Consider the following 71,714-nt stretch of genomic DNA (forward strand, 5'->3'; position numbering starts at 1 on the left):
ACTCCTCGGGCCCCGGTGCACTGCACCGGCTGCACCGGCAGTAGTTCCGCCCCTGCTCAGCATATGCTCCCCTGTCACCACGTCTGTATGCCCCTTTCTGGCAGGGTACAGAGCAGGGGAACACCCAGCATTGTATGGGCGTCCCCATGAAAACGCTGGGCATTCCCCTGGAAACGCAGACAAGCAAATGTCTGCCCGGGGCATGCCAGCTCCCTCTTTGGCGTATTCAGATGGAAATAAAAGTCAGTTTAGGCTCATGGCGAGCATCAAATGATTTGTCTCCCCTTCGGCCACATGCGAGGAGACATGTTTTTGAGGGGATGTGTCCCTCGAACTACCGCTGCTTAACAAGCGTATTAAATCAGGCCCAGAGTTAGAATTCTGCTTGTTTTTTTGGACTGTGCTGATTGTATGTTTCAGCCCTTATATTTATTCTACTTTCAGACCGCAAATGCCGTGTCACACACGGGATTAGGACACGGGTCCCATCCCCAGAGCAACACGGCAATGCGGTCTGAAAGTTCCGACACCGACACGGCATATTGCCGAGTCGGTGACGTCACAGGGGGTGGAGCTGGGTGGCGGCGCGTCATCGGGAGCTCTGGAGGAGGCAGTACTTGGAGCTGACAGTGCTGCCTCCTCTATACTGTGAACGGGACATGGGTCGCTCGACCCAGGCACCCGTTCACACTGCACTTGACACGGGTCATAGCCGTGTTCAACCCTGGTCATTACCAGGGTTGAACACCCGTGTTGCTCGACCCGTGGTGGCCTTTTCAGACCGCACCTTGACCCGTGTTGGGGCCGCAAGAACACGGCAATAACCCGGGTCTAGAGTGCGGTCTGAAAGCTGTAAGTCTGCCTGATGTGGGATGTAAACAACCTGATCCTTTTGTCCTGCGGCATACATGGATTTATGCTCTGAGCAAAGTTCATCTCTCCTGTATGAATTACAGTAGTAAGCCTTTTTCATGATGATATTTCTCTATACTGTAGTTAACCCAGGGTTGCCGACTTTTAAATGTTCCTCTCCGGGAGAAGCCAGGAGAGGAGACTTTCCCGCCCCCATTACGGGAAATAGTAGAAATGACTGATCTCTATGGAGGGGGCGGGGCTAAAATGACACGATTGTGCCATTTTAGCTCCGCCCCCACCTCTGATTTACATGCCGCGATTCGGGGGGCTCAGGGGGGTCCCCCAGATTCCGGGAGGGTTGCCCACCCTTCCGGGGGGCCGGGAGGGGGACCCGATTTTCGGGAGACTCCCGGGTATTCCGGGAGGGTCGGCAACCCTGAGTTAACCTGAACACTGTGAAAGATCTGCTTAGTATTTTGCTACATTTGTGTATATTGAAAAGAACTGTGTCATTTCAGTTTAGTGCTAGTATTAATCTGGACTTTTATGAAGATCTACTGAATAGCATGCTGCTATTGCACACCCAAGTGCGGCCTGCACCATCTGCACACCTCTGCTTCTGTGAAATATATTTATACATGACATTTACCTATACATGCAAAAAAAATATGCTACTTCTCATAAATTCTCTATTGTGGGAAACACATTATTTCAGAGAATTTTTCAGAAAAACATTTATTACTGCTGTTTGGAAGCCTGGCGAGCATTCACTTAGGTGAAGATTGCCAGTGCTATACTGAAGATCTGGCATGCTTCTTTTGTATCGTTTTAGTAATCTTTGATGTACCCTGTTGCCTTTGATCTACCCTGTATGAGCCTGTGATCTTTGAGCTTATGCTACTTTGAGCTGAAGTTGTGGAGGCTGCAGAGAACCAGTAAAAGATTATAGTTATGGCTGGGTTGCCGACCCTCCCGGAATTACCGGGAGTCTTTTGAAAATCGGGACCCCCTCCCGCCCCCCCGGAAGGGTGGGCAAACCTCCCGGAATCAGGGGGACCCCCACTGAGCCCCCGATCGCGGTATTTAAATGCCGCAATCCGTGGGTCTCAGAAGAGGAGGCGGAGCTAAAATTACACACTCGTGTCTTTTAGCCCCGCCCCCTCCATGGAGATCAGTGATTGAGTATATTTCCTGTAATGGGGGTGGGGCTTAATGATGTCACAGCCAAGCCCCCCCCCGAACGTGTAATGAAAGTCTCCTCTCCGGGCTTCTCCCGGAGAGGAGCATTAGAAAATCGGCAACCCTGAGTTATGGGAAAGGCAGGGCCGGTGCTATGGGGATCGGCGCCCTCCTGCAAACTATAAATTTGCGTTCACCCAAGCAGTACAAAGGTACAGTGCACACGGAAAGAAAAACGTGTGATCTCACAAGGAAGTGGAATGGCCACACAATAGTACTCCTACTCCAAATTACACCACACAGTAGCACAATATTATTCACCTTACACAGCTGTAACTAGCCATTTTGGTGCCATGAGCTAAAAAACAGGGAGAGCAAAAATGTAGAAACGTGGCTTCATTGGAAAGGGGCGTGGTCACATAAAAGTACCAATTACACCGTAATCCCCATAACACATTATGCTTCACACCTCAATGGCCATTACACATTATACCACACACAGTAATGCAAATGATACATTATGCCACACATCATGATGCCCCTTACACAATATGCAGCACACCATAATGCCCATTACACATTATGCCACACACCATAATTCCCCTTACAAAATATGCCATGCGCCATAATGCCCATATGACATTGACACACATTATGCTACACATAATGCCCCGAGTACTCCTGCATATGCCCACATTTGTAGCATTGCTTATTCATAATGCCTACACCAGTTGCCAAAAGTAGTTGCTCTGCTTATACGTAGTGCTCACACCAGTTGAATAACCTTTCATGAGAATGGTTTGATTAAAGTTATTACATATCCCTAATATATTGTGGTGCACGGTAAATGACGTGGGGCAGCGAAAGTGCAGATACAGACCAAGACAAACAGGTAAAATGCTGTGGTATTTCTAGATTTAATTACATGCAAAAATATAAATGTCAATGAATAAACATATATACGTATATTGCATGCCAAATACAATTATACTGTGAGATCTCTATACCTTGTATTATGATGCATACGTATGAGTAACAGAAATAGGGGGGTTGGGATCATTTGGTCTACAGCATGATGGTAGACAGTCATTAGGTCTACACCATTAGGTCGACATGGGAAAAGGTCGACATGGTTCTAGGTTGAAAGGTCATTAGTTCGACAGGTCATTCGTTTGACAATGTCTAGATCGACAGTGAAAAGGTTGACATGGGGTTTTGCACTGTTTTTTGACCTGAATGTCAACACAGTCGACATGGACACAGTTTAAAGTGCACCACATCCGCTCGCGATGCGTCGGGCACGGTGCCTCGCTACACTCGGCACACTATTTTATTCCCCCACCACGCCCTAGTGGATGGTAGGGCATGAAATACCGCCTGTCGGCACATGTCGGCTCAAAAAACGGTGAAAAACCCCATATCGACCTTTTGACTGTCGACTTAGACACTGTCAAACTAATGACCTGTCGAACTAACGACTTGTCGAACTAATGACCTGTCAACCTAGAACCACATCGACCTTTTCCTATGTCGACCTTTTCCCATGTTGACCTAATGGTGTCAACCTAATGACTGTCTACCATCATGCTGTAGACCAAATGACAGCATCCCGAATTAGGGTCACCCCTTATATACAGATTCTATTTCGCAATTGTAATTAGGGTTGTGGTCGAATTTTCATTTCTGAAACTTTGTAAGAGGATTTATTCCCCCTGCCAGAAAGCCACTTAATTCCACCGGCATTGCTGCTGCTGCTGTTACTCTTCCAGTAGAGGCCATTGAGGTTAGCTCGATAACATTCTTCATACCACCAGCCTCCTTTGTGATAATTGGCACAGCTACCTGTGTCTTTATCGTTATCTCGGTCTTTGGTGGTAAATTGTATATTTTTGTGTCTGGAAAATGAGTCACCTGAAACAGACAGGAAGAGGAAATTACATTTCGAATACTGTTGATTAAATAGAGTAAAATGTTTTTAATTAATCAACTGCCCGGCCATCCTGATAAATAACAACATATACCTTTTCTATTTGTAGTTATAGATTTATTTTTGTTTCCAGCTTTATTTTTCAACTAAGAAAAAGGATCCTTCATTTTGTCACTTGAAACTTTGGGCCTGGTGCAGACCAGGTAACTAGGCCGCATACTGTATGTCTGCAGCCTAGCGACCAGGTAAACGTGTCCCGCCGCCCAGCCGAACGCCCACCCCCCACACCGATTGAATCCTCTCATTAGCATGCAAGGGGATGTGTACGCTAACACATCCCATCGCTTGCGACCGAACAAAAGGAAAACATTCGACCTCTGAACAACAGGGATGCGGCTGAATTCAGCCAGTAACAAATGTGTTTGAATTGGCCCCTTTGTTGAGTACTGTAGAAGTTTAAGTTACTACTTGTCCCCGGTCAATAAGGTACAGCATCCTGATGGTGGGCATTCATAATACCGATGCGGCATCCTGACTACCACCAGGAGACTGGTGCCAGAATTCAGACATCAATGAGGATGGTGGCGCCAGAATCCCGACTGCTGGGATACCGATAAGTCTGCTGAGACGGGTTAGGCCGGGGGAAGGTGGGGTAAGGTTTCAGCACAAGGCGATACTTAGGGTAAGGCTGCTGGGATGGAAGGTTAGGGATAGGCACCTAGAGTGGGGGTTAGTGTTAGGCGGGGTATGGGGGTTAGGCACAAGTGGGAAGGGTTAGGGCCAGCTTGGAGGGGGGGGGGGGGGGGTGGATTAGGCATAGACTGTTAGAAGGAACGGTGGTCCATGTCTTCCGTTGAGATGGAAGATGTCACTGACGATACACCAATCCACGGGATTGGATGACATATCGTTTAGTGTGTGCCCAGCTTTATACTACAGTGCCAGGGCTGAAACTAGGATATTCATCTCTTGTGGTAAGCAGTAATTTTGCTCAGCTTCGCCGCCCCCCCCCCTCCCTCCCTTCATGCACTTATGGGTATAACATCCAGCCCCCAGGCATGCCCCCCCTCCCTCACACCAAAGATGTGGCCCTACCAATGCATTAGCTTTTAAATGGCCAGCCTCTAAATGTACACAGGCACCGGAGCGCCCCGGCGCTCCTCTGCCGCGTCGCTCCACTAGGGGGGAGGATGGGGTTCCAGTTTCTGCTCACCTCCATCCCATCCAGGGGGGGACACCTGCTCCTGACTTCTGACCTCCAGTGGCAGGCGCCCTAGGCAAATGCCTAAAGCTGCCTAGTGGTGGCGCCGGCCCTGAATGTACAGATATGTTCACAGGGTTGAGGTAAGGCTTCTCGGCACCCAGGGCAAAACTTCAATCTAGTGCAACCCCGCAACCCCACACTGCCACTCAAGTGAATGTGCTGAAGTGGGGTCTAAGAAGTTCTGCATCCGCCACCTACATTCAGTACAACAAGGACGCCTTACCTTTACTTACTTTTGTGATTGGCAGAATCAGTGGCGCCCACCAGATCCCAACACCCCAGGCAGCTGCCTAATGGTAGCGCTGACCAATGAAGTGCAGTCAGGTCAATGGCTGCAGAGATACTGGTTAGAGCCAGACCCAGGTATACACACATAAATAAGATTAGAATAATACAAAGATAATATATATATATATATATATATATATATTTATTATTCTAATAATTGTATAGTTTAAAGTAAACTCTGGAGTGTACTGGTGTATGAAAGATGAGGCTCTGACTACAACACATGTATCCCCGTTTTAAATTATGCAGAGAGGGAGGCGAGGCAGAGAATTCCAGAGGTAGTGAGCAGCACTTGAAAAATGTTGGATGTAGGAATAGCAGCCCAGCATATGCAATACGAATAAAATGCTATATTTAAAGAAGACCATATGCTACACCTCTCAGAGAGGTAGGACCTCTAGTATACATCTCCTAGGCGGTGGCCATTTTTTTGAGGGCCCTTTTCAGCAGATCTGCATAAAACAGGTGCAATGTCTGTGGAGAGCCATCGCAATCTCTGTACCTGCATATGATAACTGATACATCCGTGCAAAGTAGTCAGTGATCGCATTGCGTATTTGGCCAATATGATCACATCAAAACCAAATCTGAGGATGCGGATGGTGATAAATTAAAGTCATACTCAGTGGCGGTTTTTACCTATCGGCTGCAGGGCTGCAGCCCCCCCGGGTAAAATCCACCACTGTAGTGAAGCCAGGTGCAGTCTGTGAGACAGCACTGGCTTCACTGTGACTGGCAGTGACTTCCTATTGGAAGTCGGACCTGCCAGTCACCATGGCAGTCCCATTGGGAGGTAAGTAAGTAAGTTAGTATGTTGCCTGTCATTTGTATTGTGCAGGTGCCGGGACCATGATTCCTTCTATGGGCTGTTGCCGAAGCAGCCCAATCCCATAGAAGCTGGGCACATGCACAGTATAGAGGTGTGTACTGCACATGCGCATCAGAGCACAGGCACCTAGAATCTGCAGGGACCGGCAGCAGCGACAGGGGGAGGTGCCTGCATCGTGGTACCCCGGCAGCCCACCTCCCCAGAAAAGGTACGGGCCGCTACTGGTCGTACTAGACTACACCATGGAGTATTTACAGAGAAAATAGATGTAGGCTTACAGATAAAAGGTTTAGATAAAACAGAGAGAGATACATTAGGGATTTGCAAATCACCCCCCCCCCCCCATTGTTTTCTGGCCTTATTGGGAGGTTTGCGCATTAATACTGTACCTGCACTTCCTTCTACAAAGTGGACATCAGTCAGTGTGTAGTTCTGTTGCTCCCCTGCAATGCGGAAATTGCTGTACAAGGCGTAAACGCTGCTGTCTTCAAAATCGGTGAGATCGAAGCGCAGCTGGGACATTCCTAAAAAGGACAACGAGAAGGTGGAGGGGTCAGCAGTGGCAACTGAGATCAGGAAGCAGCTTCTGCTGGCCACACACTCACCTGGGGCTATCATGTCAGGGTACAATAGAATCTACCTCCAAAGTGACAGCAGTGTTCTATGGCAGTGGTTCTCAAACTTTTTCAGTCACCCTTTGGGCCACAATAATGAATTGTCAATTTTTAAAAAAAAGTAGTTAGGTCAAAACAATGCTATGTATGCAGTGCGTACCTGGTCACCAGGACCCATTTAAATTTTTTTTTATCAAGGTAGTGCACCAAGAGCCTGATTCACACCTGCTCGCCTGGGCTTCGAGTGTTCTGAGCCCAGCTAGCAGGTTAACGCCTGCCCCACCAAACCCAATCCCCCACCCATGTGCACGGCTTCCAAATGTGTTTAAAGACGTGCGCACTTGGGGAAAATCACTCACCATCGAAGGATTATCCCCCTGCTCAAAAGTTACTCAGCGCTTCTAAGGCGGTGGGAAGAAGGAGGCCGCTGCTGATGGCCGCGATCCTCCCTCCCAACGGCGGAGGGAGGATCGCGGTGACAGTACCAGTTCTAGACCTTGTGGTGTGTGGCGGGGGTTGCTGGTAAGGGGGATAACATCATGGCCTTGAGCAGATTTTTCCACTGGCCCTATCAGATCCATGCTAGTTCGCTCAAAAGGCAGGGAAACAATTAGGAGAGGCCTTCTTCTGGCACACTGGGCATTCTTAACTGAACCTTAACTGTATGCGGGATTTCTCCTACCCTAAATGGCCACCCCACAAATGCGTATGTGCAGCTTCCAATACCAACCGCTCAAGTTTTTTGGGAACAACTGGTCTACTCTTTTTCCCTGTAAAGTGGTAACACGATATAGCAAATATTTTTTTGTACCACAAAATAGGGCACCTCCTCTGGTGGTAAAGCAGCAACCACCCTAACAATAACCAATTTTACAGTGTCAAAGGCGTGTTCCAGATTTCTGTCATCGGGTTGGTCTCACCACCAAAAGTCCTGCAATGATATCTTCTCACCACCAGAGTTCCATTGGGCCTCAGTCTTGGTTTCCTGCAGTGGTTCAGCAGCTGCTGTAGCTCTCCCAGATGCCAAGCTTTGGTATTCTCTGGCTCCTGAGATGCCTTAGCGGCTGACTGTTTGTTAATGTCATGCCATGTAACCAGCTCTTACAGCAACGAGAAGTCATGGATAAGGTGGTCTGGAGGTCACCACAGCTACCAGCCTTAATGGCCAGCCTTGTGTGGTCAGGGATAAGTACACACGTGGGCACTCCTCAACATCTCCATGGATACACAATACCCTGACAGGAGGCAGGACCGTGTCGGCTCCCGGAAGAACCACGTTGGCATTGACAATGGTGATCTCAGTACCAGTGTCCCTGGCACAATATATACTGATATCGCTCAGGTGCATGGAAGGGAGGGTAATAATAAGTAAGAGGAAAACTTTATTTCCCCCAGCACACAGAATGATACCAGTAACCAGATTTAAATACTACATGATAATATAATTCAGAGGTATTGGTTACATATATTTGCAAATATATGAATAAGCCCCCTTAAGCTCATAACATGTATTATATAAGGTAAGGAAATTATATTACATGTAGAAGTAAAATGGAGGCAGATTTAAATGATTTGAAGTAACTGTGACCAAACCTGAAGATGTGAGACTGTGAATGTTATCATTTCCCAGCCAGAATTCACCACCTTGGTGTCCAAATCCCTTCTTGTAAGTGTTCCAGTCCCTATGAAAATCCACAGAACCATCAAACCGCCTCTGGAGCACCTAGGAAAGGAGGAATGAAGTCCATATATCATACTGTAACAATATGGCGGCCAACTGAAGTGTTAGCTGCTGGGCAGGCCTATAATATTCACAGGGGAGATTACATGCTATGTAATTGTGCATAGGTTGTATAGGGCCCATGCTGTATACTGTAGGTTGTAAAGGGCCCATGCTGAATAGGATGTATAGAGCACATGTTGTATAAGTTGTATAGGGCACATGTTGTATAGTTGTATATGTATAGGGCACATGTTGTATAGTTGTATATGTATAGGGCACATGTTGTATAGTTGTATATGTATAGGGCACATGTTGTATAGTTGTATATGTATAGGGCACATGATGTATAGGGCACATGCTGTATATGTTGTATAGGACACATGATGTATAGGTTATATAGGGCACATGCTTTATAGGTTGCATAGGGCACATGCTGTATAGGGCATATGTTGTATAGGTTGTATAGGGCACATGCTGAATAGAATGTATAGGGCATATGCTGTATAGGATGTATAGGGCATATACTGTAAAGGTTGTATAGGGCAAATGTTGAATAGGATATATAGGGCACATGCTGTATAGGGCACATCCTGTTTAGGTTGTATAGGGCACATGCTGTATAGGATGTATAGGGCATATGCTGTATAGGATGTATAGGGCATATACTGTAAAGGTTGTATAGGGCCCATGCTGAATAGAATGTATAGGGCAAATGCTGTATACTGTAGGTTGTATAGAGCACATACTATATAGGATGTATAGGGCACATACTGTATAGGATGTATAGGGCACATCCTGTATAGGATCTATAGGGCACATGCTGTATACGGCACATACTGTATAGGACAAATAGGGCACATACTGTATACGATGTATAGGCAACATGCTGTATATGGCACATACTGTATAGGATGTATAGGACCCATATGGTGTAGGATGTATAAGGCCCATACTATGTAGGATGTATAGGGCACATATTGTATAGGATGTATAAGGCACATACTGTGTATGGTGTATAGGGCACATACTGTATAGAATGTATAGGGCACATGTTGTATTGGATGTATAGGGCACATGATTTATAGGATGTATAGGGCACATACTGTATAGGATGTATAGGGAACATGCTGTTTATGACACATACTGTATAGGACATATAGGGCACATACTGTATAGGATGTATAGGGCACATGCTGTATATGGCACATACTGTATAGGATGTATAGGATCCATATGGTGTAGGATGTATAGGGCACATACTGTATAGGGCACATACTGTGATGTATAGGGCACATCCTGTATAGAATGTATAGGGCACATGCTGTATTGGATGTATAGGGCACATGCTGTATAGGATGTATAGGGTACATGCTGTATAGTATTTATAGGACACATGCTGTATAGGATGTACAGTATAGGGTACAAACTATGTAGGATGTATAGGGCACATACTTTAGGATATATAGGGCACATATCCTATATGCTGTATAGGGTACATTCTGTTTGCAAATTCACATCCGAGCGAATCAACCAGAATAACCCTGTCACTGTCTGGACGCCAAATACTCCAGATACCTCAATCTAAGAATTGCCACCAGAGACTTATGGATACTCCAGCATGGGCGAATGCTCCAAAATACATAAACTCACACTGCCACCAGCAAAAGGAAATTCAAAAATTAATAAAAATATGGATATCAGATATTCATTTTGTTATTTATCTGTGTATCCAGGCTTACCAAGTACAAAACTCACTTACGTAGCGTTTGGCATCACAGGCAAATAGATTCGTTAAGGACACAGAGAATATACTAGAATTAATTGCATTTTAATTTGAACAAAGTATTTCAAGGTCAAAACAAAACAATTACAGACAGGAAATACAGAACATAGAAATCTCATAAAAATAAAAGGGAATAATATGTCAGAACCTTACACCAAGTATACATAAACAAAGGGTCACTTCCAGTCTGCTCGCTGATTCCCAAGAAGTACACAGATTGTGACGAGAGCCATGTAGATATACCTCAGGGACGTGCAGTCAGGGGAGGCAGTGCCTCCCCTGTCATTAATGATTACTAAAATAATACAAAGAAAATACTCATGACACATATGTGTCATAAGCATATGCTTTATATTAGAAAAAAAAGTGGTAAAATGATTATTAGAATTGGTTACAGAGGCACCAAGAGCGGTGCCTCCGAGTGTCAATGTTAAAGTTCTGAACTATGGGGCGGGTAGGGGGCAGGGACAACTAGCTGTTGTCAATGCCCATTAGAAAAAGCATTACAGGCAGCACCTATAGCAGTGCCTCAGTGACAGTCAGGGACATGCTTTCTGTTTCTGGCTATATGAATGCACGCCCCTGTCACTGAGGCAGATGTGATTGGGCTGTCACTAAGGCACTGCAATAGGTGTCGTTGTCTCCCTCTCCCCCCCCCCCCCCTAAAGCCCCAGCGCTAATCAAGAGACTAGTGGGAGATTGACTGATCCCCCTCTCCCACAGCGCTAGCCCTAGCCCCGCGCTGAACGTAAGACCAGCGGGGGGAATAAATAGTTTGCTACTGCCCAGCACCGTCCCGAGCGCTGAATGTGACACCAGCGTCTCCCCCAGAGTCTCCAGTTGATTTCAGCTGCTCCCCCGGCGCTGGTCCCAGATCCAGCACTGTCGAGCAGCTAAATGGGACAGCAGCGGCTCCCCCTCTCCCCCGGCGCTGGTCCCAGCTCCAGCACTGACGAGCAGCTGAATGGGACAGCAGCGGCTCCCCCTCTCCCCCGGCGCTGACCTCCGCTCTAGAGCCTCCAGATGAGACCAGCGGGGGAAGTGACTTGGTGGCTGCCGCCTGGCCCCAGCCCTCGTGTGATGCCTGCACTGCTCAGAAGAACTGCAATCCCAAGGTCAGTGCTTCCGACCCCCATCCCCAGCCTAGTGCCCCCTATTTAACCAGCCATCCCCCTTCCCTAGACCAGTGCCCCCTTAACCAGCCATCTCTGTCCCCAGCCCAGTGCCCCCTATCTAACCAGCAATCCCCTTTCCTAGCCCAGTAACCCCCCTATCTAACCATCCACCCCCTTCCCTATCCCAGGGTCCCCTATCTAACAAGTCATCCCCAGCCCAGTACCCCCCTAAGCAGCCATTCCCCTTCCCTAGCCCAGTACCCCACTATCTAATAAGCCATCCCTGTCCCCAGCCCAGTACACCCCCCCCTAAGCAGCCATTCCCCTTCCCTAGCCCAGTACCCCACTATCTAATCAGCTATCCCTGTCCCCAGCCCAGTACCCCCCTAAGCAGCCATTCCCCTTCCCTAGCGCAGTGCCTGCCCTATATAACCATCCATCCAACAGCACAGTGCCCCCCCCATCAGCTGGGGTGGTAGAACAATGGGCATACTCCGTGGTGGCTTGGTGGAGCCAGTACCGACAGGGTCTGTGGGAAGCGCTGGGTCTGGGTAGGAGCTGCTCTGCTGGTCTCTGCTGCTCATGCAGGCGGCTGCTCCCGCACCTGCCTGTCAGCGCAGAAGCAACGCGGACCCAGCGCTGCCCACAGAGCTTGTCCGTGCAAGCTCCAACATGCTAGTGCCTCACCATCCCCTAACCTCACCGCACGTCACTGATATACCTCAATGTAGCTGCCCTCATTCCTCCCACCTTCCAGAGTTTTAATGCTGGACACTAATGAATTTCCCTAATACCGCTTTCAGACCGCACTCCGAACACGGCATATTGCCGTGTTCGCGGGGCCTAAACACGGGTCACGGTGCGGTCTGAAAAGGGCAACACGGGTCGAGCAACACGGCTATTCAACCCTGGTAATGACCAGGGTTGAACACGGCTATGACCCGTGTCAACTGCGGTGTGAACGGGTGCCTGGGTCGAGCGACCCGTGTCCCGTTCACAGTATGGAGGAGGCAGCACTGTCAGCTCCAAGTACTGCCTCCTCCCGAGCCCCCGATGACGCGCCGCCGCCCAGCCCCGCCCCCTGTGACGTCACCGACTCGGCAATATGCCGTGTCGGTGTGCGGAACTTTCAGACCGCATTGCCGTGTTGCTCTGGGGATGGGACCCGAGTCCTAATCCCGTGTGCGACACGGCATTTGCGGTCTGAAAGTAGTATTAGTAATACCCCTTTCACACCAGAAATGCAGAGACCAACAAGGGTATTTAATTCATGGGACAAGCAGGGACATTCCTGGGTTGGGACCCATTCACACACGCTTTTGAAGCAGGGACAACCCGGGTCGGCACCTTTCACACTGAACCCGGGATGACCCTGCATTTCTATGTGAATATCATTGAAAATAGCTGTTTTTTGGAACACAAAGATGAGGTAATTAGGGCATACTTGCCTACTTTTGAAAACTATTTTCAGGGAGATTATAGTTGGTAGTAGAATTTTGCAGAGTTCCCCATTGAGGGGGCATGTCATGCCCCACCCAAAGGGCGTGTTTAGTTCCATATATGGAGAGATTGTGAAGAGAGATTGTGAACGCGGCACCTAGCAGCGTGGGTGTGCACTGCTACATCTGAGAGGAATCTTGTAAAATTACTTATGTACAAATGCAGATGATCCCCAAAGCAGTTAGTGAGAGCTACTACACTTGGTAAAGTGCTGGGAAATGGTGCTGATGATTCAATGTAAATTTTTCTATCTCTCATTCCTTTTTTCCTCCCAAAATGTAACAGTGTAATGTGGGCAAGGTGACATGAGGGAGATTGCTAGACTAATGAGAGAGAGAGAGGGAGAGTGCTGCTATTTCAGGGAGTCTCCTGCAGAATGCAGGAGGGTAGGCAAGTATGAATTAGGGAGAGGGATAAAGGGAGAGAGGGAGGGCGGGTCTTTATGCTGTATGCTGTGTGATTGCCAATGGAGACATTCTTGGCTTTCAGGCTGTCAGGGGATAAAAAGCACTTCTGGGGTCTGTGGTGCTACAGAACATGCACAGTGTCTCCCTGCACGCTGTATGCTGCCCCTGGGCGTGTCTGTGAGCGTCACCACAACAGGAAGTTGCCCTGCTAGCAAATCAGCATTAGCAGAGGCAAAACGGGAAGCAGGGACATGTCCCTGTACCTTTCACACCAGCCGGTAGTCCGGGAAGGATCCGAGAGAAACCCTGCTACCTAGCAGGGTTAAATTACCGGCAAATTAACTCGGGAATTTGTCACTGGAACCTTTCACACCAGCGCTAGTCCCGGGTTGTTCCCGGACCCAAACCGGGAATTTATACCCCTTTTCCACTAGAAGAACTAACCTGATAATCTCTGCGGGGATCGCGCTTCTACCCGGGTTTTGCTGCTAGTGGAAATGCTCCCTTTCAAATAACCCGGTTTGGATTCCCCGGCAATCCTACCCAGGTCATGATCAGGGTAGCACCCGGTTCGCACCAGGCTTCAAGGGTAGTGGAAACGCTCCCTAACCGGGTTATTTGACTGAGCATGTAAAAATCTTCACTGATTGGTGCTGCTGGGGCGCTGATGAGTGATGTCATCACTCAGAGCCCCGCAGACTGCGCACATAGCACGGAGGACAGCGTTGTGTGCACATGTGCTGCATGTCTGTCCTGCTGACTTTCCCCTGCTGTATCAGAGGCTGCTCCAGCAGCCACCTTCCTCTCTGCCGCCAGCACCACAGGCTGCCCCAGCGGACACTGCTAATCATCCCGCAGCACAACTTCATTATGGCTGCCAGCAATTGGTCTGATGCTGAAGTGAAGGAGCTGCTGCTCATTAGGGCAGAGGAGGAAATCAAGCGCCAGGTGACTGGTACCGTAAAAGACGCAATCTTGTTCAGAAATATTGCCCAGATGCTGGAGTCTAGGGGGATACACCGCTCTCACCAGCAAGTGCTTAACAAATTGAAAGCACTAAAGAGGCAGTTCACCAAGGTCTCTGACCAGAACAGGAAAAAAAGCGGTGCCGCACGTGTCGAGTGGGTCCATTACGATCTATGCTGCAGGGCATTTGGCAACACAGCTCTGATTAATCCTGTGGCACTGTCATCCTCGTTGGCCAGCCAGATGGAGAGTAGCCAGAAGCCACCAATGGAGAGTAGCCAGGAGCCACCAGACACACAGTCCACCATGGCAATGTCACCATGCTGCCCAAATTCTCCGCTCCTGATTTCGGAAGATGGCGATGAAGAGTGCAGTCAACTTGATAGGTCTGCTTTGTCTGACACCGCACAGTCCATGGCGGAGGAGGGGTTCGAAACAGCAACGGAGCAAGTGACTGAACATCAAACACCAAAACTGCGTTCAAATAGTAAGTAAAAAAAACATTTATCCCAGTAATCAACGGTATATGTTGCAGAGTGCCGCAAGTGTGCAGGTGGGATAGGGCCGCAAGCACAGGGCTGCAAACACCTCTGCTATTTAATGTTTATAGTGTATTTTTGTTTGTCCCATTTGCAGTTTACAAGGTGCCGGCAAAGAAGAAAAAAGCAAACCGTTCCGATCAAGCGGCGAGAGCTTTCTCTTCAGTAGTAATAGAACAACTGCGTGAAATGGACTCCGACATGCAGGCCAATGAGGATGCTCGTATGGAGAAGTTTTTAGAAAATGAAAGACAGATGCAGCACTCTTTCTTGGATCAATTAAAGGACATGCAGGACAGACAATTGTCCTTCTTGGAACGGATACTTAATCGTGGGTATATGCCACCTCCTCATTATCCAATGTATCCGCCACATGCTTCACAGGCCCCAGCATACCCAGCACACCATGAGTATGTGTATGGCCAATACAGTAGAGGGCCAACTCCCTCCGCCCCTAGCACTTCGTGTGAGCAACCACACCGAGAGCCTCTACCATATAGAGGCCCCAGTAGCCACGCCCCCAGCACAGCAATTAGCTACCACCCCACCACTGGTGCTAGCCACGCACCCAACACTTCCACTAGCTATGCCTCCAGCACTGCTACCAGTGCCCCACTAAACCCAGAGTATAGTGAGGCAAATACCACTAGCCGTGACAACACGCTGCTGCCAAACCTAGACTCCCCTGAATTTACGGTATATCGTAATTTGTCCTAAGAAATTATTGTTTTTTTTCCTTCAAAGTTCTTTATTGCATTATTGCAATAACAATGTTGAATACATTTGCATTCAGTCGCCTTGTGGGCACAGTTTGGTTAAAGCCTACATCTTGCACTTTTAAAAATTCTTATGGGCACTTGTTTTTTAACATGTTTACGTGCACTTTTTTCATTGTTATGTATGCCAAAGGCTCAGGTGTACGGCAAACATTTTACCTGTCTCTGTTTTGTTACCCTTTTTTGGCATGTCTTTTCTTGTCAATAGGTTTTTTGGTAAGGAATAAGGCGCTACATCAGATTCCTTACCAAAATACCGATTTGCATTGCTTCTATTGGGGCGAAGAAGGAATAGCCCTCGGGTTTAGACCAGTGGTTCCCAACCCTGGTCCTCAAGTACCCCCAGCAGTGCACGTTTTCCAGGTCTCCCTGCAGGTGCACTCATTATTCAGGCACATTTGAAAAGATCCACAGGTGGAGCTAATTATAGCACCTGTGATTCTGTGTGGAGACCTGCAAAACATGCACTGTTGGGGGTACTTGAGGACCAGGGTTGGGAACCACTGGGTTAAGGCAAGGCAGCATAACACCAGAAAGAAGCACCCAGGACTCTGTTGTTACCCTTTTTTGGCATGTCTTTTCTTGTATTGTGTGAAGAAACTTTTAAAAGTTCCAAATATTTAATATTTTACAGTAAAATATTACAAATGTTATTTAAAAAGAAATGAGTGTGGTAATATTTGCCAGTAAAAAAAAAAAGTTATTTTAACAGAAATGAGTGTGGTCTCTTCTTCTAATATGGTAATATTTTTAATGGTGGCCCTTTTGGTGTAATGGTGGCCCTATTTTGTGACCTCCCATGGTAAAGCCCTTTAAAAAGGCTTTTTCTTATGTTTATCTATAGGGAAAAAAAGGCCTTACCCGGGTTAAGTGTAAAAGGGGATGATCCGGCAATTTACCGGGTAGCACTGTAGTGGAAATGTGTCTCCAACCCATGTCCAACCCGGGTTCGAACCGGGTACAAATTACCGGTTCCGACCCAGGTTGCTAGTGGAAAAGGGGTATTAGGCTGGTGTGAAAGGGGTATCATTGATCCTTGTACATAATAGGAGGGTTCCACTCTCCTTTTAAGTGTCTGTACAGGCTCATTACATATTGGAATGCAATGGACAGGATACAAGGGGCCAGATGCACTAAGCTTCAAAAGTGATACACTAGAGAGTGATAAACAGCCAGCCAATCAGCTCCTGCCTGACATTTTTTAAACACAGGGGGAGATTCTCTAAGAATCTCCGCCCCCTTCGCCGCCCATCGCATTTATAATTATCGCATATGTTCTAACATATGCGATAATTATAGCAAAGGACAGCTCTTGCGTTAAGAGCTGTCCTTTGCGGTGAGAGTCGCCGGGTCCCAGCAGGTCCCGGCTGCTTCCCCCTCCCTCCCACACCCGGTGCTGCTGCTGCTGCGCCGGGCTCTCCTCCTTCCTGCACCCGGAAGAGGATCAGTGCAGGGAGGAGGTCACAGGTCCAGGCAGCACAGCTCTGTGCTGCCCGGACACAGGGGAGGGGGCGATGCGGGGCGGCGGGGGTCCGCGCGGGGCGGCAGTGGGATGCGGTAGAAGCCCATTGGCTTCTATGGGGCATCGCCAGATTTTTCTGGCGATGCCCCCCGCCGCGTTAACCCGGTGGTGGATGCTTACAGCATCCCAAAATGTGGTAAAAACCCAGATAACAGGGTTTTTACCGCATTTTTAGCTTAGAGAATCTCCACCACAGTCTGTGACATGGCAGGTAGGAGCTGATTGGCTGGTTGTGTATCACTTTCCATTTTATCACCTTTGAAGCTTAGAGCACTTGGCCCAAGGTCTGAAAACGAGATCTGTATCCTGAAACTCCTAACTGGATTTATGATGGTCCAGGGCCTAGTGCTTATCTGTGCATGTTGAACTCCTATTAATATTTACAACCCTGGTCTGGCAGCTTATCAGAAAGACAGAATTTGCCATCTCCCCCTGGCTTGGCTACATGCAGGTCAAGCACAGGACACAGCCTGTCAGCCATTTTGTGCCAGTCCTAGGTCACATTTAAGCTGAAAGAATGATTATAAGGTATACATTTTTAATACACACACAATGGGAGACATCATTTTGGGATCCAACCCTGTGATGGATCGTAACAAGCCTCCATTGTGTATAAGATGTATAAGGCACATGCTGTATAGGTTGTACAGGGCGCATACTGTATAGGCTGTGTGGCAGAGCCAGCATTCCCCCACATGAAAGTAATGTGGAGAATCCAGACCAGATTTTGGTAGCAGTAGCAGAATCCCAGGTGTAATCAGCAGCACCTGGAATTTCCTGATATAAGGGTTCCCAGGGCAGAGTCACCTTGCTCTCGGTGGTGGAACATCTACCCAAGTGATAGGCCTGGGGTTGTTATAGGGACCATTGGAGCCTTTTAAGAGTCTGCATGTGGATTGAACCTGCTATTCTGTAACCTGCTGTTGAGAATAAACTACAAAGTCATCTGTGTTCTCCTAGACAGCTGACCCTACTGGGATTTGTAGGTGACGATGGATGTAGCGAACATCCCAGATATCTGGTGCTGGAATCCCAACATGGAAGGAGATGCCAAAAGGGTGGTATTCAGACAGTATGCTGGGCAGGGGAGGGGAGGGGGGTTAGGTATAGGCACTAGTGGGAGGGCTTATGGTTGAGCTGCAGTTGGGGTAGAGGAGATTAAGGTTAAACTGTTGGGAGGGAGGGCTAGGGTTGGGCTATGTGGAATTAAGATTAGGATTAGGCACTAATGGGGAGGGTTAGGTGATTAGAGGAGGACAGGGGGAATGGACAACATACTTATGGGACCCATGTTGGGATTCCCTCTGACAGTATGCCAGTGTAGGTTTTCTGACCACTGGCATCCCGTATGCATTCCATTGAAGATCCACATCTTGTCTTTCCCTGATCTAAATGGTGGGGTGGGTGATGTCAGTGGGGCGGTGTGTAGCTGAATACTATTTAAAATCTTTTCTTTTAAAAGATCTAGTAGCTTTTACCAACTTGAAAAACTTCTTCCTATAAACATTAACCCTTCAGTTAGACACACAGTACTTACCAGCCACCCTCCTCCATCAGTTTCCATGTCGCACATCACTGTGAGAGGAGCGCCACCTGGTGGGTAAATTGTGTACCAGCCAGTAAGACTCAGTCCCTGGTCCAGTAGTTGCTTGCAGTTCTGGGCAGCTAAATAAAATCACTGATACTTAATACGCAAGGTAAATGGAATATGTGAGCCATACAGTAAAGCGCATTCCGTCACCTACACCCATTTGCTATATGTTAAATCTGATTGGTTGCTACGGGCAACATCTCTACTTCTATAAACTTATACCTTATTAAATAAACTAAACACTACAAGAAAGATAAACTGCTTTTGGTGTAGCATGTTGGGGTAGCTGGTGATTGCAGAAGTCAATGTGGGTAGGGGGAGCTGGGGCTGCCCAGTTGCTCAGGGAGCGCTGGTCCTGCCCCCAAAATGACAAAAACAGGGAGTCGCAGCACTAGACCATGCCTCCTCTGTCAGAGGTCCCACCCCCGTCACCTGCAGCCCCACCCTTTTTTGGTGCTTTGGAAACTAAGAAAGTTGGAATGTATGGAGAATGGCCTAGGTTGCCTTGTGGAAAATCCGCCTCTGCACATATCCCATTGAAATGGCTATTATCATACAACTATATTACAAGCACATACATATATTTAAACATATAAGTACCACCATGACCATTAGGGAAGCCTAGGCGGTTCCCTATTTCACTACTGGTTAGAAATTAAAATTGTAATTGCTTTTTTTCATAGTAACTCCTGAAAAGCACATAATACATTATTTTGCAGATGTCCTCAATAGTCCAGGCTATTTACCTTTAAATCCAGCAATTCCGTCCTTCCCAGGAATTCCGGCTTGGCCCGTTTGTCCTCGGTCTCCTGAAAATAAGAGATATAAACATTTAGGGCCAGATGTATCAAGCTTCAAAAAGTGAAAAAATGGAGATAAACAACCAGCCAATCAGCTCCTAACTGCCAGGTTAAAGGCTGGGTTTAAATATGGCAATAAGTAAATCTACTATCTGCCAGGAGATTGCTACATTCAGAGGTAGAACTCTGGGAGGCAATGGAGTCATCTGCCACCGGGCTCCTGCTCTCAAGGGGGCACTTCTCCACCACTGCCAGTTTAAATCCATTAAGTGAAAGCCATCAAATACGTTTCTCTGGCTGAGTTCTGAAATATATATATATATGTTCTCTCTCTCTCTCTCTCTGTATATAATATATATTTCATAACAGACTATATATATTTTGAATAACGTTGTGTGTGTGTGTGGATGTGTTGGGTGGGCACCAATATTCATCTTGCCTCTTTAGCAACTGGGATGAACTTAAGCCACTGGCTACATTCATTTAGAAATTTCAGAATCAGGCCCTTCCTTTGGCTGAATAAAGATTCCATTACCGCCAGTTCCCATATATAATGTGTATCTGTCACCATGGCCACTAATTGATAGGTACATTCTGATTTTATAACATTATATTGTATTAAGAAAGTTTGCCGTTGTTAGGGTTACCACCTTTGTGTTGAGAGATTCCCGGACAGTGGCCCACCCCTTTACACACCCACAGCCCACCCCCTTGACCCACCCCCAGCTCCGCCCCTTGGCCCACCTTATGTTTTTTTTAACAGCGTAATGCCAGTTACACCACACACTATAATGCCCATTATACGTTATGCCACACACTGCGATTCCCATTACATGTTACGCCATATACTGCAATGGCCATTACACGTTATGCCACACACCATTATGCTCATTACTCATTATGCCAGGATTTTTTTCTAAAGCAGGGACAAACATGGATAGTGCGCCGAAGGCGCATACCAAGAAATGTCAACGTAATGTCAATTACATGTCACACACCCATTACATAGTATACCACATGCCATAATGCCCAATGCACATTATGCCACACAGTGTGATGCCCATTACACATTATGCCACACATAATGCGCATTACTTGTTATGCCAGGCAGGGCCGTTTTTACAGAGGGACAAGCCGTGCAACTGCCCAGGGCCCTTTTTTCAATGCTGCCTCAGTGCCTCCTGCTGCTGGACGAGCCTGGCTGTCAGTCAGTGAGTCTCTATGGAGGTTATTCTGGTTGGTGCGTAAATTTCTGAATTATTTCGGAGCGGACCGCACGCCACGCTGTGCAGACATCGTACAAAGAAACGCCCACCGGTCCTCCGCATTGGGACGGACTCACACCTTAAGAAGAGGGCGTGTTTCCGGACGACATCCAAACCTTGCGTGTGCGGTGGACACACACATATTTTGCACGGTCTTACAGCGTCTGCACGGTCTTACAGCGTCAGAACGGACGGGAACCTGCCCGTACGCACCGATGCGGTATATTAACGCAAAACTCACGACTATTATCTGAACTCATAAATCAGTCACATGACACACTTATGCAATAAGGCATAATAAATAAATAAAAATTTATGTTTTAAGCTGCAATGGTTCCAATTGAAGCAATGACAAGAGTGTAATTAATGAGTAATGAGTAGAGGAGTGGATTGTATTGTGTTCAGCTGACATTGGTTCAGGTGCGGGCGTACTAATTGGGCGTTCTCAATGCCTAGTGCATGACCGAGTGGTGTCCGCAAAGCAATACTTGTTTATGGAGACCGCATATTTTCTGCCTTTTGGTTCGTTTGCAGTCGGTGTTCAGTCCGAATGCACGCCTACAAGAATTAGTGCACTCCCTCGTGTACGCCCATGTTTACGCCAGTTTAGCCCACTTTGAAACTACGCCCCTGTGTACTTCCGAATGACGCCCATATTACGCCCATATTTCCAGAGTGAATGCGGTGCACTTTTCTGTACGGTATTAGTGAGAACGAGTACGGAGACCGTGCGTGGCACATGCGCATAGCGTTGCCCACGCATGCGCAGACGGCAAAAAAACGCCATCCGAAAGAATTCGGAAAATTACACATCGACCAGAATAAGGCCCTATGTGCGCCGGTCGGTGCTCACAGTCACAGCCGCTTGACACTAGAGTCCAGTATATTGAGTGACAGGCGATTGTGACTGTGAGCGCCGATCGGCGGAGAGGACCCGGCGGTGAAGCGCAGCACTATGTGAGTCACTGTGACTGACAGGTAGTTTAGTGCCTCCCCCTCCTGCTATGAGGATTGGTCACCCAGGGGACGGAGGAGGGACCCAGGTTTATGCGCAGGCTGTCACTCACTGACCGACCCAGCTAGTGCGCATGCTGCGCAGCCTATCACTCACTCACTGCCTCCGGACTCGGGACAGAGTAGGTTAGAGCAGAAGACTGATGCTTATTCTAGTAGCCGGGAGCCCAGCCAGGACTATGGAGGTTATTCTGGTTGGTGCGTACATTTCCGAATTATTTTGGAGCGGACCACACGCCACGCTGTGCGGACATCGTACGAAGAAACGCCCACCGGTCCTCCGCATTCAGACGGACTCACACTTTAAGAAGAGGGCGTGTTTACGGACGACATCCAAACCTTGCATGTGCGGTGGACACACACATATTCTGCACGGTCTTACAGCGTCTGCACGGTCTTACAGCATCAGAACGGACGGGAACCTGCCTGTACGCACCGATGCAGTGTATTAACGCAAAACTCACGACTATTATCTGAACTCATAAATCGGTGACATGACACACTTATGCAATTAGGCATAATAAGCAAAAAAAAATAATGTTTTAAGCTGCAATGGTTCCATATTACGCCCATATTTCCCGAGTGAATGCGGTGCACTTTTCTGTACGGTATTAGTGAGAACGAGTACGGAGACCGTGCGTGGCACATGCGCATAGCGTTGCCCACGCATGCGCAGACGGCAAAAAAAACGCCATCCGAAAGATTTCGGAAAATTACGCATCGACCAGAATAAGGCCCTATGTAATGTGAGTGCTGTGTGTATGTGCTTTTTAATGGCTTGGGGGCTCTGACCATTACCTACCTAACCTACTCCTGTGTGCTGCACACTGCTGCCTCAGCCTGGTGCATCTATTTTGTTGGTGAGTTAGTACTCCTAGTAGTATGCTGCAGATAATTTATTTCAGTGATGTTGGGCCTGGGAGCAGCAGTATGTATAATGTAGTATCATTGGTGCCTGGGGGACTAGTTTAAAATGGGTCATTTGTCCAATTGTCTTTGTCTTATAATTGATGCTGGTTGGGTGTGGGATTCCATGAGGCTGGAAGGGGGGGTAGCCCAAGTTGGGGTTACTGACTGTAGGTCATGAGGGGGAGTAGTGTATGTCACTGGGGCTGAGGAGTGGGGTGGGTCATGCCGTGTCTCACGGGGGGGGGGAGTATATATGATCACTGGGGTAAAAGGGGTAGCCCCTTCTACCCCCCATGATCATATGTACAATCACCACCCCACCCCCCCTCCAGTGGCGTAACTAGCACCCCCCCACCCACGCACTTCGCCGCACCAACCCCCGCCCGCCCCGGCCGCACCAACCCCCGCCTCGGCACCCATGCAAACCCCCCATCACCCACAGTCTTACCTACGCTCAGTACGTGCTGGTCCCGGCTCCCTACTTCTAGTATGAGGACCACCACAAAATGTCCGACCCCATGCAGCAGACCGTTTCAGAGAACTGTCTGCTAAATGGGGGCGGACATTTTGTTGTGGTCCTCATAGCAGAAGAAGGGAGCCGGGACCAGCGCGTACTGAAGACACTGACAGGTAAAGACTGCGGAGGATGGCGGCGGGGTGTAACTATAGCACTGCAGCCCCCGGCGCCCGCACATGCACAGCGCCCCCCCGCGGTTGCGGCGGCTGTGGTGCTATAGTTACGCCCCTGCCCCCCCCAGTGATACCCCTTTCCCACTGCAGGTCTTAAACGGTATATTGTAGAGATGAGCGGGTCCGGATCCCCGAGATCCGTCAGATCCGAATATCGGGGATCCGGGTCAGATCCGAGTCGGCTCGGGAGTTCCCGCCTGAATTCCGGACCAATAACGAGGCCGAACGTCATCATCTCGCTGTCAGATTCTCGCGGGAGCGGGATCTTATAAAAGACGCACGTGCGCCCCGCCATCTTCACTCCAATCATGGAGAGGGTAGAGGGTGGTTGGGAAGCTCCGTGTGCTCTGTGCCCTGTGCCATGTGCTCCGTGCTGTGCTCCATGACCTGCCCTGTGCCCTCACTGCCCTGTGCTGTGCTCCGTGCTATGTGCTCCGTGCTGTGCTGTGCTCCGTGACCTGCCCTGTGCCCTCACTGCCCTGTGCTGTGCTCCGTGACCTGCCCTGTGCCCTCACTGCCCTGTGTTGTAGACTTGTATTGAGAGTCAGTGACTGTTTATAGGCCTGAGCCCTGTAGTGTGATTTAACTAACTAGGTGCTGCAGTGCTCACACGCAGGGGCTGCAGTGTCCGCTGTCCAGGGGCTGTCCTGTGGCCCGTGCCCTGTTGTGATTTATTTAGCCCTAAGCCCTGTGTTGTGATTTATTTAGCCCTGAACCCTGTGTTTTTTGTGATATAACTAACTTACTCGGTGCTGCAGTGCTCACACGCAGTGCTCACACTGTGTACAGGGGCTGCATTAATACAAGGGGCTGTGTCCAGTGTGACAGCCTATATCTTATCCATTGTCCAGTGTCACGAGTCACTCACGACATATATCCTGTGTCCTGTGTGACGACTGACGACATATCCTGTGTCCAGTGTGACGACATCTATCCAGTGTCCAGTGTGACGACAATATATCCTGTGTCCAGTGTCACAAGTCACAACATATATCCTGTGTCCAGTGTGACATGTAATGTGTGCCGACATATATCCTGTGTCCAGCGTGACATATATCCATTGTCCAGTGTGACGACATATATCCAGCGTCCAGTGTGATGACATATATCCAGTGTCCAGTGTGACGACATATATCCAGTGTCCAGTGTGACGACATATATCCTGTGTCCAGTGTGATGACATATATCCTGTGTCCACTGTGACGACATAGTGTTCCCCCTAGGAATTATGGGGGGCAGGGCGCTGGTTTGGTGGACCGGGCACGCCGACGTCATGGCGGGGGGCGTGCCCGGGCTGCCGCGTCACGGCGGGGGGCGTGCCCGGGCTGCCGCATCACGGCAGAGGGCGTGCCCGGGCCGCCGCGTCACGCTAGGGGGCGTGCCCGGGCCGCGTCACGCTAGGGGGCGTGCCTGGGCCGCCGCGTCACCCCAGGAGGCGTGCCCGGGCCGCTACGTCACCCCAGGAGGCGTGCCCGGGCCGCCGCAACACCCCAGGAGGTGTGCCCGGGCCGCCGCATCGATGAAGGGACTTGCCCGGCCATGACTACGTTACTGAGCTGCCGGGATGTAGCCATGGCCGGGCAAGCCCCCTTCAGCGATGCGACGGCCCGGGCACTCCGGCGGGCAGAATGCAGGCTGATTTAGCGGGGCGCTGCTAATGGGGCAGGGCGCATTTTGCCCTTTAAAAATCGGGCAGGGCGCAGCGCCCCGCTAAAACAGCCTAGCGGGAACACTAACGACATATGTCCAGTGTGATGACATATATCCTGTGTCCAGTGTGACGACATATATCCTGTGTCCACTGTGACAACATATATCCAGTGTCCAGTGTGACGACATATATCCTGTGTCCAGTGTGACGACATATATCCAGTGGCCAGTGTGACGACATAGTGTTCCCCCTAGGAATTATGGGGGGCAGGGCGCTGGTTTGGTGGACCGGGCACGCCGACGTCATGGCGGGGGGCGTGCCCGGGCTGCCGCGTCACGGCGGGGGGTGTGCCCGGGCTGCCGCGTCACGGCAGAGGGCGTGCCCGGGCCGCCGCGTCACGCTAGGGGGCATGCCCGGGCCGCTGCGTCACGCTAGGGGGCGTGCCCGGGCCGCCGCGTCACCCCAGGAGGCGTGCCCGGGCCGCTACGTCACCCCAGGAGGCGTGCCCGGGCCGCCGCAACACCCCAGGAGGCGTGCCCGGGCCGCCGCATCGATGAAGGGGCTTGCCCGGCCATGACTACGTCACTGACCTGCCGGGACGTAGCCATGGCCGGGCAAGCCCGCTTCAGCGATGCGACGGCCCGGGCACTCCGGCGGGCAGAATGCAGGCTGATTTAGCGGGGCGCTGCTAATGGGGCAGGGCGCATTTTGCCCTTTAAAAATCGGGCAGGGCGCAGCGCCCCGCTAAAACAGCCTAGCGGGAACACTAACGACGTATATCCAGTGTCCAGTGTGATGACATATATCCTGTGTCCAGTGTGACGACATATATCCTGTGTCCACTGTGACAACATATATCCAGTGTCCAGTGAGACGACATATATCCAGTGTCCAGTGTGACGACATATATCCTGTGTCCAGTGTGACGACATATATCCTGTGGCCAGTGTGACGACATATATCCAGTGGCCAGTGTGACGACAAGCTATCCTGTGTCCAGTGTCACAAGTCACAACATATATCCTGTGTCCAGTGTGACATGTAATGTGTGCCGGCATATATCCTGTGTCCAGCGTGACATATATCCATTGTCCAGTGTGACGACATATATCCAGTGTCCACTGTGACAACATATATCCTGTGTCCACTGTGACGACATATATCCTGTGTCCACTGTGACGACATATATCCAGTGTCCAGTGTGACGACATATATCCTGTGTCCACTGTGACGACATATATCCAGTGTCCAGTGTGACAACATATATCCTGTGTCCACTGTGACGACATATCTCCAGTGTCCAGTGTGACAACATATATCCTGTGTCCAGTGTAACGACATATATATTGTGTCCAGTGTGACGACATATATCCTGTGGCCAGTGTGACGACAATATATCCTGTGTCCAGTGTCACAAGTCACAACATATATCCTGTGTCCAGTGTGACATGTAATGTGTGCCGGCATATATCCTGTGTCCAGCGTGACATATATCCATTGTCCAGTGTGACGACATATATCCAGTGTCCAGTGTGACGACATATATCCAGTGTCCAGTGTGACGACATATATCCTGTGTCCACTGTGACAACATATATCCTGTGTCCACTGTGACGACATATATCCAGTGTCCAGTGAGACGACATATATCCTGTGTCCAGTGTGACGACATATATCCTGTAGCCAGTGTGACGACATATATCCAGTGGCCAGTGTGACGACAATATATCCTGTGTCCAGTGTCACAAGTCACAACATATATCCTGTGTCCAGTGTGACATGTAATGTGTGCCGGCATATATCCTGTGTCCAGCGTGACATATATCCATTGTCCAGTGTGACGACATATATCCAGTGTCCAGTGTGACGACATATATCCAGTGTCCAGTGTGGCGACATATATCCAGTGTCCAGTGTGACGACATATATCCAGTGTCCAGTGTGACGACATATATCCAGTGTCCAGTGTGACGACATATATCCTGTGTCCAGTGTGACGACATATATCCTGTGTCCAGTGTGACGACATATATCCTGTGTCCACTGTGACGACATATATCCAGTGTCCAGTGTGAGGACATTTATCCTGTGTCCAGTGTGACGACATATATCCTGTGTCCAGTGTGACGACATATATCCAGTGTAACGGGCTGTGTCCAGGGGCAGTGTCCAGTGACCAGGGGCAGTGTCCAGTGTCACAGGCTGTGTCCAGTTTAAAAAATAAGAAAAATAAATAAAAGTATTAAAAAAAAAACAAATTTTTGGAGGATGATGGAGGAGGAAATAGTGGGAGATCAGCAACCTGATAGAACTTCTGAAGCTGCTACCACCAGTCAGATTCATGATGGCAAGGCCGATGGTCAAAGGCCTAGAGGCCATGTAAAAGAAAAGCAGAAATCTCATTTTACAATGGTCCATAAAAAAAAAATTAAGTCATGTGCGGAGAAAAATAAAATTGGCAATATGCCGTTCACCACACGCAGTGGGAAGGAAAGGCTACGGCCTTGGCCTTTGTTTCTGACTGATGGTACAACGTCTCAGAAGAATGATGGTAGCCCTTCTGCTACTACAAAAAAAAGAATGAAAGTTTTTAAGACAAAGGCGAGTTCACAAATGTCACAAATCCCAGAGGAGAGTCTTAGTGTGTCCGCGGATGCCATATGTGAGCCGGACCTTTCAAATACTGTTTGTGAAGAGGAGGTTCATTCCACCATTTGCATGCCCTCTGCAAGTGTGTGCAAGAGCATCCCCAGTCAAGATTTTGACCTGGTTATTGAGGATGCTTCTGAGGAATTGGATGAGGATGTGGATTCTGTTGGTGAAGCTGGCACACAGATGGACGCGGATGATGACGATGTTGAGGATGATATTGTTTGTTTTAAGGCACCGACGGAGACAGTTGTTGTCCGGGGTGTGGAAAAGCCCATTGTCATGCCAGGGCAAAAGACCAAAAAATCCACCTCGTATGTATGGAATTATTTCTACCCAAATCCGGACAACAAGGGGGACATTTACCAAAATGGATTCGTAGAAAAAAGGTGTATTCGTAGGGAGAAATACACCTTTTTTTTTACAAATTTGTATTTTCGGGATTTACAATCCCAAAAATACAACAATTCGTAGTCCTAAAGATGGAACATTCGTATTTGTATTTACAAATACGAATGTCTACACCATCGATAGGATACGACAGAAATCACCATTCAAAAGAATGGTGGTTCCTGATGTACTAAGCAGCCGTACTGATAATACGGCTGCTAAGTGGTGTAAAACACCCATGCAAATACGACAGAAAAATAGAACACCATTTTCCTGTCGTATTTGCTTTAAGCCTGCACGGATCAGTCAGATCCGTGCAGGCTGCGGTGTAAAAATAAATAAAAATAAAAAAATAAATAAAAAAACGGCGTGGGGTCCCCCCCACAGCCGAAACCAGCACCAGGCTGACGGAGCCTGGAGCCGGTAATTAAAAATCAGGGAACCCGACAAATAGGGGTTCCCCGATTTTTAACAACCAGCCCCAGGCTCCTGCTCTGGGGCTGGTTCCCAAAATACGGGGGACAAAATGAGTAGGGGTCCCCCGTATTTTAAGAACCAGCCCCAGGCAAAACCAGCCAGCAGGGTAATGCCACAGCCGGGGGGAGACTTTTTATACAAGTCCCCCCGGCCAAAGCATTCATCCCTACCGACCAGTCAGCCTGGCCAGGGGTCCTGGGGGAGTGGGGACCCCCCCAATCAAGGGGTCCCCCCCCTCCAGGACTTACCTGACCAGGCTGAAGCCTGGTACTGTCCCCGATGCCCCTGGGCGGTGGGCATCGGGCTGATTATGGTGTAAAAAAAAAGGATGAAACTATTGTTTTTTACTGTGGCACTACAAGTGCCAGCAAGCCTCCCCAGCAAGCTGGGACTTGAAGAACCACAAGTCCCAGCCTGCTGGGCATTAAAGGGCCCGCTGGCACTTGTAGTTCCACAGTTAAAAAAATAGTACAATAAACACACTGACACAATGAAAATAAAAGTTTAATACATACATTACACACATACTGATACTTACCTTTCTTGATCCCGTAGGTTGCCCTCTGTCCTGGTGTCTGGTGTCCTGTGTCGTCCTCCAGGTCCATGTCGGCGGTCCGTGTCGTCCTCCAGGTCCATGGCGATGTCCGGGTCCGAAGAAATCCATGTTGGAGCTGTGGAAGGAAATCCTACTCACCTGGTCCTGTGCTGAAGAAGTCTTCTCTTGGTCCGCCGTAGTCCAGGTAATGTTCATGCTGTCGCCGGTCCCCGCACTCTGCATCGCACTGAGGAGAGATGTTTCCTCCTCGGCGTCTGCACTAAGAATGAATTCTGGCCAATCAGGAGCCGGCTCCTGTTTGGCCGCTAGCCACACTGTATAAAATCAACTCCATGCGTAGTTGCATAGTAGGGGTATGAAAAAATGGGGTGCATTTAACATGGGAGCCCAGATAATACATAAGTACCTTGTATTTCTTGTTATAAAAATGCCTGAAAAGCAGGTAAAGTGTGGTAAAGTGAACGGTGAGACCCGGCGCTGATGGCTTTCATGCCCCTACTCTACATCCTCTCCGCCTCCCCTTGTTCTTTCCCCTCCTCACCTCACTCCCTCCCCACAGGAGCCCCTGCACACAGGAGACACGGCACACCTCACCCCTCACTCTCTCTATCCCTCCCCCACATTTTCTCCCCCACCCTGTCTTTCCTCTTTTTTGCACTCCCCATCTTATTTTCTCTCCTTTTTTATCCCCTGTTCTCTCTCTCCCCTCCCCCCTCTCTCTCCCATGCTGTCTCTCCTCTCTCTTTCCACTACCCTTCTCTTTCTCTCCACTTGCCCTTACTCCTTCTCCATCTCCCCTTTCTCTTTATGGACGGGATTCTATATTAGTTACCGCCACGGTCCCGGGTCCTTTTCGGCGCCGCAGTCTCGTCTCTGTATGTTATATTGTCTGGCGGATTAGTTCTTCTCTCAGCACTTCCTCATTCCTCGGCTTATCGGTGCGCGCTGCTCTCCCCATAGACTTGTACAGAGAGGCGTGCGCACCCTGGGCGGGATGTATCAACATACATCCCCGCCCTTCGCACGGCAGCCGCCGCGATGCTACCGCATATGTACTAACATATGCGGCCAGCATTGGGCTGCGGTAACGGAGACCCCCGCGATACCTGTTATGTGGGCTGCGGGGGTCTCCGTCACCTCCCGGCGGCTGCCAGCGTCCCCCTGCGTCTCCTCCTCCCCCCTGAAGCCGGATGTCCTGCCGGCTGTCACACCAGGGGGAGGAGGAGGTTAAAGGAGGACGGGAGGGGGGGCGGCGCGCGGACGGCGTACGTCGGGCGGCGAAAGAAGCCCATAGGCTTCTATAGGGTATCGCCACCCTCTGGGTGGCGATACCCTGGCCTGCGAAAACGGGGCGAACCGGTGATAGTACATAGGAAAATGCGGTAAAACGGGGGTTTTACCGCATTTTCCCTTTAGTACATCCCGCCCCCTATGCAGTAAGACACGCTGCGCTATTGAAAGTAGCGTTATACCTCGCCTCTTCTGGCTAGTGGAGAGGTAGAGTAATATTCAGCAAATGTAATATATATGGCTAATTAAGGTTGTCCTTGCTTTTGTATGTATTTAAACTAATAAATGTATTTCTTTGATGTTTTTTTTGTAGTTTTTAACTATTTCCTATCTGCTTTGAGGTAATTTTTTTTATAGATGTGCCTCCTGAAGTGTGAGGCACTTTTAAAGACCTGCAGCCTGTAGCCACACACATGGTGGCATTTTAATTATATAATTTTTATTTTATTAGCATATCTGATATCTCCTATATATTTGGCTACATCTGTCACTCAAAGTGGGTGTCTGTGTCTATAACGCTCTGTTCCTGGACTTTCCTCTTAATGTGTGATTGCCTTCATCTGTGCTGAACACCTTTCTGAGAAATTAACCTGTTTAAAACAGGTGATGGCAATCATACATTAAGGGGAAGTCTAGAAACAGAGCATTGTGTCCCTCCTGGAGAGGGTGATGTTGGGAGGTATGTGACAGAGAACCAGCCCAGTGAGCCCACAGACAGTGCCAGACACCCACTGCCTTCCCATGTTGCCCAGCACTGCTACTCCACAGCCACCAGGTGAGCGCCCCCCTCCCGCGATTTGCGGCAAAAACCCCCCCCCGCGCGCCCCCCCCTCCCGCGATTCGCGGCAGAAACACCCGCTCCCCCGCGACCCCCCTACCGCAATTCACAGCAAAAACACCCCCGCGACCCCCCTCCCGCGATTCGCTGCAAAAAGAACCCCCCCATGACCCCTCCCGCAATTCGCGGCATAACCACCACCCCGCGACCCCCCCCTCCCGCGAATCGCGGCAAACCCTCCCCCGTGACCCCCCCCCCCGATTCGCGGAAAAAACACCCCCTCCCCGCGACCTCCCTCCCGCGATTCGCGGCAAAAAGAACCCGCCCGCGACCCCCCCTTGCACGATTGGCGGCACCCCCCCTGCGACCCCCCTCCCGCGATTCGCGGCACCCCCCCTCCCCCCCCTGCAATTCGCAGCAGCCCCAGGATTAAATGGCACATGCAAAACACTGACATGGCTATGGTCGACAATGAAAAAGGTTGACATGAGTTTTTGAAGATTTATTTTTAATTTTTTTAATTTTTTCATATTCATTGTCATGTGTCAACATGGACACCAATGAAGTGGCACACTTATGTCAACATTTACATGTGTTGACCTTTCTGTGTTGATTTTTTCTTGTGGCGATTCGCGTCACACCCCCCCCGCAACCCCCCCTCCCGCGATTCGCGGCACCCCCCGTGACCCCCCACCTCCCGCAATTCGCGGCAACCCCCCACCGGAACCCCTGTGAACCCCGCCCTCCCGCGATTCGCGGCACCCAACCCCGCGCCCCCCCCCTCCCGCAATTCGCGGCACCCCCCGTGATTCGCGGCAGCTCCAGAATTAAATTGCACATGGAAAACACTGACATGGCTATGGTCGACAATGAAAAAGGTTGACATGAGTTTTTGAAGTTTTTTTGACATTTTTTGAATATTTTCATATTCATTCTCATGTGTCGACATGGACACCAATGAAGTGCCACACTTATGTCAACATTTACATGTGTTGACCTTTCTGTGTTGATTTTTTTCTTGTGGCGATTCGCGTCACACCCCCCGCAACCCCCCCTCCGGCGATTCGCGGCACCCCCCCCCCGCGACCCCCCCCCTCCCGCAATTCGCGGCAACCCCCCACCGGAACCCCCATGAACCCCGCTCTCCTGCGATTCGCGGCACCCACCCCCCGCAACCCCCCCTCCCGCAAATCGCGGCACCCCCCGCGATTCGCGGCAGCCCCAGGATTAAATGGCACATGCAAAACACTGGCACGGCTATGGTCGACAATGAAAAAGGTTGACATGAGTTTTTGAAGATTTATTTCATTTTTTGAATGTTTTCATATTCATTGTCATGTGTCAACATGGACACCAATGAAGTGGCACACTTATGTCAACATTTACATGTGTTGACCTTTCTGTGTTGATTTTTTCTTGTGGCGATTCGCGTCACACCCCCCCCGCAACCCCCCCTCCCGCGATTCGCGGCACCCCCCGTGACCCCCCACCTCCCGCAATTCGCGGCAACCCCCCACCGGAACCCTTGTGAACCCCGCCCTCCCGCGATTCGCGGCACCCAACCCCACGCCCCCCCTCCCGCAATTCGCGGCACCCCCCGTGATTCGCGGCAGCTCCAGCATTAAATTGCACATGGAAAACACTGACATGGCTATGGTCGACAATGAAAAAGGTTGACATGAGTTTTTGAAGTTTTTTTTTTCATTTTTTGAATATTTTCATATTCATTCTCATGTGTCGACATGGACACCAATGAAGTGCCACACTTATGTCAACATTTACATGTGTTGACCTTTCTGTGTTGATTTTTTCTTGTGGCGATTTGTGTCACCCCCCCCCCCCACAACCCCCACTCCCGCGATTCACGGCACACACACACACACCTCCCCCGCGATTCTCGGCACCCCACCCCGTGACCCCCCCTCCCATGATTCACGGCACACCCCCGTGACCCCCCCCTCCCATGATTCGCCGCAACCCCCCCCTCCCGCGATTCGCGGCACCCACCCCCGCGACCCCCCCTCCCGCAATTCGCGGCACCCCCCCGCGATTCGCGGCAGCTCCAGAATTAAATTGCACATGGAAAACACTGACATAGCTATGGTCGACAATGAAAAAGGTTGACATGAGTTTTTGAAGTTTTTTTTTTTCATTTTTTTAATGTTTTCATATTCATTCTCATGTGTCGACATGGACACCAATGAAGTGCCACACTTATGTCAACATTTACATGTGTTGACCTTTCTGTGTTGGCGATTCGCGTCACACCCCCCCACCCCCCCGCAACCCCCACTCCCGCGATTCACGGCACACACACCCCCGCGATTCTCGGCACCCCACCCCGTGACCCCCCCTCCCGTGATTCACGGCACACCCCCCGCGACCCCCCCTACCATGATTCGCCGCAACCCCCGCCCCCGTAATCCCCCTCCCGCGATTTGCGGCAACCCACCCCGCGACCCCCCTCCCGCGATTCTCTGCAATCCCTCCCCTCCCGCGATTCGCAGCATCCACCCCCCCACAACCCCCCCTCCTGCAATTCTCTGCAATCCCTCCCCTCCCGCGATTCGCAGCATCCACCCCCCCACAACCCCCCCTCCTGCAATTCGCGGCACCCCCCGTGACCCCCCCTCCTGCAATTCGCGGCACCCTCCGCGACCCCCCCTCCCGCGATTCGCGGACACCTAAGTTGCAATACAGGCATCTTTCATACAATTCTAACCATATTTCTCATATACAAACGTTCACAAATTAAGGGGGCGCAGCCCCTTACGACGGTGTGAAGAGCGCCCGTAGGGCGCGATGAATCACCTAGTATATATATAATTATATAATTTTTATTTATTAGCATATCATATTAGCCTCAGACAGACCACCTCACGTGACAGGCGGCATCCGGCAGAAGCCAGTGCGCATGTCCGCCCTGCTCGGCTCGGGCGCATGTGCAGAAGAAAAAAAATATATATATCGCTTACCAACACTGTAACGCACATTCCTAGCGTTACAGCAAAGAATATAGAATAAGGAGAATAAGGAGGAGGTAACGCATCGGAACAAGCGCAAAAATAACCCGGAAATTTACATAATTCGCTGCGATTTTTAAAGAATCTCCCCCTATATCTCTCTGCCCTAGTCTCTCACTTTCTCCTCCCCTCTTCTCTTCCCACAGTTCCCCTCTTTTTTCTTCCGCTCACTCAGACAGTCTCTGATTCTCTTTCTATACCTGAAACCTTCTCTCTCACTCCGTCTCTTCCTAACACCATCTTTCACTCGCTGTCTCTCCCCTTTCTCTCAATGACACCCTCCCTCACTCTGTCTCTCTCTTCTTTTCTCTCCATGACGGCATCGCTCACTTCCTGACTCCCTTAACAATGGTGGGATGGCCCTTACAAAAGTTTGGTATGTGGCCCACACAGTTCTAGTTACGCCCCTGGTTCTGGATTTAGGATTTAAGCTATTTACCTTTGACTCCTGCGGTTCCGTCCTTTCCAGGAGTTCCCTGAGAGCCCTTATCCCCTCGTTCTCCTGGAAACATGAGAAATAAACATTTAAGGTACCCATACACGCTGCAATAGCAGTGTTAGTTGCGATGCATTATGAGCAGGATCGCATCGCAACCAGTGTTCCCTCTAAGCTGTGCGCGCGTGTGTGCGTTTCCAGTTATATATATGTGACGCACAAAAATTTTAATTTCCTTACAAAGTTGCACAGCCAAAATCTTTTGCCGCACACAGCCTTCATAAAATTAGAGGGAACATTGATCGCAACGCTTGCGTTTTGCATGCGATTTGTGTGCTATGCAATGCGCGGGCAGTACAAAAAGTATGTGCAGCACATACTTTTTGTACTGTGCGATGCTTGTGGGATCGCGCATCGCATCACATCACATTGCACGCTGCTGTCGCAGCATGTATGGGGGCCTTTAGAAAGATGTGGGTCTGTTCCCTTGTGTTGTCATTTGCTGCGTCCCAGGACCAGATAAATTGGCATGGTGTTGTAATGTAAAATAATTACCTTTCGGCAGGGCTGGATTAGAAAGGGGATTTCTGGATCAGTTTCTGTCTATCATTTCTTTATTGCAGGGTTGCCTACATGACCCTCTCCCTCAGGGAGAAAATGCTCTATTCCTGGACTTCCCTGGTAATGTATGATTGCCATCAACTGCATACCTCCCAACTTCTGTGTTGGGGAAATAGGGACACTCGCGCGGCCAGAAAGGGGGTGGGGCATATGCAAATGAGGGTGTGGCTTAGGCTAATTAGCCGCAACCTCATTTACATACGAGAATAGACGCTATTAGATTGGGGGGGTCTCCCAACTGCCACCCCCGCAGCGGGACAATGCCTGCCGCGGGTGGGACAGCGGGACAGGACCCGAAAATCGGGACTGTCCCGCTGTAATCGTGACATTTGGGATTTATGCAACTGTGGTGACACCTTTCTTATCAATTACCCAGCTCCCCACAGGTGCTGGCAATCATACATTACCAGGGAAGCCCAGGAACAGAGCATTTTCTCCCTGAAGGAGAGGGTCAGGTAGGCAACCCTGCTTTATTGCGTCCCAGAATCAGATAGAATCTGATTGGTTGCTAGGGGCAATGTCTGTCCCGCTGACAGTGAGGCTGATTTATGTGTTTTTATAAGAACTCCTGAAGTGTATTATGTTGTATACGAGGTGATTCATCGCACCCTACGGGCGCTTTTTCGCACTGTCGTAAGGCAGGGTTGCCTACCTGACCCTCTCCATGAGGGAGAAAATGCTCTGCTCCTGGACTTCCCTGGTAATGTATGATTGCTAGGTAATTGATAAGAAAGGTGTTTCACTTCAGGTGATGGCAATCATACATTACCAGGGATGTCCAGGAACAGAGCATTTTCTCCCTCATGGAGAGGGTCAGATAGGCAACCCTGTCGTAAGGGGCTCTACCCCCTTAACTTGTGAATGTTTTTATTGCGTGAAATATTGTACAGATGTACCGGGTCTCGTCTTTGCTGGCGGCGGGGCGGCGAGGCGGACGCATTACTGTCCGCCTCCCGCTCGAGGGGCAGGGGGGGGACCCGAGGAGGCTGCGGGGGGGGGGTGCGGTCGCCCGGTGTGGGCACCGGGCGACCGAGGGCAGCACCGTCGGAAGGGGACGCGCGCGCACCTTGTGCACGCGCGTCCCCTTCCGGCATACAGATGGCGGTGGGGCAGGGGATGGCAATGGCGACGCCATCGCCATCCCCTGCAAAGATGAGACCTGTTACATCTGTATGTATTTTATGGAGGATGTACTGCATTTTGCTACAGAGGTTACATTTTTGGGAATGCGGTCATCTGGTTTACAGCATGATTGTCGACAGTCATTAGGTCGAAACCATTAGGTCAACATGGCAAAATATTGACACGGGTCTAGGTCGACATGGTTCTAGGTCGAAAGGTCATTAGTTCGACAGGTCATTAGTTCGACAGGTCATTAGTTTGACATTGTCTAGGTCGACAGTCAAAAGGTCGACATGGGGTTTTTCACTGTTTTTTTGAGCCGACATGTGCCGACAGGCGGTATTACATGCCCTACCATCCACTAGGGCGTGGTGGGAGAATAAAATAGTGTGCCGAGTGTAGTGAAGCACTTTAAACTGTGTCCATGTCGACTGTGTTGACATTTGGGTAAAAAAATAGTGAAAAACCCCATGTCCACCTTTTGACTGTCGACCTAGACACTGTCGAACTAATGACCTATCAAACGAATGACTTTTCTACCTAGAACCATGTCAACATTTTCCCATGTCGACCTAATGGTGCCGACCTTATGACTGTCGACCATCAGTCTGTAGACCCAAATTTTGGAAATGAAAAGGGTGTATGATTGGGAATGGGGTTTTGCTTGTTTTGTTTGTATGAAGAGTGCTTAGAGAGTAAGATGTACAGATGAGGGTGCGTAAGTTGTTTGTGGGATGGTTGGGAGGGATGGCGGGGTTTGAGGAGCAGGGTTGGTGTGGGTGAGGGATGGTGTGGGGGCGTGCTTAAGCTACTTACCTTTCTCTCCCGTAGGTCCGGCCTTCCCAGGAAATCCCAGTGAGCCCTTCTCCCCTCGTTCTCCTGGAAACATGGAGATTTACTGTACTGTAAGCATTTAGAAGGATGCGGGCCTGCTCTTTGTGTTTGCTGTGGCCCAGGACCAGTTAAACTGGCATGGCATTGAGTAGAATGATTACCTTTGGGTCCAGTGGATCCTGCCGTCCCGGGAAGTCCTGGTGCACCTGGGGTCCCAGGACACCCCCTTAATATAGCCATCGTTTCTGATCCCCCGACCCCAACAAGCTTCACATCTGTGGTGAGAAAAGATGTTTAGATCCATGGGCAGAAATCTGTTGCCCGCACTCTTCTTTTTTTTAAATTGAGTAATTTGTATTAAAATTTCTATATAAGAAAATATATGTGACCCCCCCCTCCTGCCATTCGCGGCACCCCCCCTCCCACGATTCCCGGCAACCCCCTCCCGCAATTCGCAACAAACACCCACCTCGCCTCCCGCGATTCGTGGCACCCCCCGCGACCCCCCCTCCCGCGATTCGTGGCAACCCCGCCCCCGCGACCCCCCCTCCCGAGATTCGCGGCACCCACCCCCCCAGCCACGCAACCCCCCCTCCTGAAATTTGCAGCACCCCCCGCGACCCCCCCATCAGCGATTCGCGGACACCCCCCACCCCCCCCCCCCTCCTGTGATTCACGGCAACCCTAGGATTAAATGGCACATGCAAAACACTGACATGGCTATGGTCGACAATGAAAAAGGTTGACATGAGTTTTTGAAGATTTATTTTTCAATTTTTGAATGTTTTCATATTCATTCTCATGTGTCGACATGGACACCAATGCCACACTTATGTCAACATTTACATGTGTTGACCTTTCTGTGTTGTTTTTTTGTTGTTGTGGTGATTCGCGGCACCACCCCCCGCCACCCCCCTCTCCCGCGATTAGTGGCACCCCCCCGTGACCCCCCTCCCACGATTCGCGGCACCCCCCACCCCGTGACCCCCCCTCCCGCAATTTGCGGCACACCTCCCGCAACCTCCCACTATTCGCGGCAACCCACCGCGGCCCCCCTCCCGCGATCCGCGGCACACCCCCCCCCCCGTATGCACACACACCCCTATAACTACCCAGCTTCCTGCTCTCCTGAACCGTAACTTCCACCACTGGAGGAGACACTGACTCAGGGCCACCGTCCTGTACTCCTGTACTGCCACGCTGTACCCTCACCCACTGACTGCACAGTGTCCCCCACCCTCCTCTTTGGTCCTCCGTATGCCTACATACCGCTGACTCAAAAACACCCTTCTATACTATTGCACACACACACACACACACACCTAAACAACACGCACACCCCCCACACACCCACAAATGCCACTGTAAGCTCCACACTATCAATGTACATCTTAAGGTGCGTACACACGGGGGTGATTTTGTACACTATCGCGGGAAATATGGTTGCTAAGCGACCATATTGCCCACGATGGGAGTGTGCACCGGCGATATATTGCCGGGTGTGCGCTCCCGTTTTTACCCCTGTAGTGATCGCTGGTCGCAGGAACATGCTCCTGCGACCAGCTGATTACCACTGCCGTGCTCCCCCCGGCAGTTTCTTTTTCATCAGCGACCATCTCTGGTCGCTGATGAAAAGGAGAAACTGAGCAATATATTGCTCAGCCATATGTTGCTCAGCCATATATGGCTGAGCAATATTTCTCCCCAGTGTGTACGGAGCTTTACTCTGTAACCGCTTTTTAATTAAACAAAACAATACACACCCCCTTCCACATCATATGCTCTCTATTTAACACATTTCATTTATAACTCAAGTTGCAATACAGGCATCTTTCATACAATTCTAACCATATTTCTCATATACAAACGTTCACAAATTAAGGGGGCGCAGCCCTTTACGCCGGTGTGAAGAGCGCCCGTAGGGCGCGATGAATCAGAATGCGCCATCCGGGCACTGAAAGCAACAGAAGAAAAAGGAGTACATCTTCAGGGTATTGACACACAGAAGTATACTACAATCCTTCAAGGAGAAGTGAACAGCAAATTGTCATCCGTCAGGACTCTATATTAAACTAAATATCCCGTCCCATTATTTCCCTCCCCACTGAACCTAATCCCCCTCTAAATCTACCCAAAACAACCCCCCCCCCCTAAAACCCCTCAAAACAAACCTACCATATAACCCTCCACCCTGTACAACCCAACCCCCAACTCAGGCGTACTTGGATCCCTTAATGAAAACTACCCCTAACCCTATAAGAGAGAATAGATTAGTGGCCTTTAGCTTCTATGTTAAGGCCCCCATACACTAGCCGATTTTGGTCAGATTTCAGCCAGATCAGTCGGATCTGGCCGAAATCGGACCAAAATCGGCTAGTTTTGATGTCCCCTCAGATCCGATGCGCGGTCCCGTGCGCATCGGATCTGAGTCGGGTGGTCGGACCTGCTGCACGTCCGACCACCCGACTTGGGACCTAGTGGGGCGGCACGGCGGTAGAGGGAGCAGGGGGGGCTGGGGGCGCTGCGGGGGACACAGGCGGCATAGAGCCGGCGGGAGCTGTCAGTATGGAAAAAAAAAAAGCCCATACAATGAATGGGCAGCCTGTGATTGGCTGAGCGCTCTCTCAGCCAGTCAGCAATTGGCTGAGAGAGCGCTCAGCCAATCACAGGCTGCCCATTCATACATAGCAGCAGCGGGGACGGGCAGCGCAGTGGCGGCTATTATATTTTTAAAATACTTGTCAAATGACCGACCACTCTCTGATTGGCTGAGAGCTCTCCGGCCAATCAGAGAGCGGCCGGTCATTTGACAGATATTTTAAAAATCTAATAGCCGCCACTACGCTGCCCGTCCCCGCTGCTGCTATGTGTAAGTACACTGCCCGGCCAGGTCAGCAGCGCTCACCACCGCGCCGCCCGCCCCCACCACCGCTGGCCGCCGCTGCCCGCCCCCACCGCCGCTGCCCGCCCTCACTACTCCTCACCGCCCTGCAGCTCTCCGGGTTTTTTTTTTACATGGGATAAATCGCATGTGATTTATCCCATGTAAAAAATGGCACATCAAGTGCCAAATTGTATGTGAGCCTCCCGGGGAGCTGCCTGGCGGCTCGCAGGTAAATTGGGTCCGACTTGTCCCTAGGACAAGTCGGCCTAATGTATGGGGGCCTTTAGATAATTGTGCCAGAAATCTAACCTACCCCTCCCATACTACCCACCTTCCATATATATCTATACTATTATTAATTAACCTCCTACAGTAATCTAAATCAGCTAAGCAGGCTGTCCCCGGCGCCTCCTCCTCCCCCTGCAGCCGGAAGGAGGTCTGGCTGCATTACTAGGGGGAGGAAGGGCTTACCTTCCAGGTCCAGGAGGACCTGGACCAGGTAAGCCAGAGGGAGGGGGAGAGGGGGGTCGGGGGGTTTGCGGCGGAGGCGTCGAGCGGCGAAAAGAAGCCCATAGGCTTCTATAGGGTATCGCCACCCAAAGGTGGTGATACCCTTCCCTGCGGTAACGAGGCAACTGGGTTTTAATACATAGGAAAATGCAGTAAAACTAAGCAGCTCAGTATACGTTCTCAGGGGCAGGAAGAAACCTTGTGACCTACATATACTTCCCATTAGTCCTGATTTCTGGCAACCAAAATAGACATGACCTGCTATAAAAAAGGTATGGGCTCCCCAGTAATGGGCATGGTATTGGAAGGTTTGTGCGCACCAGGTGTGTATATAATCTATGCATACAAACAACAACAGCAAGAAAAACAAATATTAGTATTTATTGATAGTAAAAAAAACTGCACAAATTCTACAGTGCACCCAGAGGTGCATTGGTGCAGAAGGTGCAGTGCACCCAGGGCCACTGAGGACCAAGGGGCCCACTGCTGCCCCTGCCACCCTCTTCCTGTCACCCACTGTGTTTCTCTATCACACTCTAGATCCCCCTGCATCTCCATGTCAGCCACTGAAATGTTTCATGTTGTGAACTTGGGTTGGGGTGGAGGAAGGGTCCGCCACCCACAAGTTCTGATACTGAGTGCACCTCCATATGCCTCATCATCAAAAATCCCCAACATACCTCCGCACCATCCGAACACCATCCACACACCATCTGCACTACAAAAGCCCCCACATGCCTCAACACCATCCGCATACCATCCACACACCATCAGCACTACAAAAGCCCCCACATGTCTACATAGCATCCACACACCATCCGCATGACAAAAACTAAATTGCATTCACACCATCTGCACCACAATAGCCCCCACATGCCTCCACTTCATCCACAAACCATTTGCACAACAAAACCCCCTACATGCCTCCACACCATCCACGCACCATCCTCACCACATGCTTCCACACGATCCGCACACAATCCATATGAAAAAAAAATATTGTAGTCAAACCATTAATGTGTGTAGTTTACAGATAATATAGCGGCAGTCCAGTGTGTCACTTACCTGGGCATGTGTCCTCCGCTGAGCAAATGATGGCACTCAACCAGAGCATGTAGTAGATGCAGCTGCCTCCTCTCATGGCTGGTACCTGATGACCACTAATACATTGCAACACATTTTGAAGCTTTTTATCTGCTGCTACTGCATACCAAACCTCCTGACGAGTAGCAATCATTATGTCAGCATAAAATAATATTTGATGACATATAGGGGGAAATTTACCAATATGAAAAACCTAGTTTTTCGTATTGGTTGTTTCCCTACGACTGCATACGACTGTTTAAGTCGTATGCAAAGTCGTGTTCCGGAGGGGGATTTACAAAGCAGTCAGATACGACTGCTTTGTAACCCTCCGATGGTGTAATGATTCGTATTAGCGGCCGTATATACGGCCGCTAATACGAATTATTTCTAGCAGTCTGCACGGATCAAGTCAGATCCGTGCAGGCTGCAAGGTGTAAAAAAAAATAGAAAAATAAATAAATAAAAAAAAAAAACGGCGTGGGGTCCCCCCCACAGCCGAAACCAGCACCAGGCTGAAGGAGCCGGGGCCGGTAATTAAAAACCAGGGAACCCGACAAATAGGGGTTCCCCGATTTTTAACAACCAGCCCCAGGCTCCAGGTCCGGGGCTGGTTCCCAAAATACGGGGGACAAAATGAGTAGGGGTCCCCCGTATTTTAAGAACCAGCCCCAGGCACAACCAGCCGGCAGGGTAATGTCACAGCCGGGGGACACTTATAATATAAGGTCCCGCGGCCAAAACATTCTCCCTACCGACCAGTCAGCCTGGCCAGGGGCCCTGGGGGAGTGGGGACCCCCCCAATGAAGGGGTCCCCCCCCTCCAGGACTTACCTGACCAGGCTGAAGCCTGGTGCTGTCCTCGATGCCCCTGGGCGGTGGGCATCGAGCTGATAAATGTTGTAAAAAATAGATAAACCATTGTTTTTTACTGTGGCACTACAAGTGCCAGCAAGCCTCCCCAGCAAGCTGGGACTTGGAGAACCACAAGTCCCAGCCTGCTGGGCATTAAAGGGCCCGCTGGCACTTGTAGTTCTACAGTTAAAAAAATAGTGCACAAAACACACTGACACACATTTAAAATAAAACTTTATTACACACAAAGCCCACACATACTAATACTTACCTATCTTCTCTCCGTAGGTAGCCCTGATGTCCTGTGTCGGCGTCTTCTGGTCCTGTGTCGTCTTCTTCCTCCATGTCGACGTCGCTGTCGGCGATGGTGTCCCCGTCCGGATCCGAAGAAATCCATTTGGGAAGCTGTGGAAGGAAACCATACTCACCTGTCCCAGCGCGACGTAGTCCAGGTAAGGGTCTTTGCAAAAAAATAAACCGAAAACCCCGAAACCAAACCGGACACGACGGAGACGCACGGTGTGTTTGTTTACATCGTGCGGCTCCGCCTCCCGAATGCCGCTATTGGCCGCCTTGCGGCCTAGCGGCCAATCAGGAGCCGCTAGGCCGCAAGGCGGCCAATAGCGGCATTCGGGAGGCGGAGCCGCACGATGTAAATAAACACACGTGCGTCTCCGTCAGAGTCCGGTTTGGTTTCGGGGCTGTCGGTTTGTTTTTTTGCAAAGACCCTTACCTGGACTACGTCGCGCTGGGACAGGTGAGTATGGTTTCCTTCCACAGCTTCCCAAATGGATTTCTTCGGATCCGGACGGGGACACCATCGCCGACAGCGACGTCGACATGGAGGAAGAAGACGACACAGGACCAGAAGACGCCGACACAGGACATCAGGGCTACCTACGGAGAGAAGATAGGTAAGTATTAGTATGTGTGGGCTTTGTGTGTAATAAAGTTTTATTTTAAAAGTGTGTCAGTGTGTTTTGTGCACTATTTTTTTAACTGTAGAACTACAAGTGCCAGCGGGCCCTTTAATGCCCAGCAGGCTGGGACTTGTGGTTCTCCAAGTCCCAGCTTGCTGGGGAGGCTTGCTGGCACTTGTAGTGCCACAGTAAAAAACAATGGTTTATCTATTTTTTACACAATACCATCAGCCCGGTGACCACCGCTCCAGGGTCACCGGGGACAGCACCAGGCTTCAGCCTGGTCAGGTAAGTCCTGGAGGGGGGGGACCCCTTTATTGGGGGGGTCCCCACTCCCCCAGGGCCCCTGGCCAGGCTGACTGGTCGGTAGGGAGAATGTTTTGGCCGCGGGACCTTATATTATAAGTGTCCCCCGGCTGTGACATTACCCTGCCGGCTGGTTGTGCCTGGGGCTGGTTCTTAAAATACGGGGGACCCCTACTCATTTTGTCCCCCGTATTTTGGGAACCAGCCCCGGACCTGGAGCCTGGGGCTGGTTGTTAAAAATCGGGGAACCCCTATTTGTCGGGCTCCCTGATTTTTAATTACCGGCCCCGGCTCCTTCAGCCTGGTGCTGGTTTCGGCTGTGGGGGGGACCCCACGCCGTTTTTTTTTTTAATTTATTTATTTTTTCTATTTTTTTACACTGCAGCCTGCACGGATCTGACTGATCCGTGCAGGCTAAAACGCAAATAGAACAGGAAAATGGTGTTCTATTTTCCTGTCGTATTTGCGTGGGTGTTTCACACCACTAAGCAGCCGTATTGTCAGTACGGCTGCTTAGTAAATCAGAAACCACCATTCTTTTGAATGGTGATTTCTGTCGTATCCTATCGATGGTGTAGACATTCGTATTTGTAACTACAAATACGAATGTTCCATCTTTAGGACTACGAATTGTTGTATTTTTGGGATTGTAAATCCCGAAAATACAAATTCGTAAAAAAAAGGTGTATTTCTCCCTACGAATACACCTTTTTTCTACGAATCCATTTTGGTAAATGTCCCCCATAGCTTCTCCTAGCCAGACTGACTCTGGTAAGATTTTGCTCCAATTACTATTGTTTTGTGTTTTTCTTAGCCCTTACATACTGTATATAGAGGGGATTATTGTTTTTTTAATGTGAATAAGGGGCACTACTAGTAGTGGAATAAGCCAGGTGGGTTGTTTCAGGGCATGTGGGTTGTTTCAGGGCATGTGGTTTCATGATCATATCATTGTGGACCATGCCCCGCTGTGCATACTGTAGCTGAGATTCTTAGTATTGTAAGTAGGGGTTGTGTGTCTGTGTGCAGGAGCGGATCCAGGATAAAATGACAGGGGGGGCACCATGATAAAAGAGGGTTTAGGTGGGGGAGGGGCGGTGTTAGTGGTTCCAGTGTACATGCTAATAGGCCAGCAGAGAGAGGGTGGGAATGGGATTAAAAATAGGCCCTGTCATTTAAAGTATGCAGGCCCACCATGGCGACAAAAGTGAAGGATGTAGTTGTGCGCACGCTGAAGGCGCGCTCTGGAAAAGGGTGTGTGTCCACTCAAAAGGGGGCATGTCCTTGAGTGTAGTGTACAACACCATATTCAACTTCTACACATTATGCAACACAATACTAGACCCTTACACATGATGCCAAATGGAATGAGCCAAAATTCACATAATGCCACATCGATTGTGTCAAAATTTACATAATGCCACATGGATTGTGTCAAAATTCACATAATGCCACATGGATTGAGCCAAAATTGACATAATAACACATGGATTGAGCCAAAATTCACATAATGCCAAATTGATTGAGCCAAAATTCACATAATGCCACATGGATTGAGCCAAAATTCACATAATGCCACACGGATTGAGCCAAAATTCATATAATGCCACACGGATTGAGCCAAAATTCACATACTGTAATGCCAAATGGATTGAGCCAAAATTCACATAATGCCACATGGATTATGTCAAAATTCACATAATGCCACACGGATTGAGCCAAATTCATAAAATGACATACAAATTGAGCCAAATTCATAAAATGACATACAAATTGAGCCAAAATTCACATAATGCCACATGGATTGAGCCAAAATTCACATAATGCCACACGGATTGAGCCAAAATTCACATAATGCCACACGGATTGAGACAAAATTCACATAATGCCACACGGATTGAGCCAAAATTCACATAATGCCACACGGATTGAGACAAAATTCACATAATGCCACACGGATTGAGCCAGAATTCACATAATGCCACACAGATAAAGCCAAAATTCACAATACGCTTCATAAACAGGGACATTGTCCACCAAAGGCGCGCATTAAACATTTACACCATAATGTCCATTACACGTTAAGTCACACGCCAATATGTCCATTATGTATTATGCCAAACACCATAATGCCTATTAAAAATTATGCTACATAAGTGCTTCTTATCTACATGCTCATTGCCAAGGGTTCCATGCTCATTGCCAGAGGTTACATGCTCGTTGCAATGTGGGATTACATGCTCATTGCCAAGGGGGAATACATGCTCGCGGTAAATGGGGGACAGCCGCTGCCAGGCAGAAGTGATAGCCACTGACAGTGGCAGAGCCTGGCTGTATTCAGAGCACTGCAGGTCCCGGGTATTTGAAATAATACCCCTTTCACACCAGAAAATGCATTCCCAGGTTGGCCCCTTTTACACCAGCCTAGTCCCTGCATTTTCTGGTGTGAGGGGAGAGAAAACCACCCCTCCCCCCTTTAACCAGTTATCTAATTTAACCGCCTTTCTCTTCGGAACCAACTGATCCATTTACATGAGACATGTATCATATCGAAGAACTTTTGAGTGGGCTTTGAATGATTTTTGTCCAGTGAAACTGGAACGTTTGGGTCCAAAGTAATCTGCCCTCAAAAACATGAACAGCCATGAAATCACATTTCAAAAATAAAAAAATCAGTTTACACACTATGGGTGACATTCTATGCTTGCACATAAATGCGCATGTTTTTTTAGCGCACCACATCGCCGCAAATCGCACTTTTACAAATCGCACTTTTCAGTCATAATTCGCATATTTAATGTGATGCGTTTTGGAGGCTGAAAAGTGCGAATAGGTGCGATTTGCGGCGAAGTGGTGCGCTTTTAAGTAACAAAATAGTGCGAATTCTTCCGCCGGTCATGTGCGATTTTTGGACCAACCGGAGTGCGATATACAAAACTGTCTCCGCATGAGTAAGAACCCCCCAACCTATTGGCCCACCTGTGTCCCCTCCATTATGCATCACACCCCCTATATAAAGGGTCATTGGCGCCATTTCACTCTTTGATAGGAAGTAAGGAGCATGGAGAGGAGCAGTGGCAGTGTGCGTTCAGGAACAGGTGTTGGTGGCAGAGTGAGGAGTGGCAGAGGGAGCAGTGGCAGAGGGAGCAGTGGCAGAGGGAGCAGTGGCAGAGGGACCAGTGGCAGCAGCCAGACAAGTGTGAGAGGCAGCAGTGTGGCAGGCAGCATGGCCACAGCAAGGGCAGCCTCACACCAGGCCCTGGGCGTCCAGCCCCAGCAGGAGGAGGTGGAGGATCCGCTGGCATCCCCATCCTACAGCCAAGACCTTGATCATACCCCACACCAGCTGCAGGAGGGCCACATGTCAGAGGTGGAGGCAGATGGTGGTGAGGAGGAGGAAGACACTGCCATGGAGGAGGAGGGCTACATGGCTGGTGTTGAAAATGAGGAGGAGGAGGAGGAGGTTGAAGCTGGCCGCACCAAAAGTGGCAGAAAGGTGCGTTTTTCCTATGAAGAAAATGCAGCACTTGTCCGGGCTATCCTGCCAGTGTTTGAGCGTTTGCTTGGCAAATCTCACCACAAGACCACTGCACAGCGCAAAAGGGCTATGTGGAAGGACATCACCCAGGCGGTGAACGCTGTGAGTCAGCACAAGCGCCTGGTCCGCAATGTGAAAAAGAGATTCAACGACATCAAAAGGCAGTTGAAGAATAAAATGGCCATGGAGTTGGAGGAGGCCACCAAGACTGGAGGAGGAAGCCCCACCACTGTGTGCTACAATTCGTATGAGGTGAAGCTGAAGCGCATCATCCCCCCTGAGGTCCTGCCTGGCATGCACGTGGCGGATACCGATAGGCCACAAACGCCATCTAGAGCTGGTAAGTGTGACCACATGCAATCCTAAACATACATGCTAATGTATTATAACTATAATGTTCACTTGTATTGTTATGCTAAGTAAAGTGCTGCTGTGGAACTACATAGCCCAGCAAGGTCATGCACAAGAAATTGCCTGCTACTCCTTTAAAATTGCTGATAATGCTGGGCCTTGTTGTTCCACAACTGCTCACATTGATTAACACTGTAACATTCTTTCTAGCAGCCTAACATGTATGTGGACAAAAACCCAGAGGTGTACTGGTGGTTTAGCTGCCATGCCTACATAGCAAAGATTATACAATAGTTGTCATGTGTACAATAGTGTAATTTTATTAATGTCACAGAAAAATCTGTGGGTTCCAAAACAAAATGGTGCCAAAGAAATAAAGCAGTCCTTGTCCAAAGGGTATTGTCCATTATTGTCATCTCAATGCCTGTTTGCACAAAATGCTTCCCCATTGCAAGGTCCATAATGCCTGGCCATCTTTCCTTCTACAGATTGTCAATCCCGAAGTGCTCACGCATCCAAGACCAGAAGGCCCGTTGCTGCAGAATCTGCGGAAGCAGGTAAATGAACAAAAAACACACCATTACACATACAGTACACACACCCATGTCACCTCAACAATATCTCATACCACATTCAACTCCTGTTGCTACATTGCAACGGAAATGAATGTCATCTGAGCTACGCATGTGACATATTATTAATGTGAATGTTACATGCTGTATCGGGGTACATGTGTAAGTACATAACACCCCTAGGTATTTGCGTCCAGCATCTCAAGCCCTATGTAAAACAGTATAGAGGACAGTGTGGCCTATATATGCATGAGTACTTACCTCTTCTCTGTATCCACAGGTGCTATACAACTAGGGTCAAACCAAACAGATTCTTCAATGATGGTGCTAGACGAAATGGACATCATTCTTGAACCAGTCGACACCTTTGCGGCAGAGGAAGAAATACAGACCTCGTCACAGAGTGATCTTCCCCCAAGTGGGGTGTCTCCCAACCCACCCCCACCCACCAACACACCCCATACAGCCGCTTCGGCTTCCCAAGTAGCTAACTCCTTGGTTAATTTCAAGGAAAAACAGATAGAATTCATGGCCTCCCAAAGCCTCCAAATAGGTAATATCCAGGGGTACATGCGTGACACCTTCCTTCAGTTACGGAAAATGGCACGTAGTGTACGGGTAGGTGTAGGCACTCATGTGCGCATTGCTAACAGCATTGACACCCGTCTTGCTGAGCTAACTGCTGCTGTAAGGGAGCAGAATAGGCATATTGGCAGCCTGGCGCAAAGTATTGCTGCACTCACCCAATCATGCACAGCGCAGACTAATGCCTTACTAGCTATGCAGGCCCAAATCCAGCAGCTGGAAGCCAATGTGGGAGGTGGCACAGCATCCACCCTCAGCAGTGTATCCAGCACCCCAATAAGTGGCTCCCCCACTTCCCCACCCCGTCGGAGTGTTAGGACCCGTGGTGGGCTTGGTACAGGGTCTAGAAGTGGTGTAGGGGTGCCTGATGCTGGGAGAAGGTAGCTCCTACATATGTTTCATTATTTTTCCCATTCCCAATCATCTTGTAACATGCCCCCAGAGTTGTTATTTTTTACCTGCAAAAATGCAGATTGCGTCTGAGAAAGTAGACAGAAGTAAAAATGTCTAGCCGCATACCATTGTGTTTGTGTATTATTTTTTAAGCAATTATTGTGTGCAGTCTAAAATATTGCAATGGTATATGACAATGGGATTGCACTAAAGTAGTGTGGGGTATCTCCTTGGCTGGCAAAGGTTGTGCATCTACATATTCCAGCAGGCTCTGACACTCATGGTTTGGACTGTAATGCTTAGAGTGTGTCAGGGCATGCTGGCACGTGTAGTTCCACACCACCAGTGAGACATGTTTGACTGCATACATCATTCATACATGTCTGAAAAGTACTTACAAGCTAGATATCAGCAAGGGATAGGTCAGCACCACCATCTGCATCCGTTGGGCTCTGTGTATTAGGCTAAATGTGGGTGGAAGCAGATGGTATTGGTCACACATTAGTTAATGAGTACACTTACAGCACAGGTACATTTTGCAGTACAGGGCACATGTGCTTACCAGAAAAGTATCGGCTGATGATGTGTGTGCGCACCAGATTCCCCCTCTGCGTACCCCTCACTACCGGAGGTGTGGTAGGTTGGGCTTCCTCAACGACTGCTGCATGCTCCTCCTCCACATAGGCAGGTTGAGACAGGGCTATGTTGTGCAGCATGCAGCAAGCCTGGATAATCATGACTACTTTGCCAGGGTGGTAAAGCAGTGTACCCGACGACCTGTCCAAACACCGGAAGCGACTCTTCAAGACGCCAAATGTGCGCTCCACCACATTGCGGGTTGCAATGTGGGCTTCATTATACCGGTGCTGTGCAGGGCCCTCTGGGGTGCGCAAAGGTGTCATGAGCCAGGAAACACAACCATATCCTGAGTCACCTAAAACACAGATAGGAAGTGATTGCCTTATATGGTAATGTATGTGTTGATTTCAAACAGGACACAATGGTAGAAGAGCAATATGCTTGTGAAAGAGGAAACACACACATTGCAGCAGGTACAATTAGGGACAGACAGGGTATTATGTTAAAAGGTACTTACCTAGTAGCCAGCCCTCTGGCATTTGGTGGTTGGTAAATCTGTTCCAGAGGGCTGAGTGTCTCAGAATATAGGCGTCATGGCAGTTTCCCGGAAAGCCTGCAACAACACTCAGGATTTTCAAATTTGCATTGGATACAACCTGCACGTTCAGGGAGTGCCGCCCACGCCTATTGACGTAGACGTGTCCCCGCACGTGCGGTGCCCTAATCCCAATGTGTGTGCAGTCTATAGCTCCCAGCACGCCAGGGAATGCTGAGAGTCTATAGAAAGCCAACTTGTGGTCCTGCCACTCCTGCTCAGAACTGGGGAATCGGATGTATGTCCGCCACAACTTCTTTAAAGCAAGTAACACTTGAGTGAAATGCTTAGAGAAAGTGGCCTGTGATACCCCCAAGGCCCATGAGGTCACAGACTGAGTGGAGCCTGTGGCCAAATAGTAGAGGGCACACATTAATTTGTGCAGCCCAGACACTGCATAGTTGCCTTCCATAGGCGAATCTAGAATTATGGTAATGGGTGGTCCCAGACCTAGACATAACAGCAGGGAGACCTTTGCGCGGCGTAGCCGCGTGGCAAAAAGGGGGCGGGGCCTCATTGGAAGGAGGCGTAGTATTACAAAAAGGGGTGTGGTATTACACTTTAGACCATACACAGTAATGCCCATTACACATTTTAGCAAACTCCGTAATATCCATTACACATAAAGCCACATGCCAATTACACATAAGGCCACACACCATAATGCCCATTACACATTGTGCCACACATCATGATGCCCATTACATACTATATAACAAACCGTAATGCCCATTACATATTTTCCACATAAGTGCTGCTTACCTACGTGCACATTGCTAGGGGGTTCTTGCTTGATGGCACCATAGTACCCATTACACATGATGCCGCACACAATAGTACCCATTACACATGATGCCGCACACCATAGTACCCATTACACATGATGCCGCACACAATAGTACCCATTTCACATGATGCCGCACACCATAGTACCCATTACACATGATGCCGCACACCATAGTACCCATTACACATGATGCCGCGCACCATGATGCTGCACACATAATGTCCCTTACACATGATGCTGCACACATAATGCCGCTTACACATGAGGCTGCACACCGTAATGCCCCTTACACATTAAGCCACACATTATGCGTAATGCCCCTACATACCGCCACTTGTCCCTTAAGCAATGCCCCCAAAAGTGCCAATTACTGTAAATTTTTCTATGAGCCTTCGCTGCTGCTGCAGGGAGAGATGGAGAGCAGTGCAGCTGCTTCTATGGGGAGAGGAGCAGAGCGCAGAGCATGCTCCCACTCCCCTCCTGGTGTCCCCTCTAGCCGAGTGGACATTTGAAATATTGTGCGCACTGTTGTTGTGCATGACGTCAGGGGAGCCCGCCGGGCGCCGGCACCACATGATTAAATAATACCCCTTTCACAACAGAAAATGCAGGGATTTACCCGGGAATATGGTCCCAGGATCATGCAGGGAAGTTCCCAGGCTGACCCCTTATACACCAGCCTAGTCCCTGCATTTTCTGGTGTGAGGGGGAGAGACAACCACTCCCCTCTCCCTACCCCCCTTTAACCAACCAGCTATATCTTCGGAACCAACTGACCCATTTACATGAGACCAGTATCATATTGAAGAACTTTTGAGATGGCTTCGAATGATTTTGGTCCCGTGAAACTGGGCTGTTTGGTTCCAGAGAAATCTGCCCTCAAAGAACATAAACAGTCATGAAATTACATTTAAGAAATGAAAAAAATGGTTTAACCTCAATATCCCTGGAACCAATTAACCCATATGGATCCAGCCTGGTATCAGATTGAAGGCCCAGCGATTTGGGACTGAGATCAACCTCGAGCTTCAGTGATGCCGAAGGGGGAACTGGCAGCGGTTGAACTGGGTGGGGGTCGGAATTAGCGGGTCCCATGTTATCCTATAGGGAAAATGTTCCAGCTTTGCCTGTCCGTATCTCCGGTTCCCAGGGGGCTAGAGACACAGGGGTGGGCTCATTGGAAAGCACCATCCCTCAGCTACAAAATGGGCTAATGGGTGGTCCTGTGCACCCCCGGACCACCCCCTAGATTCGCCTATGTTGCCTTCCCCAAAAGGGTCCAAATCCTCTCTCACCTGCTCATATAAGTCCAACAGGTTAATGCGGTTCAGCCTAAACATCCCCACAACCTGCTGATCCGAGAGGGAGTCCAGGTAGAGCCGAGCACGATACATACGTGGGGTACGCAGTAGTCGGGGGGCTACCTGGATCTGGCGCGCAGCTTCCTCCCTCCTGCGCAGCTCCTCCAAATGGGCCACATCACAAATCATCAACTCCAAACCACTCTGCAAAATCTCCATGTTTCAAACCCTCACAGGTGTCCTAAATGCTGTTGGGGTTTATGTAGGGGTGTTTGTGAGTGAAAATGAGGGCACCTGTGTTGAAATTAACCATGTGTGCACTTGACCAAAATGAGTTCTGTGCAAATTCGCCAAACAGAACCTGGTCTGAAATAAGTGCGATAATTAGACACCTAAAAAGTGCGATTTGCGAAAACGCATTGCATTAAATAAGCGATTTGTATACTTTCCTATACGAAAACATCTGGATGCGATATAAATGCGAAATAATCTCGCACTTTTGTTCCGCATACCTTAACGCACATATTATGCGATTTCAGCCCCTTAGCGCATCCCATTAAATTGGCGATTTCAGGGAAAAATGCGATATCGCCATTTTGTGGTCTAATTAACGCCAAAAAAACCAGATCTCATCCCATAGAATGTCACCCAATATCTCTGACACCGATTGACCGATATGGACCAGCCTGGTATCATATTGAAGGCCCAGCGATTTGGAATTGAATTGAACCACAAGCTTCTGTGATGCCAGGGGGGGAACTGGCAGCCGTCGGAACGGGGTGGGGGTCGGAATTGATGGGTCCCATATTATCCTATGGGGAAAAAACGTTCCAGCTTTACCAGGCGATATCTCCGGTTCCCGGGGGGCTAGAGACACAGGGCTGGGCTCGTTAGAAAGCCCTGGTCCTCAGCTACAAAATGACATGGGGGGGCACGTGCCTGGGTGCCCCCCCTAAATCCGCCACTGTCTGTGTGTGTATTACCTCATATTCACATTACACCACAACATATTGGGGCAGATATATGAACTCACATTACACCACAACATATTGGGGCAGATATATGAACTCACATGATTACACCACAACATATTGGGGCAGATATATGAACTCACATTACACCACAACATATTGGGGCAGATATATGAACCAGCATTAAGTGCATAACTGAGGGGATTACGTTTTTGCAGATGTACTAAAAGCGCACCTAACGTGTGCTAGGGACAGCCCGCGAGAAACGCTCAGCGGGGCTGTCCCCTGCAATCACCCCCCCCCCCGTAATTAGTGGCCAGAGCAATGTATTAACAGCCACCTAGGCGTTAAATGCCCCGCCGCTTCGCCTGCTCAGGGCTAGCGTTGTGGTTCTGGGCTGCGCACTAGATCTCGCAATAAAAGTGAGATCTCGCGCATGCCCGGACAGCCGGCCGTGGAGAGAGGGAATTTTTTTTTAAAATGCACATGCGCAGGGCTGAGGGGGCGCCCCTCTATTTCCCCCATCTTTTCAGAGTAAATCCCTCCATGTTTAATGCCCAATTGTGCGACTCATTACACCAAGTTTCTGTTATACCAATAATATCATAATCGTCCCTTGTGGCCATAGTTTCTAGTTCCCCTATTTTTCCTGCCAAGCTTCTTGCATTAGCCAGAAAGCATTTATGATAATATAATTTTTTTTCCTTTACAGTTTGGTTGTGATCTCGATGTGCTACTGATTTCTTACTGAATCTAGTTTTTCTCCCCAACCCCCCTTCTCCAACCTCCTCTCTCTTGCTTGCCCGTTCCTCACTATTCTGTCTTACATGCCCATAGTTTCTATTTGTATCAGGGCCGTATTTTCATATGGGCTTAATGGGCACTTGCCCAGGGGCCCCAGGTGTATAAGGGCCCTATTCTGATAGCTGAGGATCCTCTTTTCCAGGGATACCAGAATTTTGAAAATCGGCCATGGGGAACTGGAGATATCCAACTTCAAAGCAGCAGTCCACATCTGATCTGTTAATTGCAATTCCCAGTCACATTTCTCAGGTTCTATTGACACTAGTGGCTTGTCTCTATCATGCCCACAACCAGAGATATCAGCCTTCAAGTAGCCGGTCCCTGCTCTAGCTCCAAACGTCTGGTGTACAGTTTTATATTTTTGTCAATGGATTACTCTGGCTCCTGATCTCTGATCCCCAAGTTCCCAGCACCTCCTGAAAGTTGGGACTCTAGGTTTTTATACCATTGAAGGCTAAGAAATCTATTTCCAGATAATGGTGATATCTGCAGTCAAACAAGCTGACCTTTCACCGGAAAATGACGAATATTAAGCCCACTCCATTATCCAACCCTCCCCTGCGTATAAAACACCCCCTACCTCCCTGGAAGTCATTTACAAGGGACCCTTCATTCAGCTCAGTGCCCCTTCCACACGTTAGTGTTCTCCCTCCCACCACCTGTGCAGTAAAGGAGTAATTAGCAGAAGTTACTGCTCCAGGTCCTACATGTTGAATGGAAGATAGAGCACCCCCTGCCACCCGTGGGACATCAAAGCTGCTGCTGATAGCACCCCCCACCCCTAGGAGGGGAGAATGGGTAAGGGCCCCAGTGCATTGCTTTGCCCAGGGGCCCACACTGCTGTTAAGACGGCCCTGATTTGTATCACTCCCCCCTATGTCTAGTTTAAAGACTCCTCCAACCTTCTAACCATTCTGTCTCCCGTCTCTGCTGTATAGATGGCACCTGTCTGAGAAGTCCGACCAGTGCTCTAGGAACCTGAAACCCTCTTTACTACACCATCCCTTTAGCCACGCATTAAGCTCCATGAGTCTCCTCTATCTCACCAGACTAGCGCGTGGCACAGGCAATATTTCTGAGAAAATTACCTTGGATGTCCTTGCTTTTAGCTTAGATCCTAAGTCCCTGAAATCGTTTTTAAGGACACCCCACGTGCCACTAACTTGGTCATTTGTGCCAACGTGCACCATTACCGCTGGGTCTGGCCCAGCCCCTCCCTGGTGCCCGGTCCTCACACCCGGCGCCCTGTGTGCCACTTCCTGGTCCGCAGGTGCCCGGTCCTCACACCCAGCGCCCTGTGTGCACCTTCCCTGGCGCCCGACTCTCCCACGGTGCCCGGCCTGCTATCCCTGCACGTGTGTCTAGCACCCGTGCACCTGTGTTGCACCATGATATATCGCTTCTTATTATTATTTATTTATTAACAGTTTCTTATATAGCGCAGCATATTCCGTTGCGCTTTACAAAGGGGACAGTGATACAACAAAACAGGGTATTTACAGACAGTCAAAACAGGGTATTTACAGACAGTCAAAATGTTGGATTATTCACAACATACTGTTCCTTATTCACATTCTATGAAAGTGTGCTGCTCCTTATTCACATTACACCACAGCATATATATTGCTCCTTTGTCACATTAGATCACACTGTACTCTCCTTATTCACATTACACCACACCATACTGCTCCTTATTCATATAACACCTTCTAGTACTGATCCTTATTCACATTACACCACCATGTATCAATCCTTATTCACATTACCCTACACTGTGTTATTTCTTATTCAAGTTACACCACACTGTACTCCTTCTTATTCACATTACCCTACACTGTGTTATTTCTTATTCACATTAGACCACACTGTATTTCTTCTTATTCACATTACACCACATTATACTGTATTTCTTTCAGAAATATGGCATATGCACAGAGGTTCAAAAATGCTCTGCTACAGTCCTTGCAATGTCATGCAGTAGCTGCATTTTTCTGAAGATATCACCTAAAAGATGGCCACAGGAAGAAGGGGGTGTGCTTCACATGAAGTGCATGTATGCACTGTATCCATGTGTTCAGCTAGAGGCCGCTATCATCTAGTGCACCCATATACAGCATACACCCTGCACCCTAAATAGATATGACACTGGCTCTGCTGCCTCATAGAGTTGGGACAACGGCTTTATTCTGACCACGTAACTGTCTGTGTGGAGTTTCTGTGTTCTCCCCATGTTTGTTTGGGTCTCTGCCAAATGCTCTGCTTAATCAGGGAGAGGGTAATGGAAAGCTTCTGCATTAATAAGTACTTTTAGTTCTCTTTGTTAAGCCCCAAATAAAGGTTAGTATATCCTATACAATTAAAGATTTGGTGGCTCTGCCATTGACAGAAATAAATAGCAACAACCCACCTGAAATTGATCTCCCATCTTAGTAAATTCCCCCCAGAGGCTTTTTAACAATATAAAATACACTCAGGTCTCTATGTAATAAATAACACATAAATGCATTCTAAAAAACATGATATGTAAACAATAGGACTATGGGGTAATTCAGACCAGATCGCACAACAGCAAATTCGCAGAGGCCGATTATCGATAGACTGACATGAAGTGGGCGTTTGGGGGTGGTAACTGTACATTTACTGGGAGTGCCTGGGAAAATACTGAGCATGCCAAAAAAGAACGCAGGAACGTCAGGGAAACCGGTAGGCAGGGCCGGTGCTAGCCACCGGAGCGCCCCAGGCGGGGGGGTCGCCCCGGCGCCCACTGTCGCACTGTTACCGGGGGGGGGGGGGGTGGATGATGAGTGTTTTAGGAACATCAGATCCAGGCCGGATATGTCTGTACCATCGCAGCCTCCAAGTAAGTCCAGGGTTACGTGGTACCTGCTGTGCCTGATGCCCAGTGTAAGAATTATTAGATGGTGAGCCTATTACAATGGGTTTTGTATGGCTGCATATGTATTCGCTTGGCTGCAAATACATGTGCAGCCATACACATCCATTTGCACAGCAGGCACATTAACTTGCAAGCCAAGATAGATTTTACTCTAGGGGGCAGCAGCTTAACTGTACACTGGCCTCTGCAAATTCCCCTCCATGCGATCAGGTATGAATTAGCGCTAATATTGGGCAAAATGTCATAATTAGGCTCTTCAAATTCACAATAATAGACGAGTCACTGTCTGCAGTGATTGGCTAGTGGCTGCTCTATCCTTTCCTAAACTGGGGACATACAGATGTACCCTTCCACTGCATAACCTAGTCCTGAGGCTGGTCCTCCGACCCCCTGCCACAGGCCTTGACCATCTCTGCCTGCTTACATCCTGCTATCAAGTCACCTCCCACTCGCTTTGACCTCATGTAATCTGTCTCCCCTTCCTACTAGAGTCTAAGTTCTTCAGAGCAGGGCCCTCTTCCCTCCTGTTGTCAAAGCCCTCTTCTCTTCACATTTCACTCACAGCTCAACACTCAGTGACCATCCTCATCCACATACTCATCTCCATCTTTGGCCATCAGCCTCTAGTAGTACTTTGATCAAGTCCTCACTACATACATTTAATCTGTAATGTGTATTGAATTGTGGCATTCATTTTACCTGTACTCTATTGTTGTTATTCATTTACTGTAATGTTAAGTTTTGTTTCCCTGTACTGTTCCTTTGTACGGCGCTGCGAAACACTTGTGGTGCCTTATAAATAAAATGATAATAATAATACTACAGATGAGCAGAAGATCATGTTGTCCGCAATTATCTCTATTGGAGGAATCTATGGCGGTCCAGAAATGCACAAAATTGCTGCCCCATTGAGCTCCGAATAGTTCTGAGCGAAGGCTGACTGATTTCAGTGCGTGTTCGGGTGCCGTTGTTGATAAAATCCAGTGGCAATGGCACGTTGCACCTTTTTCGCGCAATAGGATTTACCCCAAAGACTGATTAGAAAAAGCTCAAATACACTATGCACATAAACTATAAAAAAGAACCAAATGTTTCTGAAAATATGTATGCAATCAGACTGCTGCTCAGAAACATACTCAGCACAATTAAAAATGTAATATATATTCTCCCTGGGTGGGAATACCAGGGGCTGGCTTAAGTCTGGAATGTCTGGAGCTCGGTCAGAATATAAAGAACAGTTCTAGATGTACAGTAAGTAAAAAGAGATCTGCCATGTTACTGATCATATTGTTGGTGTTCTACTCTCTTCCCACTATATCCCTGGCTATAAACACCTGCCCAGGTGAGTCATGTAAGAAACCTATATAGTTCATGTGGACAGAGCAGAAATGTCCATGCCTTCTCATTTATTTCCTTTTGTCTGGTCCAGTGTCTGTTCTCTTACATGTATCTGGTCCTGTGTCTGTTCTCCTTCTCTTATATGTGTCTGTTCCTGTGTCTGTTATCCTCTTCCATGTATCTGGTACTGTGTCTGTTCTCTTCCATGTATCTGGTCCCGTGTCGGTTCTTCTCTTTCATACAGTATGTCTGTTCCTATGTCTGTTCTCCTCTTCCATGCATCTGGTCCTGTGTCTGATCTCCTCTTCCATGTGTCTGGTCCTGAGTCTGTTCTGCTCTTCCTTATGTCTGGTCCTGTGTCGGTTCTCCTCTTCCTTATGTCTGGTACTACATCTGTTCTCCTCTTACATGTTTCTAGTCCTGTGTCTGTTCTCCTCTTTCATGTGTCCGTTCTCCTCTTCCATACATCTGGTCCTGTGTCTGTTCTCCTCTTACATGTGTCTAGTCTTGTGTCTGTTCTCCTTTTCTATGTGTCTGTTCGTATGCCTATTCTTCTATTCCATGTGTCTGGTCCTGTGTCTGTTCTACCTCTCTTCCATGTGTCTGGACTTGTGTATGTTCTCCTCTTCCATGTAGCTGTTCATGTGCATGTTCTTCTCTTCCATGTGTCTGTTCTCCCTCTCTTCCATGTGTCTGTTCCTGTGTCTGTTCTCCTCTTCCATGTATATGTTCATGTGCCTGTTCTTCTCTTCCATGTGTCTGTTCTCCTCTTCCATGTGTCTGTTCATGTGCCTGTTCTTCTCTTCCATGTGTTTGGTCCTGTGTCTTTTCTCCCTCTCTTCCATGTATCTGGTCCTGTGTCTGTTCTCCCTCTCTTCCATGTGTCTGGTCCTATGTCTGTTGTTCTTCCCTTCTGTGTGTCAGGTCCTGTGTCTGTTCTCTTCCATGTGTCTGTTAATTTGCCTTTTCATGTGCCTGTTCTTCTCTTTCATGTGTCTTGTCCTGTATCTGTTCTTCTCTTCCATGTGTCTGGTCCTATGTCTGTTGTTCTTCTCTTCTGTGTGTCAGGTCCTGTGTCTGTCCTCTTCCATGTGTCTGTTCATGTGCCTGTTCTTCTCTTTCATGTGTCTTGTCCTGTATTGTATTGTTCTTCTCTTCCATGTGTCTGGTCCTGTGTCTGTTCTTCTCTTCTGTGTGTCAGGTCCTGTGTGTGTTCTTCTCTTCAATGTGCCTGGATATAATAATAATTGTAGGGAAATATTGTTTTGTTTGAGCAATCTAAATTCATATTTTATTTTTTATGTTTGTAACAATCTGTCTTTATTAAGCAGAACTTTGTTTTATAATATATTACGGCATTGGGGCATGTTTATTAAGCCTGGTGAAGTGATCAATTGGTGATAACCTGCCTGTCCTTGTTTTTCTCTCCTATGTCCCTTGCAGCAGGGTCCTGAGAGAGCTACATTTTGGATTATCGCTCTTCCTAATGTTTGCAATGAATGTATACTTTCATCTTATTTTCTATAGAGGTGAAACTGGTTGGTCTGAGCGATACAGACAAATTGGCCATTATCCAGCCATGTCCTGGCATTCCGGGAGCTTCGGGGATGAAAGGAGAGAAGGGAGATCATGGGCAGAAAGGTATATTGTACACTGACAAGCAGTGGTTTATGTTATGGGACCTAGCGCTTTCTAATATGTGGACCCACTGTACTTTGTTACTGCTCCTTCCATTAATCCATCCTCCCCCATCATTCAATGTATCCTTCTTTCTGTAGTCAGCTTCACCCCTATTCTTTCCCGGTATGTTTTATTGGGTTCTCTTCCAGTGTTCCCACTCTCCATCAACACTATATCTCTCCCAACCATTAATTTCATCATTCCATTGTTGCCCTCAGTGGCTATTGGTTAAGGTGTAAATATTTTCAGGGACAATATAAGAACCAGAGCCACGGCGGGTGACGTAGAATTATGTAGGGGACTCTACAGAGCGAATCCGAGTGGGGTACATAATCAGACCTGTCGTGTAGTTTCACAGCAGCACTGCCCGTGGATCGCATTGTTTGCAAATCGTGTGTGATTTGCATATGATTTGCATACATAGCGATTAAGCACACCCCCACTATCCACATCAGCCTGAAGCATGGTGAGCGCAGCAAGCCTCATAAGGGGACGTGGAACGTGTCCTCCCGACCTGTTCATACCCCCACTATCCACATTGGCATGGAGTTGAATTTATAAAGTGTGGTGCACACAATGTGATTTGCATACGATGCGATCCGCGTGCAGTGCCGCCGTGAAACTACACAAGTACCGACCTGTCTGTTCCGTGATTGGTGGCAATGAGCCCGTTTTGCCTTCAAGGAAGTTTCTGCACAGTGTTTTTTTTTCTGTGCAACACCCTGACACTGTGACTTTCTCTTTGTCTTATTCTCATGGCTGGCAAGTGGAGGAAATGAGAATGAGAAAAAGGGAATTAGGGAAAGGGACGTGCAAAAGAGCAATTCTAAAAATGTGACAACACTAATTGTTACAATATTTTACCATACAGCACCTTGTAAATGTAAATGTTTAACTAACTACAGTATCAACATGTGCATAGGGATGGCCATTGGTGAGTTAGTCATCGATAGTCACCATCGATAATACCATTGATAGGTAATCTTGATGGTGTAAAACCATTTACAAGGGAATGATAAATGGTTTCCCCCACTGATGGTCATCCCTGCTTTGCAATTCAGTAGGCAGTGAGCCAGTGAGAACCCGGGATGGGGCTTTGTGTCAGTTTTGGGAGCTCAGCGCCATGTCCCATTTTATATGTAAAAAATTACATATATTTATTGCTTGTGTACAATCAAAGTTGGAAAACCATCTGGGTCTCCCCCATCGATGTCAAAAATATTCAATATTGGTCATAGTCCATGGATGCTTTTGAATGGTTGATGGCCATCCCTACATGGCTAACACTGAAGACAGCCTGTTGTCTTCAGCCAGCATCTAGAGCAGGGGTCGGGAACCAATGGCTCGCGAGCCAGGTGTGGCTCTTTTGATGATTGCATATGGCTCGCAGATAAAACAAAATATTCTCACTTGTTTTAATCCATCCATCGATTTTTCACTGCTCATGTCTTGTTCAGGGCTGCAGTTTGCTGCAGGAGCAATCGTCCATTATTTTAATTGGATGATACTGGCCTACGTTGGCCGTTGCTGGGTAAACGCCCCCTTTTGAATCAGTCTGCTCGATCATTAGCTCATTACCCTTCGACAAAGAAGATGGCGAAAAGAAAAACAGATTTGGAACGCGCTTCCTGTCACATACCACACACTGCAGCGTGTGAGTATTGCTGTGTTGACCATGTTTGGATCTACGTATGCATGTGAGCAGTCATTCTCACATCTTAAAAACATCAAGTCCAATCTACGATCACGTTTAACGGATGAAAGTCTCAACGCTTGCATGAAGCTTAACCTCACCAAGTACCAACCAGACTACAAAGACATCAGCAAATCCATGCAGCACCAGAAGTCGCATTAATGGTGAGTATTATAACAACATTATTTAAAAGAATAAATTCAGAGGCGTTTTATACTGACATTTAGTTGAATTCACTTTTAAAATATATTATATGGCTCTCACTGAAATAAATTTCCAAATATTTTGCTTTCATGGCTCTCTTAGTCAAAAAGGTTCCTGACCCCTGATCTAGAGGGATGCTGGACAGTGATGAAAACAGGGTTCCACAAGGCCATATCCCTCCTTTAATTAGGCTCCCCCGCCTTTTGCAGAGTATGTGCCAAGTATCACCATACTGTGTAATGCTTCTGCCCCACAGATCCTGACTGTACCAACTAAGCCAGGACTGTTGGGGGCTGGATTTTACTAAGATAATAAATATTATTTGTGGAATTGACAATAACGATGATTACATCTGAGGAATATTTTTATTTTGATTCAGGAGATCACGGAATCCATGGTAAAATAGGTCCTCCAGGAGAAAAAGGTACAGTATGCATTGTGTTCTCAATGTGTTTTACCGATAATTGTGTTTTTCCATGTATAGTAAGTCACCAATAGTAACCAACCACAAAGCAACCAATCATAATTATTCTATGGGTAAGTGGTTACTAACCACTTACCTATAGAATAATTATGATTGGTTGCTTTGTGGTTGGTTGTATTTTGATGCACATTATGATTGGTTGTATTTTGATGCACTTTGTATTGTATTGGTATCTGTTCTACACCTATATTAAATTATTTTTTTGTATTTCTTTGTCTTTTCTATGTTTTTGTGGGCAGGTGGAAAAGGAGATCCTTACTTCACAGGAGGTAATACAGTGCACCTTATCCAGCCAGTGTGAGAGCACAGGTCACATGACTTTATAATTGGAGATGAATTGTCTTTTAGTTCCCAGGGACTGTAAGGAGGTTCAGGAACAAGGATTCTTTTTGAGCGGCTGGTACACAATCTACCCTGAGGAGGGGCGTACATTGCTGGTGATGTGTGACATGGAGACGGAGGATGGGGGCTGGATTGTAAGTTAAAAATTAACCGGTCATTTTCCTGTAATAATGAAAAAGTCTTTCTTAGTGGCCCCTTTAATAGAAGGGCCCATATGCACTGCACACCCTGCACTATGCCACTAATTAAAATATTTCTTTATGGTTTACATTTTGGAATTTTGGATAGAACTTTTACTATATGGCCGTGTCGCTTTGGGCGCAAATTATGTTTGTCAGTAAGCATTATAAGTATGAAACTTTGTGCCCGAAACAGACCATGCTGCCAAGCTAGCTGGGTAAATATATCATACTTTGCCTACTGTCCCAGAATGGCCAGTATGGCTCCTTAAAAATCATGTGGCACTCCTGGGCAGGGCTGGATTTAGGGGTCAGGCCGCCCCTAGGCACAATATTCTTGGACACCCCAAACCCCCCTTCCACAAACATATACTGTACAGGGTCTAGAGCAGGGCTGGGCAATTGTGGCCCTCCAGATGTTGATGGACTACACATCCCAGGATGCTTTGCATCCTGGGATGCTTTTGCTATGTGGCCATGTTGAAACTGATGCAAGGCATGCTGGGATGTTTAGTTCATCAACATCTGGAGGGCCGCAATTGCCCAGCCCTGGTCTAGAGGAACACTGACATACACTGTACAGGATCTAGGGGCACACTAACACACACACACACACACACACACACACACACACACACACACACATATATATATCCTGTACAGGGTCTAGGGGAACACTGACATACACACATACACTGTACAGGGTCTAGGGGCACACTGACACACACACATATATTCTGTACAGTTATAGGGGCACACTGACAAACACACACTTATTGTAAAGGCACACTGACACACACATGGACCAGAGGCCTGACACCCCCCTCCTTCCTCCAAACAGGAAAAGTACCTGCTGCTCTGCCCTGTCTGTGCCCCTGAATGAGGAGTGGGTTTTCAGACAGCCTACATGTGCTTTCATTCTTCAGTCGGGCCCGGGGCGGGAAAATGCTCCCTCTGGCTGTGGAGCTGGGAAGGGAAGATGGTTGCAGCAGGAGCGTCTCCGGCGCACAGGAGGAGCATCTCCGGTATGCAGAGAGGGGAGTGTCTCCAGCGCGTAGAGGGAAGAGTTGCATCTCAGGTGGGCAGGGGAAGTGTCTTCAAGGGGCAGGGGGAAGTTTCTCTGATGGGCAGAAGGGGAGCGGACAGGGGGACTGGCACCAGCGGCCTCTAATGTACTCTTGATAGTTACACCAGTGGTTGCTGCCCGTAACAGTTGCCGCCCCTAGGCCCGTGCCACACAGGTTTAGTGACAAACCCAGCCCTGCTCCTAGGCAAGTCTCCCACCCCCCTGGATTGACCAACTCAGAAGGGAGAAGTGAGCTGGGCGATGTTGCAATTTATGCTAAATTGGGTCACCATAGACCTACCCTCTGCAATTCCAATAATGTCATCATTGTAAATCAGCAAATGGGGCTACAGTTACAGTACTTGCTATACTTACAAACACATATCAGGCGAATTGTGAATTTCTACTTTGTACCAGTTTTCCCATAGCCCTGAAACACTGTTTCCACTCATAACATTTCCAGATATCCTGGGCTCTGTCAAAAATTCCCAGTAAGAAATTGAACAAAAAAAATTAAATTGGAACATACAGAACATGAAACCTAAAAAAATCTATGTACAGACACAACAACAAAGAAATCAAATCTGAAAAGCAAAATTGACCTAGAGACTTAATTAATTAAATTTTTGCTACAAAGAAATCAGAATTGGAAACAGTATTGCTGATTATGGTGAAATGTACTTGTAGATGTAAATAGCACTCCAGATACCTATCTGTAGTCACCTATCTGTGAAGGAGGTGTGGCCTAAAAAAAAAAGAGGCGTGTCTATGAATACATGGAGTTGAGGTAGATTTGCCCATTTAGGCTGTGTGGCCCATTTAGTTATCAATTATTTCCACTTTGGATCAATGGTAGGTTTGTTTTGATGACATACTTGCAGGTATTTCAGAGGCGTCAGGACGGTTCTGTGGATTTTTACCGTGACTGGAATTCCTATAAGAAGGGTTTTGGTAATCAACGGAGTGAGTTTTGGCTCGGCAATGACAATCTCCACATGTTAACAAGAACAGGTGAGTATATATATCTAATTGGCCACGTAGCACCCGGAATGACAATAATACTGCGATGGGGAACTTTTTGGCCCTCCAGCTGTTGCTGAACTACACAACCCAGCATATCCTGCAACAGTTTTAGCTTGGCCAAATTGTAACACTATAGGAGGGCATGCTGGGATGTGTAGTTCAACAGCTGGGGGGCCAAATGTTCCCCATCCTTGATTTATAGGGTTGTACGGGACAAAAGTTACTGTAGCTAGTAGCAGCCAATCATTTCATGTGATTGCTCTAGGACCTTTCCCTGTGCACTGGTGATGAGGATGGTGGCCTTCTGCATAATGACGATTTTAAAAAATCTCAGTAATCATTTTAATTAAAGGATATCTAATTAATTTATTTTAGTGAGTTAAAAAAAATGGTACTTGTGTAGTTTCACGGCGCCACCGCGCGCACAGTGAACCTTTGAAACTTGGCAGTCTGCCAGACTCTGTGTTTACTGTGCGCGTGCCGCTCTAGCTGTTCTCAGCGCAGCGCGTGGCTGCTTTCCTTATGTAAGCTACGTTATCAGCATAGCGCTGGGCAGCAGCAGTGCACCCAGCGCTGACAGGTCACTGTGGTACTTGTAGTTCCACAGTGAAATAGGCAGTCCTGCGCACCGCTGACAACCCGGCAATTTAGACTCCTCCGCCAATTTAGAAGTCTAGATTTAGACGTCTAAATCCAGACTCCCTGCAGTCCAGCGCACCGCCGACAACCCGGCAATTTAGACTCCTCCGGCAATTTAGAAGTCTACATTTAGACGTCTAAATCCAGACTCCCTGCAAACCGGGGGGCATCTAAATTTAGACGGTAAAGCCTCTAAATTTAGTAGGGTCTAGGGGTACACTATTAAACCTGTTCTCAATGACACTAGTCGACGTAAGAGCTGTCGACCTTGTTAATTCCACTATCCACGCCAACCTGTTCTCTGTTGTGTAGCCATACCTGGTCCCCTGGGCAAGTGGGATCCCCCTGTTGGGCCCCATTAGCTGGATCACCTCTCCTTTTATCAAGGGGCCCAGGCCCTATGCTGTCTAATGGGTAGCCAAACCTGGGATGATGCCATGAGCAATCAATGAGATTCCATCTGTTATCTTCTAGGAGATGCTAAATAAATAAGTAGATTTTGATTGGTTGCCCATAGCAACATCCCATCTTCAATAGAACTCCCATCTTAGTAAATAAACCCAAGAGACTTTTCCTCAATTCATCAACCCTTCTCCTCCTACCAGTCCTTGGCTGCGACCCTTGGCTCATGCTCTCTCCAGTATTGCCATCTGTCCTCTGGCTGTACTCACTGGAACCAAGAGCCAGGAGCCACCGGGTACAATAAGTAATGGGCATCAATGCACCACCTCGGCCCTGCACCCCGAGCAACAGCACTGGTCTCACCACCCTCTGTGCGGTCCTGCTCATCTTCTCTATCATGCTCTATCTTATGCACAGTTACAGCCAGGATGGCTCTGCGAGGGATGGGAGTGTGCATGGGTATGGGTGTTTCAGGGGGTGGTTAAACATACAATATGACACCATAAAACCCCAAAAGATGTTTTATCAATGGAAATGTTTGTGTGTTGACTGAAACTTCTGGAACATATGGTCGGTGGATAGCATCGACGCAACCATTTATGAGGTCCTTATCTGTCCAATGTTATCCCTAGTCTTCCATTTCATAGTGATTTTTAATCCATCATTTATTTCTACAAAGGAACATTCCAACTACGCGTTGACTTCACAGACTTTGAAGATAAGAAAACATATGCAGTCTACCGTGACTTCACCATTGGGTCAGAGACAGAGAAATACAAACTGAATGTTGGAAAATATGTGGCTGGAGATGCAGGTAATGGACACGTACAGTATGTCCCATGTTTAGGTTGTGTGGACCTTAAATCTTCTTCACACTGACAGTTACACTTCATATGAGCCCTCAGTCATAAGGTCAAAGTATAGATAAAACTGTGTAATATTTTGTAGCCAGTCAGAATAATGTAACCCATCTGAGATCCCAGGAAGCAGTATGAAGGCAATGTACTTGCACCAAAAGTGACTTGCGCTCCAGTGTCCTCACCAGTGCTCTCCTACTCCTCACTCTGGCCATGTATCTGGCTTTTTGCCACTTCTCAGAGGCTGCTGTTGGCTGACCTGGCCATGGGTAGGATGTGTCTTGTAGGCTCTGACCTCCACTCTGCAGGAGTCTGTGGTTGCATTGCCTCTTGGCTAGTCATTCCAAGGCCTGTAGAAGGGCCACAAGAGAAGACTCATCATGGGTTAGTCTAGGTAAGAGTGGTTCTGAACACATGGACAGAAGGAGTGTGACAATGGTGGCAACTGGCTACTGCTACTTGATGTTTGGTGGGTTACAGACTGTCTGCATCCTTCTGATAAGTCCAGTGACACAGGCATAGAAACCAGTCAGAGACTATTGCCACAAAGGTATCCTTCAGACTTATTACAGGTTTCCTACTTTATGTCTCCGAACATCTTGGTGCCCCCTCAATCTGGGCATGTGCCCTCTTAGCCCTTCCCCCTGGCTGCAGCCCTGTCTACACTAATTAAGGGCACCTCTGGATAAATCTTTTTTTTCTCCACCGTAACCCCTTCTGTAGAAAAGTGATTGCGTTTTTCACTGCTGCATGAATAGATTCACCAAGAGATGGAAAGCTGGTATAAATAAAGACATAATGTATGCATAGAGATATTAAGGTCACGCAGAAAGACCATAAAGAAAAGAAAATACCTATAGAACAGCAGAGAGGGATGATGAAGAGTGTAGAGAGAGGTAAAAAAAATGCAAAAGAGATAAGAACAGTGTAGACAAGATGCGGTATGATAATAACTCATGGGATTGAATTATCCAACCTTTGAAGGAGGAGAAGTGGAGGTGTGACGACAGCAACCAAACATATTCTAGTTATCATTATAATAAATGTTCTAAATAAATTATATCTAGGATTTGATTGGTTGTTATGTGTAAAACCTCCACCTGTCCTCTTTGGGATAGGTAGCGCTCCCTCATACAGAGGTAGAAGTAGAGGCTTATTATGACCTTAAGGTGCCACAGGTGACATTGTGTGCAGAGTCATGTAATATGGACAGAGTGATAAGTACGGTACAGAATATGGACTGGTACAGTGACACGTAACATGAATAGAGAGAGATAAGGAACTGTGCGGACACGTGATATGGACAGAGAGATGAGGAACTGTGCGGTCGCGTAATATGGACAGAGTGATAAGGAGCTGTACAGAGGCGTAATATGGACAGAGAGATGAGGAACTGTGCGGACGCGTAATATGGACAGAGTGATAAGGAGCTGTACAGAGGCGTAATATGGACAGAGAGATAAGAAGCTGTACAGAGGCGTAATATGGACAGAGAGATGAGGAACTGTACAGAGACATGTAATATGGGAAGGCTGATGGGAAGCAGTACAGGGACATATAATATGGACAGAGCGATGAGGAGCAGTACAGAGACATGTAATATGAGCTGAGTGATTGGGAGCAGTACAGAGACGTGTAATATGAGCCCAGTGATTGGGAGCAGACATGTAATATGGATTGAGCACATACGAGATGCACAGATGATGAAAGATAAGGGCATTTGACTGATGACTCTGTTTCCCAGGTGACTCGCTCAGCTACCACAACAACCGAGCCTACTCCACCTTTGATCAGGACAATGATGCCCATACAAAAAACTGTGCCGAAGAGTATCGAGGAGCTTGGTGGTATGGGGTCTGCCATGACTCTAACCTGAACGGAATGTATCTGAGAGGACAACATGAGAGCACGGCAACTGGCATCAACTGGTTGGCCGGCAGGGGACACAATTACTCCTACAAAGTGGTTGAACTAAAGTTCAGACCAGTGTAAAATTATAAATTGTTTTCTCAGTAACTTTGACCAAATGTTTTTATAATTGGAAGAGGCATGACGCAACATCACACATGGAATGAGGTTACAGTCTTCAGAACCCAAAGCCCACACTATAACCTTATACGGCCTACACACATGCCGATATTAAGGCATTTTCTAAGCGATTTTGCTTAGTTTTGCAAAGTCGCTTAGCAAATGCCCTCACATCGGTGTATGTGTGGGGGCTGTATCGGCATCCGTGCGCGTCCCCGCGCGTCTTTATCGGTGGCCGAGATTGATGGACAGTGTCCATCAATCTCGGCATCGGCAGTGTTCTCCCACCGGAGAACACTGGCGCTGTCCGCTCGCTTAGCACACAGAGCTGACAGCTCGCTCTGTGTGTGGGCTGTCAGCTCTGTGTGCTAGGCGATAGCGGCGCAGCACAGCCCGACCTAGCATAGCTAGGTAGCCCTGCACACATCGGCATGTGTGTAGGGCCCATTAGAGTAACAGGACACTTATCCACTTACCGCTGGACTTTCACTAAATCTTATAGATGCTCTTGTCAGGAGGTAGTTTGTTGAGCCCCAAATTATGTGCAGCGTTACATTATTACTGTATTGTTCATACTGTAGGTCACTTATATGCACCATTATGTTAAATGGATTATTATTCAGCCTCCCATTTTGCTAGGGCCAGACTAGTGACATCACATAGACAGGTGACTCTGAGAATTTATCAATTACATTACAAAGAGCAATGGACCAGCTACCAAAATGGCTGCCTCCACTGAGTGCAGGGCACATGCGAAGTATCCACCTGAAGGTTTCACAATCAGTTTTACATCAAAAGGTTGGTCTTACTCTTCGGGTAGTCTTCGAAAGGTCAGCAAAATTCGGTAGTCTCATGGACATTCTCAGATGATTGACAAGTATAGTGATTTCCTACACTAGCTATAGATACACAGTATACCAGTGTGAAGACACTTGGACCTTTAAGATAATATACTGTAATGTAAAGAATAAATAACCTACTGATAGATGACCAGTAAAGTTATAGACACCACAGAATATTGAAAGGTCACCAAGTACTTCAACAGGTCATGGGTAATCCTTTCTAAGTTTGTAAATGGAGCCTTTTGGAGATCATAGTTGGGTCAATGATACCATGCAGTCTGGTCTCACTCAATGCAAGAAAGGACTTGTTATCTACCTGTTAACTGTTGTAGACTCATTTACTATTAAATATTTGTGGTTAATTCCACGAAAACATCCCTCGTTAAGTACAGGTACCTCCCGAATATAAAATGGAGAGACTGCAGCAGGAATCTCCGATCTGAACACAAAATACATTCATATACACATTATACATAGAATGAAGGTCATTTTATACAACATTTTTTATAATTTTGTGTAAGATACAAAGGGTGGTATTCAATATTTCCGACAGTGTAAATATCGGAAGTTCAATATTCAATCCTTGCCAGGACTCGCCCGCTACAGACTCACCTCCCTATGGATTGTTGAATCCGCATCCATTTTTTAAAAAAATAGGCAGTTTTTGCCAATCCAAGGACTTTCCAACACTCGACTGTTGGAATATTAAATTCTGTCGATTTACTGTTGAATCCGACGAAAAAACAGCCGGGATTCCAACTGTCAGGACAATTCCGACAGACGGAATCCCGGACTGAATACCCCCAAAAGGGGTACATTTACTAAGAAGGGAGTTCTATTGAAGATGGGATGTTGCCCATAGCAACCAATCAGATTCAAATTTTTTATTAAGTACCTTCTAGAACATAGTAGATAGAATCTGATTGGTTGCCCATAGCAACATCTCATCTTCAGTAGAACTCCCATCTTAGTAAATTTACCCCAAAGTGTGTGCACATTGAACTATAAAAAATCAAAGATGTTCAACATTTTTGGATTTTAACATATTTTGGATATTGGGGTTTCAGACATAGGAGACTCCATCTGGATTTCCTGTTCTTCTTACAATCACACATATACAGTAATCAGTGCCAGATTAAGGTCTAAATGGGCCTGGAGCTGAAATGAAAATGATCAAGGGCCTATTATGCGCAATAATAGGGGTTGTGGCCAGCACCTAATAATGTGGGGCATGCATCGGCGTAACCAGTGACATAAGTTCGTTCCAGTTGCCCGGAGGCAAGATATATATGGGTGCCCCCCCCCAACACACACACAACCCTATATAACCTTATAAAAAAATATATATTTATTTTAATAAATACAGAGAGAGAGATAGAGGACACATATATATTTCAGAACTCAGCCACAGAAGCAATATCGTTGGCTTTTAAATAACTGATTTAAACTTGCAGGGGAGGAGAGGTGCCCCCTTGGAAGCAGGAGCCCGGCGGCAGATGACTCCATTGCCTCCCAGAGTTCTGCCTCTGGGCGTAAGTATAATTTGGGTGCCCCCCCTGCTGATAATAAAGCACCGCCCCCCCCCCTCTTGCCGTCCATCCCCCCCCCCCCCCCCCCCCATCCCT

General features: G+C 48.2%; 3 protein-coding genes and 1 long non-coding RNA gene across 5 annotated transcripts; 2 read left to right on the top strand and 2 right to left on the bottom strand.

Moving 5' to 3' along the window:
• Nucleotides 1-3,588: 3,588 nt before the first annotated feature.
• On the bottom strand, nt 3,589-41,924 carry LOC146035300 (ficolin-1-A-like). Of its 2 annotated transcripts, XM_083158660.1 has the most exons (9): nt 41,843-41,924; nt 37,545-37,658; nt 37,366-37,428; nt 34,810-34,872; nt 19,625-19,687; nt 18,825-18,952; nt 8,550-8,679; nt 6,732-6,866; nt 3,589-3,945 (listed from the first exon to the last, which is right to left on the bottom strand). In XM_083158660.1, the coding sequence occupies exons 1-9, from the start codon at nt 41,916-41,918 to the stop codon at nt 3,692-3,694; spliced, it is 1,026 nt and encodes a 341-aa protein (XP_083014786.1). In that variant the 5' UTR covers nt 41,919-41,924; the 3' UTR covers nt 3,589-3,691. The 2 variants fall into 2 exon arrangements, with proteins under 2 accessions (XP_083014786.1, XP_083014787.1); XM_083158661.1 differs by lacking the exon at nt 19,625-19,687.
• A 4,739-nt stretch (nt 41,925-46,663) lies between these two features.
• Nucleotides 46,664-49,423, top strand: LOC146035303 (uncharacterized). The gene is made up of 3 exons (XM_083158662.1): nt 46,664-47,818; nt 48,318-48,386; nt 48,682-49,423. Exons 1-3 carry the CDS (start codon nt 47,002-47,004, stop codon nt 49,368-49,370), a joined length of 1,575 nt encoding a protein of 524 aa, XP_083014788.1. The 5' UTR covers nt 46,664-47,001; the 3' UTR covers nt 49,371-49,423.
• On the bottom strand, nt 47,139-50,750 carry LOC146035304 (uncharacterized). The gene is made up of 3 exons (XR_014460617.1): nt 49,778-50,750; nt 48,663-48,766; nt 47,139-48,374 (listed from the first exon to the last, which is right to left on the bottom strand). It is a non-coding gene; the product is annotated as an uncharacterized LOC146035304 (long non-coding RNA).
• Nucleotides 50,751-58,580: 7,830 nt separating this feature from the next.
• LOC146035305 (ficolin-2-like) lies at nt 58,581-70,410 on the top strand. The gene is made up of 8 exons (XM_083158663.1): nt 58,581-58,654; nt 60,178-60,291; nt 62,607-62,651; nt 62,951-62,980; nt 63,060-63,187; nt 65,180-65,309; nt 67,042-67,176; nt 68,964-70,410. The coding sequence occupies exons 1-8, from the start codon at nt 58,585-58,587 to the stop codon at nt 69,209-69,211; spliced, it is 900 nt and encodes a 299-aa protein (XP_083014789.1). The 5' UTR covers nt 58,581-58,584; the 3' UTR covers nt 69,212-70,410.
• The last annotated feature ends 1,304 nt before the right edge of the window (nt 70,411-71,714 follow it).

This window comes from Crinia signifera, chromosome 9 (assembly GCF_055691185.1).
Source record: "Crinia signifera chromosome 9, ASM5569118v1, whole genome shotgun sequence".
NCBI classification, from domain to species: Eukaryota; Metazoa; Chordata; class Amphibia; order Anura; family Myobatrachidae; genus Crinia; species Crinia signifera.

What these genes read in the sequence shown, in the direction of transcription:
- LOC146035305 (XM_083158663.1), top strand. Translation starts at nt 58,585, where the DNA reads ATGTTACTGATCATATTGTTGGTGTTCTACTCTCTTCCCACTATATCC. An exon ending in AGGTCCTCCAGGAGAAAAAG is followed by an intron (nt 62,652 to 62,950) that starts GTACAGTATGCA and finishes TTTTGTGGGCAG; the next exon opens with GTGGAAAAGGAGATCCTTAC. An exon ending in ATATGTGGCTGGAGATGCAG is followed by an intron (nt 67,177 to 68,963) that starts GTAATGGACACG and finishes TCTGTTTCCCAG; the next exon opens with GTGACTCGCTCAGCTACCAC.
- LOC146035303 (XM_083158662.1), top strand. Translation starts at nt 47,002, where the DNA reads ATGGAGAGGAGCAGTGGCAGTGTGCGTTCAGGAACAGGTGTTGGTGGC. An exon ending in ACAAACGCCATCTAGAGCTG is followed by an intron (nt 47,819 to 48,317) that starts GTAAGTGTGACC and finishes TTCCTTCTACAG; the next exon opens with ATTGTCAATCCCGAAGTGCT. An exon ending in TGCAGAATCTGCGGAAGCAG is followed by an intron (nt 48,387 to 48,681) that starts GTAAATGAACAA and finishes CTGTATCCACAG; the next exon opens with GTGCTATACAACTAGGGTCA.
- LOC146035300 (XM_083158660.1), bottom strand. Translation starts at nt 41,918, where the DNA reads ATGAGAGGAGGCAGCTGCATCTACTACATGCTCTGGTTGAGTGCCATC. An exon ending in AGGATCCACTGGACCCAAAG is followed by an intron (nt 37,429 to 37,544) that starts GTAATCATTCTA and finishes CCATGTTTCCAG; the next exon opens with GAGAACGAGGGGAGAAGGGC. An exon ending in CGGAACCGCAGGAGTCAAAG is followed by an intron (nt 19,688 to 34,809) that starts GTAAATAGCTTA and finishes TCTTATTTTCAG; the next exon opens with GAGACCGAGGACAAACGGGC.